Source organism: Phaseolus vulgaris, chromosome 6 (genome assembly GCF_051622355.1).
Source record: "Phaseolus vulgaris cultivar YP4 chromosome 6, ASM5162235v1, whole genome shotgun sequence".
NCBI classification, from domain to species: domain Eukaryota; kingdom Viridiplantae; phylum Streptophyta; class Magnoliopsida; order Fabales; family Fabaceae; genus Phaseolus; species Phaseolus vulgaris.
In genome coordinates, this window is record NC_143503.1 from 32,764,164 (window position 1) to 32,833,708 (window position 69,545).

The 69,545-nt window shown below is 33.3% G+C and overlaps 9 protein-coding genes, 1 non-coding gene and 1 pseudogene across 16 annotated transcripts in view; 6 read left to right on the plus strand and 5 right to left on the minus strand.

The window, feature by feature from the left end:
- Positions 1 to 8,656: 8,656 nt before the first annotated feature.
- Positions 8,657 to 11,855, minus strand: FRS7 (FAR1-related sequence 7). 2 transcript variants are annotated; one of them, XM_068640387.2, is made up of 2 exons: positions 11,590 to 11,855; positions 8,657 to 11,396 (listed from the first exon to the last, which is right to left on the minus strand). In XM_068640387.2, exon 2 carries the CDS (start codon positions 11,053 to 11,055, stop codon positions 8,773 to 8,775), a length of 2,283 nt encoding a protein of 760 aa, XP_068496488.1. In that variant the 5' UTR covers positions 11,056 to 11,396; positions 11,590 to 11,855; the 3' UTR covers positions 8,657 to 8,772. The 2 variants fall into 2 exon arrangements, with proteins under 2 accessions (XP_068496488.1, XP_090159883.1); XM_090303757.1 differs by having other exon boundaries at positions 8,657 to 11,411; positions 11,590 to 11,766.
- Positions 11,856 to 13,213: 1,358 nt separating this feature from the next.
- Positions 13,214 to 15,458, plus strand: LOC137832319 (Bax inhibitor-1 family protein). Its single transcript, XM_068640415.2, has 4 exons — positions 13,214 to 13,657; positions 13,807 to 13,920; positions 14,017 to 14,174; positions 14,931 to 15,458. The coding sequence occupies exons 1-4, from the start codon at positions 13,396 to 13,398 to the stop codon at positions 15,135 to 15,137; spliced, it is 741 nt and encodes a 246-aa protein (XP_068496516.1). The 5' UTR covers positions 13,214 to 13,395; the 3' UTR covers positions 15,138 to 15,458.
- Positions 15,459 to 17,112: 1,654 nt separating this feature from the next.
- LOC137832305 (uncharacterized) lies at positions 17,113 to 19,108 on the minus strand. Its single transcript, XM_068640388.2, has one exon. The coding sequence runs from the start codon at positions 18,825 to 18,827 to the stop codon at positions 17,364 to 17,366; it is 1,464 nt and encodes a 487-aa protein (XP_068496489.1). The 5' UTR covers positions 18,828 to 19,108; the 3' UTR covers positions 17,113 to 17,363.
- Positions 19,109 to 20,061: 953 nt separating this feature from the next.
- LOC137832321 (Mo25 family protein) lies at positions 20,062 to 27,977 on the minus strand. The gene is made up of 11 exons (XM_068640417.1): positions 27,567 to 27,977; positions 26,097 to 26,261; positions 25,895 to 26,013; positions 24,149 to 24,223; positions 23,532 to 23,625; positions 23,373 to 23,432; positions 23,037 to 23,102; positions 22,849 to 22,947; positions 21,766 to 21,810; positions 20,528 to 20,630; positions 20,062 to 20,388 (listed from the first exon to the last, which is right to left on the minus strand). Exons 1-11 carry the CDS (start codon positions 27,687 to 27,689, stop codon positions 20,318 to 20,320), a joined length of 1,020 nt encoding a protein of 339 aa, XP_068496518.1. The 5' UTR covers positions 27,690 to 27,977; the 3' UTR covers positions 20,062 to 20,317.
- A 2,339-nt stretch (positions 27,978 to 30,316) lies between these two features.
- On the plus strand, positions 30,317 to 36,453 carry LOC137832322 (uncharacterized). Of its 2 annotated transcripts, none has more exons than XM_068640419.2 (8): positions 30,317 to 30,799; positions 30,900 to 31,142; positions 31,912 to 32,318; positions 32,970 to 33,155; positions 34,150 to 34,342; positions 35,292 to 35,368; positions 35,582 to 35,732; positions 35,867 to 36,453. In XM_068640419.2, exons 1-8 carry the CDS (start codon positions 30,533 to 30,535, stop codon positions 36,161 to 36,163), a joined length of 1,821 nt encoding a protein of 606 aa, XP_068496520.1. In that variant the 5' UTR covers positions 30,317 to 30,532; the 3' UTR covers positions 36,164 to 36,453. The 2 variants fall into 2 exon arrangements, with proteins under 2 accessions (XP_068496520.1, XP_068496519.1); XM_068640418.2 differs by having other exon boundaries at positions 30,325 to 30,799; positions 30,897 to 31,142.
- An 8,057-nt stretch (positions 36,454 to 44,510) lies between these two features.
- On the plus strand, positions 44,511 to 46,260 carry LOC137832306 (S-adenosylmethionine decarboxylase proenzyme 4). The gene has a single exon (XM_068640389.2). The coding sequence runs from the start codon at positions 44,650 to 44,652 to the stop codon at positions 45,877 to 45,879; it is 1,230 nt and encodes a 409-aa protein (XP_068496490.1). The 5' UTR covers positions 44,511 to 44,649; the 3' UTR covers positions 45,880 to 46,260.
- Positions 46,261 to 49,403: 3,143 nt separating this feature from the next.
- On the plus strand, positions 49,404 to 49,486 carry TRNAL-UAA (transfer RNA leucine (anticodon UAA)). The gene has a single exon. It is a non-coding gene; the product is annotated as a tRNA-Leu (tRNA).
- Positions 49,487 to 50,977: 1,491 nt separating this feature from the next.
- LOC137832307 (putative protein phosphatase 2C 35) lies at positions 50,978 to 55,215 on the plus strand. 4 transcript variants are annotated; one of them, XR_016521488.1, is made up of 5 exons: positions 50,978 to 52,501; positions 53,387 to 53,518; positions 54,019 to 54,249; positions 54,528 to 54,586; positions 54,694 to 55,215. XR_016521488.1 is itself a non-coding variant. In XM_068640390.2 (3 exons), the coding sequence occupies exons 1-3, from the start codon at positions 51,584 to 51,586 to the stop codon at positions 54,262 to 54,264; spliced, it is 1,296 nt and encodes a 431-aa protein (XP_068496491.1). In that variant the 5' UTR covers positions 50,995 to 51,583; the 3' UTR covers positions 54,265 to 54,390. The 4 variants fall into 4 exon arrangements, 1 of the variants encoding a protein (XP_068496491.1); XR_016521489.1 differs by having other exon boundaries at positions 51,048 to 52,501; positions 54,023 to 54,249; XR_016521491.1 differs by having other exon boundaries at positions 51,078 to 52,501; positions 53,387 to 53,532.
- A 1,780-nt stretch (positions 55,216 to 56,995) lies between these two features.
- Positions 56,996 to 65,145, minus strand: SAC3B (SAC3/GANP/Nin1/mts3/eIF-3 p25 family). Its single transcript, XM_068640404.2, has 13 exons — positions 64,718 to 65,145; positions 63,373 to 63,606; positions 62,708 to 62,932; positions 62,360 to 62,610; positions 62,136 to 62,236; positions 61,823 to 62,038; positions 60,782 to 61,009; positions 60,609 to 60,700; positions 60,437 to 60,530; positions 59,960 to 60,052; positions 59,069 to 59,808; positions 58,838 to 58,952; positions 56,996 to 58,741 (listed from the first exon to the last, which is right to left on the minus strand). Exons 1-13 carry the CDS (start codon positions 64,858 to 64,860, stop codon positions 57,077 to 57,079), a joined length of 4,197 nt encoding a protein of 1,398 aa, XP_068496505.1. The 5' UTR covers positions 64,861 to 65,145; the 3' UTR covers positions 56,996 to 57,076.
- Positions 65,146 to 65,647: 502 nt separating this feature from the next.
- Positions 65,648 to 67,153, plus strand: LOC137832312 (peptide methionine sulfoxide reductase B5). Its single transcript, XM_068640405.1, has 3 exons — positions 65,648 to 65,937; positions 66,599 to 66,755; positions 66,875 to 67,153. Exons 1-3 carry the CDS (start codon positions 65,657 to 65,659, stop codon positions 67,037 to 67,039), a joined length of 603 nt encoding a protein of 200 aa, XP_068496506.1. The 5' UTR covers positions 65,648 to 65,656; the 3' UTR covers positions 67,040 to 67,153.
- Positions 67,154 to 69,275: 2,122 nt separating this feature from the next.
- LOC137832313 (uncharacterized) overlaps positions 69,276 to 69,545 on the minus strand; it is a 930-nt pseudogene continuing 660 nt past the window's right edge. The window contains exon 3 of the transcript XR_011084552.2: positions 69,276 to 69,545. This exon is cut by the window's right edge and continues 1 nt beyond it. The product of XR_011084552.2 is annotated as an uncharacterized LOC137832313 (transcript).

Here is a 69,545-nt window from a genome sequence, read left to right on the forward strand (position 1 = left end):
ACATATAAGGGAATTTTCACAGTCAATTATATACCCTGAAAAATTATATACTCATTGAATTTGTCTTAATTTCCTCAAATATTATAATTATATATTTTATAATTAAAAAAAATCAAATCCTTATATCTTTATATTCGAATTAAGGTGGGCAATTATTCGCTTAATTGATTATAAATTTTGTTCCCTCTGTTTTTTTTTTTCTATTTAAGAACATCTAATTTTTCCTCAGCTCCCAGCTAAACCATTTGCTTCCAATATGAATATTTTAGCTTGCAGCAAAGCAAACCGCAATTGTTCACTTGTACTTGGTTCTAAAATCGGATTGCATAATATTATTTCGGTTAAAAAACATAAATTGGGAATTACTTTAATTCCATTAATGGATAATTAAAATAATTTGGTAGAACAATTAAAATGTTTACTTTTTAATTCATCTCGCAAGTTTAGGTTATATTGAAAAAAAAAACACTTTTTTAAAAAAAAAATATGAGTTAAATTAAACTCACTTACTTAACTCACATAGGTTTGTAGTGAATTAAAAACGAGTTAACCCCTAATCCACCATTAACTATAAGTAGATAATTTAATTTTTTATATACTAAAATATGTTTAATAGTATTTGGATGTTTAATATATTTATTCCTCTAATCCAGTTATATAGATTGAAAATTTAATTCTAAATATATAAAATAAAGTGTGGGAACACACCATATATTTAATAGAGTCAATCTCATATATATAATTCAAACTAGTTGACATCCCACGATTATTTAAATAAACTTTGTTTTACAATAAATATTAAAATTAAATAGTTGTCTAATTTGTTTTCAAAACAGTATCCGAAAAATATGCCACTTAGTTTTGATTTAACCTACTATTTCAGTTACATAAATGATATATTAACAAGCTAATAACATCTTAAATAGAACATAAAATTAAAATTAAAATTTTAAACAGAAAAATAGAACATGTTTTGAGTATATAATATTATTTAATAAACAAAATACAAGTAGAAACGAGATAAGAAATATGGCGTAAAAAATGAATGAGGTTGAAAGAAGTGTTTGGAGTTTTACAAATGTGGATTGCTATATGAAAGCAGGATAAAGATGGAAGAGAATCTCAGTGTGTAGTTTGAGTAGCAATTGATAAGTGCTGGCGACAAACTGGACAATTAGTTTTTCCAACAAATAGCCAAGAGTTGATGCAATCCAAATGAAATTGATGAAGACACACTGCAAAAGGTTGAACTAACTCACCATTCTTAAACTCTTCAATGCAGATAGAACATTGAGTTTGAGTAGCTTGATCCCCTTGAAAGCATAGAATTGGAGGCAAGGCTCTGATGGCTAGACCTCTGAAGTGTGCTTGGGAGACTAAAGAAAGAAGGTTCAGATTTTGTGAAGATGGTGCTTGTCTTTGATTCCTCACTGTAGCCTCAGAATCAATGTCTCCAATTCTCTCACAGTGTAGTGTCCAATTCCATAAGAGCAATCCCCCTAAACAACCCAGTAATACGAAAACTCCGATTAAGCCTTCATACACATACGTTGAAGTTAGAACAAAAATTAGCGCAAACGCTGCAATCAACACCACCAACATCGCTTCAACCCAAAGCCACAGCACTGTGGAGAAATAGATAGATTGATTATGTATCTCAGTTTGGAATACACAAAACTAACTCACTTTATTTCGATTATGAATTTCGCTTAATTTATATTTCTTTAATTTCTACTCTTTAAAAGCTAAATACTACCATTTCAAAATAAAGTGGTTATTTTTCTGTTACAATATATCCTTTTTAATCGTTATGCGTTTTCTAACAATATTTATTTATCTATATCTTTCATCTACTATATTTTTTTTTCTTTATCTGTTAAGATTATAACTGAATGTTGTTCTTGTAAAAAATGTTTTTGGAGTAATTTAAAATTTCAAAATAAGTAAAACAAAAATGAACTGAAGGTGCAGTGTGGTTAGGAAATAATTTTCAAATAAATTTTCTGGAAATAAAATATATAAATGGTGAACCATACACCTCCTAAGAGTGGAATATATGTAAATATGAAAGTTATATGAATATCAATAAATGTATATTTAGATCTTTGGAAAAAAGAATTCAAATTATTTATTTTGAGAGTCTTACAAATTTATTATTTCTGACGATGAATGAATATATTAGTAAAATTAGTAAATGACTTCAAATAAAAAATACACTATGAGTAATCAAATATGGTGGCTGCTAATAAATTAATTAAATAAAAATATCGATCCTATGCTATAAGTTAGAATCTACAACATGAAAGCCTTAAACTCACTTTCAGTTAGACACTCTGTTTTTATGTTGTGTCATCTAAAGTGAACATTTTAAAAAATAAATTAAATAATATAAAAAAAATGTAAAAGCGTATTCTAATTTCTTATTAATTATTTTCCTTCTAACTAATTTCTTACTTTCCAAATAATTTGAATTTTTCTTTATAAAATATTTTATTTTTATTATTTTATTGGAGCTTTATATTACGAGGTGGACTTTAAGCCTAACTCAACCCTATAAAACCACCTCAATGGGTGAGTTTTGCACCCACTTATAGGCTCTAATCTCTAGTCGATGTGGGATCTCCAATACACCCCTCAAACCGAGACTGCCAACTCGAGCGTGGGACTATATATTTTGGGTGGTCCGATAGCGGCCCAATAGCGGGTGGCACGATAGGCCCAACACAAACACTCGCTAGGATAGGCTCGGAATGACTCTGATACCATATTACGAAGTGGACTTTAAGCCTAACTCAACTCCATAAAACCGGCTCAATGAGGTGAGGTTTGTACCCACTTATATACAATGAAAGGTCTTTATCTCTACATCGACTAGAGATTAGAGCCTATAAGTGGGTGCAAACCTCACCTCATTGAGCCGGTTTTATGGAGTTGAGTTAGGCTTAAAGTCCACTTCGTAATATGGTATCAGAGTCATTTCGAGCCTATCCTAGCTAGTATCTGTTGGGCCTATCGTGCCACCCGCTATCGGGCCGCTATCGGACCACCCATAATATATAGTCCCACGTACGAGTGAGGGGTGTGTTGGAGATCCCACATCGACTAGAGATTAGAGTCTTTCATGGTATATAAGTGGGTGCAAACCTCATCTTATTGGGCCGGTTTTATGGGGTTGAGTTAGGCTTAAAGTTCACTTCGTAGGTTTTATACTAAATTTAAAATTATATATTATTTTTAAAAAAATTATTTGAAATTTAAAATAATTTAAAATTGAGGACAACAAAAATATGTAGTAAATACCAAACTTTATTCAATGTAATGACAGGTAATATGATATGATCAAATAAAAAAAAATATTTAGTGTGAGATTTCTTTTTATGAAACTCATATGTATAAATGAAAATTTGGATATATTTTTTCTATTATTTGAATTTTCAATCTATAAAAATCTAAACTGATTTTTTTTACAAAAATACGGAATTGAATTTAATCATAGTCGAAATATTTAGATTTATATTCAATTTGGATTGATTTTCAAAAACTCAATCCATGTCCATCTTATTTATGTTTCAATATTAAACTATTAAGGAATATATTATTTTCTCTTATTGTGACATACTCACATTTAGAATGTATAACAAATCTTGTATTTATCTTTATAAATATCATGTACCAATATATAAAAAAAATTGTTTGTAAAAATATTAATTAATTCCATATATTATAAAATATGAAAGATTATAACAGATTTTCATTCTAAAAATATTCATTAGAAAAATATATAATAATTTTAAATTATTTTTAAAATTAAAATTGATTTTGAAATTAATATCAAGCCGTAAACATCTAAACTATTTTTTAAAAAATATAATTGGGATTTAAATCCAATTCGATTATATAGATTTGGATTAAAAAATCCAAATTTATTTTTTTAGAAAATCTAAATTTAGATTTAATTTCAATTCAATTATTTGAATTTATATTGAATTTGGATTTTATTTTAAAAAATCCACCTGTATAATTTGAAATAGCTTAGAAAGAAAGTTTTTTAAAATAGTGGTTAAATCAAATTAAGTTTTAAGAAAATAATAAGAAATATGTTAAAAAATAATTTATGCATAGTTTTACACTTTGACTCAATCATAAATCATTATAAAGTTATATATATATATATATATTAAGTTTGTTGACTTTTACAATAAATGACTTAAAAATATAATTTAAAATAAATTTACAATGAATCATTTTAATTATAATCAAACAAAACTTTATTTACTTGATTTTTGAAAAGTAATCTCTTAAATTTCACTCAATGAAAAATAACATTTTTTTAATCATTTCATTCAAAAGCCATTCAAAAGTAAAGTTATTGCTAAAATACTTTTCAAATCTTCTATAGAAATTTGTTAATGCATGAAAAGATTTTACGTCACTTACTCTTACTATCGCATGAAAAAATCTTTTATAAGTCGTTTCAACTTTCATACTAAAAGTTTTAGATAAATTTATTCTACAAGTATTGAATTTGCAAAAGTAAGTACTTAATTTCTAAACTTATATTTTTTTCCATAAATATTTTAAACATTAATTTTATGGAAATTGATTAATCACACTAGCAAAATAAACACCTTGGCATTTAATTTTGTTTTAAATAATTCTTAAATTTTACCATCTTTACAAATTGACACCTTATTCTGTTTTTTTTTTTTTACAGTACTAGACGAGGGTATAAAAGTTTTGAAAATCTTGTGGAGCAGTGTTCACAAAGTATAGAAATATTTTAATACCAATTTTTTAAATAACAATTAATTAACTAAGTAATATTTGAATAATATGATATAATCGAATGGTTAAAATCACATGCTGGCGACGCTTCTGTAAAAATGATCATATATAATTTAAAATCTTTATATTATTTTAGGTCATTGAAAACAAACTTTTAAGCTCTGTCACCAAATGTATAAATGAACTAAATTTTTTTGATTTTAAAGTAGCAGGACTAAATTTAAGTAATTAAAATTACAGGAGACTGAAATTCGTGTAATTAAAAAAAGATCAAAATCGCGAATCAGTGATTACAAGTTCAAAAGTGTAATGAGTTTTTAACCAATAATGATCAAATCGAATCAAATTCAAAACTAACTCCTACATGAAAGAGAGAGAGAAAAAAAAAAGAAAATCTCAGAATAAAAAGTAAACATGGAGAATGAATGTAATAGTGAGATTGAAAAATTGAAATACAGCATGTGTTTGTTGGTGAGAATCCTTGAGAATTGAAGATGATTGAAGATGATCTTAGTATGTGTCAGCGGGGGAGAGTAATCGGCAACTCCATGCGACAAACTGGGCAACTGATTTTTCCATGAAGTAACCAAGAATGAATGCAAGAGGGGTGAAATTCATGAAAACAGAGTCCAAAAGGTTGAATTAAATCACCATTGGTGAATTGTTGGATGCAAATGGGGCACTGAGTTTGAGAGGGAGTGGTTTGATCCTCTTGGAAGGGTTTCACAGGAGGCAAGACTCTGACTGCAAGATTAGCAATGTGAGTTTTGGGTGTGAAAAGTGTTCGATGCCAAGGTGCTATTCCACCTCTTGCATTCACAAAACTAACATTCCTTGTTGTTTGTGGAAGAGAAGTGTGTGCAGCACCAGACTCAATGTCTCCTCCATTCTCTCTGTTTTCTTCTTCTTCCTCCTGGTCTGCTAATATCACCCATACTATCCAATACCATACAAATAACAACACCAGCAGACAGCTAAAAAATAGAACAGCTTCACTTGGGAGAGTCCAAAGATCGATGGACATTGGTGATTCCAAGAACAGTGGATACAACATCAAAACTAACCAAGGAAGATGATGAACTATTGTGCGTTACACTTTGGGTTTGTGTTCATTTATAAACCCTAAAAGATTACAATTTATCATATCTTTTCTTTATCTCTAGATAGATTTTATCTATTTTACCATGTTCTCTATATTTAAATATGTTTAAATCTAACAATTTATTCTTTTTTTTCTCACTTTGGTGAGAATATTTTGTGTGTGATATATCCACTAATAGCAGCCATTGTATTAAAAGTAAGAATAACAGACTGATAAAATTAAAATAGTTAAGAATGCAAAAAATAAATAAATTAACTATTAAATCTCTAAAAGATTGATTCTATGAAAATCAAATATTTAATTTTTTGCTTTGTAGAAAGAAAGGAGATAGAAAATAAAAATCAGAAAGACGGTTCTCATATATTATTTTCCTTTTTATAAATATATTTTTCTTTGTTTTCTATCAGAACAAATAAATTAGACCATTATCAGAATCTTTTATCATTTATTTGTATTTTATCAAACAAATAAATATTCAATTTTATTCTTTACGCGATTATCTTTTATCAACTTATTGATTTTTTATTTTCATCCTTTGTATTTCTTTAATCCTAACTGATTTAGGATTAGCATAAACATACTTTTATCAAAGATCACAATATTACCACTGTCACCATTGCAGATATTATGTGATAATCTAATAATAAAAATGATATTATAGTATTCATCACTACTACCATAATATTGTCATTTCTACCATCATATTATAATAACATGTGATTATAAGAAGTCATTGCAATTACCAGAAATACTGGATTCAGGAATAAAAATGGAAGGAAATTTTATCCTAGCTACTCGTACTATATTTATCTATTTTTATTTTTTTCATTCTTCTTTTTATTAAAAAAAATATATATAATTACTAGAATTTCTATACATGTCGTGCGTGAAAATTTTAAATTGTTATTTAAAAATAATTCTATTATTTGAAGTAATTAATTCTCATAAATTTTTAAATCTTTAATTTCTTTCTAAATCTAAATAATATATTTTATTATAAAAAATTCTTTAAAATATTAATTATCTCTCTTTCTGTTACTACATTAAATTATGAAATAGTATTTGAAAGGAATAAAATAATAACACATTTAGTACACTATCATTTTGATTAAAGATAATGACAGAGAACTTCCAATAAGAAAAAGTTAGGAACAAACTTTTCAATTAATTTTTGTCTATATATATTGATATTTTTTTAAACATGTTTATTATAATTTTTGTTACTTTTTATAGAATTTGTCTGATAATTATATATTTTACACATTTTTTCCTATTTTATTTTTATATTACTTTTTTATTTATTGTTTTAGAAATATACAATATTAACATATCTCAAGTCAAACTTCCTTTTCTCACATCCTTATCATTATCCTTTTCTCATGTAGATACTTATTCTCATATTTTTTTTTCTATTTTTAACTCACGACTATGATAACAATAGAAGAACTGAAAACTCACCATATTGCGACACTTAACCAGTATGGTGGAAAATGTAAAATTCCAGAATAAGCAAAAGTGTTCGAAATAATGACAAAACACTTTCTTCTTTCTTTTTCTCTTTTTACCAATCTTCAATTAATTTGTTTTTTTATTATTAATAATTTAATATAAAAAATGCATAATTATATTGAAAAATAGTTCTGAGAGATGATGCTATGATATATTAACATGATATATTAACTTGGATGTAACATTTATAGGAACACTAACAGCAAAATTTAATAAAGGTAGTTGGAAACCAAAACAAAACTATCTTTGAATTTATAATTTGTTTTTTCTAATTTTGATTTTTCAATTTTTTTTATGTCAAACCAATTATTTTTAATAATTATTTATTTTAATTATTATATTTTATGTTATATTATTAATTATTAATCGTATATAATATCTTAAGGTAATTTTAAGTGATTTAAAATAAATATAAAATAACTAAGTAATATTCAAAGTTTTATTATAACATATCTTAAATAATAATTAAACTTATTTTATTTAATCCAACACTTGTATAAGAAAGTTAAAAAAAAAACATGACAAACAAAAACATGACAAACATAATAAAAAAATCAAAAAGAATAAAAATTATAATCCTTATCAATTATGGTATCATAATATATTATGTTATGAAAACTTATATGTTTTCTCATGTATATTATTCATATTTATTAAAATAAATTATAATTTATATGTTAGATACATGTTTTTTGCACCTGTGTATTCCGCTAGATATCATGTGGAGATCTTCCTATTTGATGTACACTTTTTATTGGACATTTTTTTCTCTTATTTACTCCTAATGAGCAGTGACTAACTACCACAAATTAACACTCCACGTTTTACCCTTAGTTTGAAGATTAAATGGGCAACCATGGCTTTCAAAGACATGTTTGATTTTCAGTTGAGAGTGATTTTCAATTTGAAATGGGAGAAAAAGTTGCTTTTGAAAATAAAATTCATTCAAATTCAATTTTGCAAATTTCAATCAGCAACCTGGATAAACTCAGGAACAACTGTGAAATCTGTCTTCAAGACCAAGGATGGGAAAACGATATAAGAAAAATTCATTTGAACAGAGAAGATGATATCAAAGAGTTGGGAGGACAACTCTCATCACGGGCACAGGGTCTTTGTTTCTAGACCTACTTAAAAAACTAGCATCACGAGCACAGAGTCTCTGTTTCTATGCCTATTTTAAAAGCAGAATAGGTCAATGATTGGTTGAACCAGCAATCTGGCATGCATTGCTCAACATAAAAAATTAGACATTCGAAGTCTAGTGAAAGATGAGGGTATTTGATTAAAGAGCTAAAATGGCACCAAAAAAACAGTTCAAGCTACAAAAATTAATTGTACAAGTATGCACAGCCGCACAGAACATAGTAAAGCATTCACCTGTGCCAACAAAGCTTTCTCCCACCCTCTCGCAAAATTTCATAGGCAAGTTTATACTTTTCAATGGATGTTGCACCAGCATCTATGTATTTAGATGCAGTTTCTCTTAGACTCCATAGCATCAAATTTTTAAGTTCCTGAGAGCTACTCCACGAGTCTATGTCAGGAAAGACACCATCCTCGGCATTTCTTGTCCACCTGTGCAAGATGTAGCGAGAAGGAACTTCTCTTAATTGTAATATCTGGAAAACCCTCAACACGTGTCTACAAAGAACACCATCATACTCAAACATCTGACAGCTACAACTAATGCTGAGATTTGATGCATTAAATGTAACTACATGTTTCTCCATATCATTTCCACACCTACGCACCATATATCTGCTCAGGCCCCCTTCCTCAAATATTTTAAACCCAAGATAGCTAAAGCACTGCAATAGCTCTTTTTGAAATACTTTGAATACAGCAAGAGTGTAAAGCCTTCTGCATTGTTCTTCCACTGCTTCTTTTGTTTGCAAAATGGGTTGAAAATTAGAAGTATTAAAATCCTCTTTTCTTTCTTCCTCACGGCGTCGCTCAAGACCCCTTTCGTACCGAGGAATGAACTCCATGAGAGGTGTCTGGGCATTTAAAAGTGCACCAAAGAATGAATCAAGGCTTTCATTCATGGGAATGCCAGCAAAAAATGTGCCCTTTAAATACAATGGAACCCAAGATGCTCGCTTCTCATACATTTCTTTTAGCCAAGCATTGTCTTTCAATCCATATTTGTTGAGTAGCACGTTCCATGTGGCGTCAAATTCATCAACTGTCTGACTCTGGTAAACACACTTTTCATAGTCCTTTGTAAAGCCATCACCCATCAGACCCATGTTCTCTTGTTCCTTTGCCTTAATTTGCCACAAAGAAAAGCGATGATAGGTTACAGGAAAGACTTTTGCTATTGCCTTTTGGACTGCAATATCTTGATCAGCAATAACTGTCAGAGGCTGCCGGCCAGACATTGCCCTAAGCCATGTCTGAAACAACCAAGTGAAAGATTCTTCAGATTCATCGGCAACTAAAGCACATCCAAGAAGCACAGGTTGCTTGTGATGATTAACCCCAACAAAAGTAGCAAAAGGTACCAAATAGACAGTTTTTCGGTATGATGTGTCTAAGACTAGGACGTCACCAAACTGACTACATGAATATCTAGATCTGCCATCGGCCCAAAATATGCTCATACAATTACCATTGTCAACTTCCACAGCATAAAAGAATCCAGTATCTTCCGTTTGTCTTGCTTGAAAATACTCTAAAAGAATGCTGTACCACTCATTTCTGATGTGATTTTGCCTACCTCCTCTGGGGACAGGGTAGTTGTCGATTCTAAACAAGTCACCATTTACGAATCCATTATCTGCATCGTCATTCAGAATATTAGAAGCATGAAGACCTTTTGCCCTACCCTCTTTTTCAGAGTCCAGATCATGGTTATGATCTTTTCGGAGGCGGTCCACTGTCCACTTTCCCGATGGCTGTCTCTTAATCCTTAAATAAGCCCCACAGCCAACTCTTGAAGGATGCTGGAACCCCTCTTTAGAGCAAACAAATCGCCGAGATGTAATCAATCCATCATTTTTAGAACGAAACAATTGACCAATTCGAACTCCAAAACCCATACGTGCTGCATATGCATGATAAAATTGGTAGGCTTCATTAGGTGAACTGAACTCTTGACCCACATATGGCTCAGTCTTGGGCTGTCCTTCAAGTTCTTCCTTTCTGAGACGCTTGAAATCAATAATGCCAAAGGGACAAGAGGATTCATTATTGACTTCTTCGAGCAATTTCTTCCTCGGCCTACGAGTAAACTCAGTAAGAGAGCTGACAACTGTACCACCCTTCTGTTGCAATGTTGGAGTACAGTTTTCACCACTGATTTCAAGATTGTGATTATGGTCCTTGTGAAAATGATCAATCACCCACTTTCCAGAACCATTTATTTGCACCCTTATGAATGCTGGACAGCCTGTTCTTGAACTGAGTTGATGTCCCTCCTTTGAGCACACAAATCTTCGAGAAGAAACTGACCCATCAGTTCTTGATCGATACAGCTGACCAATCCGAACTTTAAATCCTGCTCGATTTGCATATGAAGTGTAAAACTGTAGTGCTTCATCTGCTGTGTCAAATTCTAACCCTATGTACGGATCACAAGAAAAATCTATTTCCTCCTCCACAATAGCATTATTCATTGCCAGCTCAGTACCAACAAAATGCTCCTTTACAATCATGATCCCAACTTCTTATCCATTAAAATCTAACTATCAATATGGAACAATGGAGAAAAATTCAAAGCAAAAACAGCAGCATTCAAATAGTTTCAAGCTTTTAGGAAGTTATATATTAACTTTTCTTTTCTTCCACCTCCCTCTTTCTAGTCAAGATAAAGCACATTCCAGTCCCATAAGCTAAGTTGAAGGCAACTATTCCGGTAATAACTGAAATAAACGGGCTTGTATAAGATACAAACTTCAACGCAGCTTTAATCGTCCCTATCCTAATTCTTCAGGTGTATAACACGTTTCTCCATTCTCTCAGGGACCGAGCAATTTCACAAGAGAAATATCATAATCTAGAGAAGAAATAACTGAAAATAATCATTTACTAAAAATAAAACGAAATGAAGACAATTACAGGAATGAATATTAGGAGTAACGAATTATATTGGAGTAAATTGAAGTTTTGAGCGAAATCAGAAAATGACAACGAAAGTCAACGCAGCCGGAAATAAATAAAGAGGTTAGGGTTTCAGAAACAAAATTTACCTGGAACATTGATGAATGGATTGAAAGATACGGAAAACTTTGAAATTGGAAGGACTATGATGAAAGCGGAATCAGAGAAAAACAAGTAATTTAGAAGGAGAAGATAGAGAAGACGGGGATCGTGTTCCCGTTTCTTCTTCACTTTTGAGTTCGGTTCTGTGTTGCAATGGCAGAGCCGAATTGGATATAAATAGGATCCGGATCCATACCCGAATCCAACCGTGGTGTTTGTCGGTATCTACTTCAAAACCCGCTACTGTTAAGCCACAAACTCCAACAATTGGCGTCAATTCACTATAAAGTAGTATTAAAAAATTATCAATTTTGTATCACTATAAATTTTATGATTTTCCATAAAAACTATGATTTTAATATATTAATTCATATATTTGAAATAAATAATTTGTAATTTTTTTTGATGCACTGACATTTGGCAAAATAAGGAGGTTTAACACTATTAGAAGGTAAGATTATTAAGCATTAGTAATAAATAACTAATTAATGATATTTTATTTTTAAATATGTAACAAATTATATTAAAATCATACAGTAATAAAAAATATAAGAAAGATAATTATTACATTAATACTTATTTTTTGTTCTTAACTAAATATATCTGAGTTAAGTAAAAATAAAATAAAAACCATCGTTTCTTAAATAGATAGGTGGATTATATTAGAAAACAAAAGTTTGAAATATTTAAAGAAAAACTACAACAGAGTGAGTGAAAAAAAAGGAAAAAACATTTAAACAAAAAATTAGTGAAATAACTTTTGAAAAAAAAACATTAACTTCTCTCTTTTATTCTCTATGATAAGAACTGAGTTTTTAACTACTTTTTTCTCTTATTTATTTATTTTTTATCCTTGATATATTTATATTTATTAAAAAACTTAGTTTTTATTTAAAAGTATTACTAGTAAAAATAAAAAATATATATTTTACCATTTATTTGAATGAAAAATTATAAGTATATCACTTATATAATCATAATATTATAAAAATTAATAAAACAGATTATTTTTATGATTGTTTTTCACAATTTTTTATAACCTCAAACAAAGGCTACTTTTAAAAAAAGTTATCTTTTAATTGTCTTTTTCATAAGGTAAAGGGTAAGTGAAAGAAATATTTGATTTTTTAAAAACAGAAAATTAAAGTTTTGAAGAAATAATTTTTTTTGTATAGTTTACAATCATATTATTAATATGAACTATCCACCAATTTTAATAAATTTTATTATTTTAGTGAAGTATTTATTTGTAACAATATATTTTCATTTACAAAGGTAAAATCTGAGACTTTATTTTTGTTTCTAACAATTCTTTGGTTTTCATTTTTTTATAATCAAAGAAAAAAAATGGTATTATTTTTAATTTTCCTATATAGTGAAACAAAATTTACTGTATTTTAAAGAGTAGTTGATACTGTGATAATCATTTTTTTTTAGCTTTAGGAATTGAAATGAGATTAGAAGAATGTAGAGAAACATTATTGGTCTGTGATTTTTGCATATGGTGAAAATAGAATAGGATTTTGTATTACATGTTCAATTTGTAGTTTATGGCACTGTTTTATTTTAAAAAAATAAAGGGAATTATTTTATGATCGCACGGTGGAGGAACCCAGTTTGCAATCGAACGTCATTGACGTGTCTGTGAGGATTGTGAAGAAGAAGGGCGGGGTGAGAATAGGAAAGAGCGATTGAGCATATATGATAGATAATAAAGAAACAGAAGAGAGAGAAAGAAGAAGAAGAAGAAGAAAAAGAGGAGTTTTTGGTTTGGTCCATCGGAAGAGAAAAAGATGTTCGAGCCGCAGCAGATGTACACACGTGCGAAGACAGAGGAATTCGATCTCGAATCGGGCGAAACCCTCTACCCAGGGTTGAGCCTCGGCGAGAACCAGCTCCGATGGGGGTTCATCCGCAAGGTCTACGGCATCCTCTCCGCTCAGATCGTCCTCACCACCCTCGTCTCTCTCATAACCGTTTTCTATTCCCCCATTAACGATCTCCTCAAGGGAAATTCAACTCTCCTTCTCGTCCTCGTATTTCTCCCCTTCATCTGTAAGTTTCTCTTTCTTTTTTTCGTTTTTCTTCCGACCTCAAATTCCTCACAACAGAAATTATCCGTTTCAAAACCATTCAATTGAGGAAGGAATGTGGGGATTTTATAACGATCTGATCAATGATGATGAGCGTGAAATTTGTTGCAGTTTTGATTCCCCTGCTCAGGTACCAGCAGAAGCATCCTCATAATTACATCCTCCTTGCACTCTTCACCGTTTCCATCAGCTCCACTGTCGGAGTCACGTGTGCCAACACTGACGGTTGGTATTTATTTTCTGATCCATACATTTTTTGAAGGTGGGAAATGAAAGGGTTTAAAACGGTTGATCTGGCATGAATGTCTTCTTATTATGCAGGGAAAATTGTGCTTGAGGCGTTGATTTTGACTTCTGCTGTGGTTTCCTCTCTCACGGCATATGCTTTTTGGGCCTCCAAGAAGGGCAAGGATTTTAGCTTCCTTGGCCCTATATTGTTCACCTCCCTGTTTACTCTGTTCCTCACCGGCATGATGCAGGTACCTCTGTTATTTCCTCATAATAATAACTAGTTTTTGGAATTTTCAAGATGTGTGCATTGGGTATGCTTATGTGGTTCGATTAGAAGGGGTTACCATAAATCATGGTTTGAATTCCCATTCGAAGAGGTGCCACACTTAATATCCCAGTATGTGTTAAACAGGATTGTCTCCCCCAGAATATATATGTAGTAAACTAAAATATGATTTTTCAAATTTAAGTTTGATCTTTTAATCTATGAATTTGAAAAAGGTTTTAAATCCTCTACCTAAATGTTTTAACCTTAACCAAGCCTCTTGACCCTGTGATTGTAAGGTCTTAGAAACGATTCCCGCAGCATTAAAATAATGCTTGGCCAGCGGAAGCTACGTCTCGTGACTACATATTAGTCCTTGATTGTTAGTTTTGAGAGATTGAATGGACCATGTTCATGAACTAAAAGAATGTTTGAACCCCAAACACAGTTGGAATAAATGCTTTGAAAGGAACACTAACATGTGGTGTGTTGTTTGATGATGATAATGCATAATCAACGTAGGTTAACTGACTTGTAACTTGTTACCCACATATGTGAAATCTTTAACTGTGTTTGCGGTGAGAAATTAAATGAACTTTTTTTTCCTTAAAATTTAAAGACTTAACCGAACAATTTTAAATTGGGAAGACTATAAAGAAATTTACTCCAAATTTAAAGACGTATATGAATAATGTTTGCAATTTTCCTCATGCTTAAGATTTGCTGTCGTTTGGTGCAGATGTTCTTCCCTCTTGGACCTACTGCCCATGCTATCTATGGTGCAATTGGTGCCATGATTTTCTCGGGCTATATTGTGTATGACACTGACAATCTGATCAAGCGCTTCACTTATGATGAGTACATTGGAGCCTCGGTCACTCTATATCTTGACATTCTCAATCTCTTCCTTTCCATCTTGAGGGTCCTCAGGGAGGCAAATAATTAGACATCTTGAGGTTGAGTAATATCATTCAAATTCAGAAGACTATGTTGCATATTGATAATATACTGCAGGAAGCATTGTGAAATACACTGTGCTTCTCTTGTACTCATTTACAGCTTATGATACTTTGATCCAATGAAATTTAAAGCTTTACAATTGTATGTAAGCGTGATATAAGAATGAAGAATCTCCCATGAGAAATGTTTCTGCTTGCTTTGTTTGAAGTTGGTAGCTTTTCAATTTAGTGTTGTATGTATTCATATGGATTAACATACTACCACCTGACTTGTATGAATAAAATTGTGATGTTGGCATCGAGTAAAATATAATTCGTTCATCCTTTTAATAATTTGAAGAAAATATTAGTAACATATAATTTTATTGAATTAGGTAACCTCATTCAAAACCTTTGAGGAAAAAATATTAAATACGTACAGAAAAATAATGTTGTGTTTCTAAATCATGTACATCAACTAAAATAAAAACACAAACTTGTCACATTCCACGTTTGAGGGATAAGCCTTTGTCCAATCTTTCTAATTTGTATGCTCCATTACCCAATACTTCTCCTATCTTATACGATTTGACCCATTTGGGAGAAAGTTTGCTCTGAATCTGGTTGAGTTGTGCTATTCGTATTACTAAATTTGACACATTGAACTATCTCGAAACAACTTTACTTTTGTGTTTCATCTTTAAGGCTTCTTTCTTTATTCCAATACATTCCCGAACTTTGTCGATCATATCCAAGTTGGCTTAGATACTTTCTTCGGAGGTCGTAGAGAAGAACCTCTTCACTCAAAAGGAAGTTCAAAAATCTTGATCGATATCATCGTATTGGTTCTGTATACAAGATTGAACAATGTTGCTCTTGTCGTTGATTAGGGAGTCATATGATAAGACCACAACACTTTAGGAGCTTCGTCTGGTCTTCCACCCTTTGTTGCTTATTGTTCTAGTTCAATGACTTTAAATTTATTGTTCTAGTTCAAGGTAATGACTTTAAATAATTGAGTTCAAGTGTCTTTCCAATCTTGTGTATCGTATTAATAGAGGTTTATTCCCAAAAGTTTAGAAAACTGATTTGAGATACTAGAAAATTTAAGGTATTGGAAAAGATGGGTTCTTGGATATAATGGTTCAGTTGCTTAACTCCCAAAAGTTTCGGTAAAATAATTGGCATTCCTGCTAATGTCTCTAGGTTTGGTCATAACAAATCTCAGGAACCGACATACAATGATCGTATGAAGAGTATTTCCTGGTAAAAAGGTAAAACGCCTAAAGGACGACTAGTGATTATCAAACGATCGAACAAAAGACGACGTGGCTTCACCTAGTACTTAGTTAGTCTTCCTGACACCATTACGAAGGGTCTTTATATCACATGCTTAATGCTTAATTAGTTATGACCGTTCTTCCAAATTCAAGAGAGTACACAAGTTAAAAGTTATATGAAAAAAATTCTACAAGTTTATTTTTACATTTTTATTTTTCTAAAAGTTTTGGAGAAACTTATTATGTTAAAAGTTTTGGGTTAGAAACTTGATCATTCATTTGCACACAAGAGCAGTTTTTTTTAATCAATTATTTCGAGTTATAAAGTATGACGAATGAACTTCACAAAATGAATTGCGCTTGAGGTACTCTTTACATAGAGGGAGCGAGTCATCAAAAGTAACTGGAAAGATGTCTACATTTTTATTTTACTCACAATGTCGCGTTAAAAGATAAGGTTCGAATGGATCAAAAGCTAACAAAAAAAATCAAGTTTTTAGATAAGCAATAATATAATTATAAAATTGACTTTCTAAATTGATTTAATGCAAGATACTGGCAGCTCAACACTACCAAATAAATTCATACTGAACCTCATTTGAGTGATGTAAGTAACTTCATTCAATGCTGGAACAGGTGCATCAGTAATAAGGGTGGTTCAACATGACAAGATTACGTAATCCTTATAAAATGGGAACAGAAATAACTGAACAAGCCTTCCTTAAAAATATGCACCAAATATGGTGCAAGAACCTTCCACAGAGAGGATGAAGAACCCACAAGAACTTACAAATTAAACTTTCAACTGGTGTCCACCTTCTTGCTTAAGCTCGTGTAAGAAATAAAAATAATTTATTTACATTGTAAAGCTATAAGAAAAGAATTATGCACTTAATAAGCAATTTGAGTTTCAAATAAGCAACTAATGATCTGAATTCCCAATCCAGAATCTGATCATGATTTGATTGCCTCCTCTTCATCTTCAATATCCCAACTAAGATCCTCCTCCTCATCTTGGTCGATCACACCCAACCTCTTCCGCAAATCAGTCCTACTTGCGGACCCAGCAGCATCCCCTTTATTCTCATCATTGCTGTCAATATCCTCAATTTCATCCCAGCCAATGTCTTCTTCTCCAGGCATTGAAGGCTGGCTTGAAACAACTGAAATATCACTGTCTTTGCACGATCCACTGTTATCATTATCTGCCTTTGCTTCGGATGCCTCTTTCTCTTCACATTTGGCATCCAACTTATCCCCACTGCCACTTTCATGCTCAGGAATATTAGATGCCAAATTTTCTTTATATTTCCCCTCCTCCAACTTATCATCAACACCAGTTGTGGATTCAGGAGAAACACCCTTTCCACTGTCCTTTTCCTCTATATCCAAAGCCTTCTTCTCAGCTTGAATATTCTCACCACCCTTCCCATCATCCTCTTCCTCTATCTCTAAATCCTTCTTACCAGCCTGAACAGTCTCAACACCACCAACATCAGCAGAATTCCCCTCCTTCACCGATGAAACCCTACTGGTATTACCTAAAGGCTCATACCCATCATTGCCATCTTCATCGTCGTCATCATCAAAATCCCAGCTCAAATCCTCTTCCTCATTCCCGGAAATTGCACGCTTCACGAGCTTAGCTCTCGCATCCTCGGCTTGCTTCAGCTTGTGAAGCCTATAAAAATATCTGCTCCAGAAACTCTCATGATCAGTCCTACTAGGCACAACCTTCTCATAAATCTCCTCAACAATCCCATTCTCTTCAAACAAATCCCCAATCTCCTCCTCCTTCTTGTCCAACTCAAACCCTAATTTCCAGTCATCGAATTTATCTAAATCCTCAGGCTCCTCCAAATAGGTATTCACATCACACTGAAGTGCTCGCACCAGCGTATCAAACCTTCTATACCGTTTCAAATCCAAACCTCGATCAATACTATCACCACTCCACAGTTTCTTGACAACATTGCTATTGTTATCGTAATTGCTCGAATCGAGTGAATCGGAATCGAAATCAGAGGCTAAAAGAGAGTCCCTACCGTGAGAGATAATCTGCGCCGTCGAATTCCAAACGGTGCTGCCAATGTCGTCGATGGCTTGGCCAACGGACTCCAGCGACTCCTGCGCCACCGATGCACCGACGTCGAGCGACGCCGGGAGGTCCTTGACGGCGCGTGAGGCAGCTTCGCGGATCACCTCAGTCTCCTTCCTGAGGCCAGAGCCGAATTCCTCGATATCGCGACGGTAGTTCTCGAGGACGGACTCCGATTTGGAGGCGATGGTTTGGATGAGGTCGCCGAAGCTCCACACGGCGTCGGTCTGCGGTGGATCGGGGCTTTCCGATTCAGGTTGCGTCGATTCAGGTGGCGGCGATTCGGGTTCGTCGGCGAAGACGGACTTGAAAAAGTTCATGACGGTGTGGTTACGCAGTATTTGGAGGAAAGTGGAGAAGGTCTATGAATTGTGGATTTTGCGCATGGTGATCATGGTCGGTGGATGTGTATGTATGTATGGCGAGACAAGCATGGAATATGTGATACGATTTTGATTTATAGTGCCATGTGATATGATGCACATGAATGTAAATGGAATCGTATCATCGTCACATCTATCAAGTTATTCAGTTCAGATTTTCCTTCTTCTGCAATGCCATCTTCCATTTTAAACCACTCTTTTTTTACTTTTGGTGCAACGTCAACAAATCACTAACTACAATTTTTTATATATATAAAATGCTTTTATCTTTAATTAATTTTACAATATGTTGATTATTTTGTTGTTTTATATGAATTTGTTATAAACAAAAAGACTAAATAAAAATAAATGTGAGAATTTTATAAAACTAATGAATCAAAATAAAAATGAAAGCTAAGGTTGTTAATACAACAAGTTCGACAATTGTATTTCTTTAACAAAGAAATTCATAGTTGAACTTTGACTCGTTTATTTAATTGAATTTAATTAAAATTTTGAGTTTGACTTACTTATAGTTAGCATAATTTGAAAGATTATGTTAGTTTTTAATTTTATTTGAAGGATTACATCAAACATTGATACTTGTGAAAACACTCTTTTTAAAGAACACGTGTTCCTGTAACAACCCAGGTTGAGATCTTAAATTTTTTAACCTCTTTAAGAACTAGAGATAGAAATGGTCTTAATAAGCTAAATTGAAAATATCATTTTTAAATTGTTAATACTATAGACGATATGTAACGAAACATATCCAAATAGTGTTTGTGCATATGGTTTTTTAACGAATGTGAGGATTTTTTTTTCACCAAATGGAGCAAGAGAATCGGAAGCAACAACTGCAGCTTCTACGAATCACGATGATTCTAAAAATAGTGTGAAAATGAACTTAACAGTGTGATCATACGATGGAAGAAAACAAAGAACAAAAAAAGAACCTGACTTTAAAAATAGAAAGAAAGAAAAAATTGTTTCTGGGTACCAAATTTCTCTTTCTTCTTCTAGCATGTTTGGTATAGTGGTAGAAACATGATTTTTCATATCAAATTTGCACTGTATTTGTAAACAAAAATAAATCTCATTCGATAAAAACTGTGATGTACCACCACACAAGGGTGTTAGATTTTGTAAAAAGAACTGAAAATGATAAGAATGTCAACAAATCAGCAAAAAATTACAGTCAATCAACGCCAATGGCATCTTCACCAAATAACTATACCAGCATCAGGGTTCCATAATTTTAATTCAGCTTGTATTACAAACATGTTTTTGGTGTCTTGTCCACATAAAAACTCACAGGACTTTTCAGCAGATAAGTTGCTTACATACATACAGCAGCATGAAATTCTTGCATCAAATTAGCTTTGGATATACACGTCACAAAAAGACTTGTTACAAAATCACACACAGCTGCTGTAGGGAAGTATAACTTAGCATGATAATCTTTCAATTTCCTTGATGATAAACTCTTTTTCCTCCTCAAATTGCTCATCTTCCGAACCTGAAAAAGGTGACAGAACAGATATTAATGACATCCAAGAGAAATTTGTAATTTAAGGGTTCAGAAACTGAATAGAAATTCAGGACAACATAGTGTAATCACAGGTTTCAAATCAAGCAGTTACTGAAAGTATCGTAACCTTTTCCTGGGGACAGATTATGAAGCAATTCTAGGAGCTTTTCCTGGTTCTTCGCCAAAATAAGTTTTACTTCTCGAGGCTTATTGGGATTAGCAACGAAAACCTGGATAAACATATGAGAAATATAAACAAATATAGATTATCATCTCCACAACAAAATGTTATGCAGTAGGATGTATTTCTTTAGAAAAAGATAAATAAAACCCTTAACATCAAAAGTATAGATGTCCAGAAATTAAAACATGTTAAAAGAAGTGCCTGAAGAAATCTTCAGGAACTTTCTGCATATTAACAAATTATGATGCGGAGATTTATTCTACCTCAAATATTGAAAAGAGATTTCTGTTAGAATGTTTACAAAATTGATTTTGGTTAAAAATTGATTCTGAAGTGCAGTGATTTATGTTAGAATGTTATTTCCCTCAAAGCAGGTTTGTTATGCAATTGTGTAAATTTTTCAACGAACACAAAAGCTACGTTTATTACCTCCACTCAAACCAAGGTTTAAAGGTAAAATCAATTTTACACAACAACTAAACATTTGTATCTTAATAAAATCACCTCTTACTGGAGGCAAAATCAACTTCAATACTTCCAACCATAAAACCAAACACACTAAAGATTTGCCACTGGAGGAAACCAATCGCAAACAAAATTAGTTTTAGAAAACCTAGCTGGACTGTTAATAGCAGGAAATGTAACATATTTTTCCCTTTCAACATTTGTCAAGTAATAGTCACGATGTCCTCTTCACTTCTTTTCCAAAGCATATGACCCAAGAAAAAAACCTTATTTTCCTCGCCTGACTATTAATAAACCCAAAGGATAGGAAATCTGAGAGCAGGAATGATCTCAAAGGATAAACTCACGATTGTCTTGTTCAAACATTCATTTATTTGTAAAAAGTTGGTCAATCAATTAAAGCAAAGCAAAAATACATAACATACTGTTAAACAAGAAACCAATGAACTTCCATACATGGAAGTCACCTTTGTCAACAAGATTAAATGCATTACAACAATTTTATATATATAATCTTCCATTTACCAAATTCCCAACTCATGGATACAAAAATGATAAATACAAAACTACTCCAGTGCTCTAAGGGTGCCAAACTTTGCAAAGAGGGTTGAATAACCCCCTTTATGATATATATTAGGAGGCCTGATCTGGTTTTGATTACTTTTTATACATCCACAAAGGAAAGCTCATTTTAAAAGCATGAAAGGATATTTCACCTTGAAAATGTGGAAGGCTGATAACTGAATGTTTTTACTTGAATCCTGTCCAACCCAAAATATAGGAAATAAACAATTAACAGAAGATACGAAGATAAGGGAAAAACAAAATCACTGATTTTCATGGAAACTGGAAAGAACATGCCTAGTATAGCTACAGATGGTCATCATTGCATTTAAGATTAATAGTAGCACAGCAGCTGTTTGGCATGCCAAGCATGTAGGGTACAATAACAACCACAACCACGTTTTATTCTAATAGGTGAAGTCAGCTTCATGAATCAATTGACACCATTTGACTCCTACGGTTAGACCTATTTTTGTGTTTAATGGTCCCCCCAACCATCAAATCTCCATCTACCATTTTAAATGAACTGTACTCCATTTAGTCCTCTTTTCTCACTGAACCTTTATTGGTCTTCTTTTTACATGAACCAAACCACCTTTAGAAAAAATTTATCACCTTCTCCTAAATAGGTGTTAGTTCAACATTCTCTTGGATACATTCCTATCTGCATTACCCCCACCTTTTTATTTTATAGACACTCCATTGCCAAACATTCATTACATCCATAAGCCCTAATATTTGTGACTTCTGGTGGTAGTGGTGTACTAGTGTCTATCTCAATTGTCACACTAATAATATTACATATAACCAAACTGACCAGATGTTGTTAATCAACTATGAAATCGTCTTAAAATCCATAAATTAGCATAAGAAAATGTATTTGAACAGTGTTTTCCGACCTGATAAATCAATTTAGAAAAACATACAGTCGGAAATTGGAACTAAGGAAATTAAATGTAAATGTAAACATAAAACAGAACAAGGAGATGCTATAAATGCAATAAATTACTCTCCATTATATGAGCAGATTACAGTTAACAGAGAAACCAAGCTATACAAACAAATACAACACTTCACAAAGACAAGGAAAATGTTCAGCAATGCAAAGCATGCTGCATTTATAAGGAATATCATAGCAAGTAGACACATTAATTGTGTATCATGTGAGCATTCCCATTAGTCATGGGTAAAATAGAGAATATCACACAATTAGACAGGGTTATGAGAAGTTATACCCTCAACAATGTCATCATGACTTTCAAGTAACGAACTTCTAAGATGTATCGCTTCATTATCTGAGAGTTAGGAGATTCCAAAAGAAATTCCGAAAGAAGCTAAAACCCATAGAGATTTAATTGTTAAAATCACGTAAATAAAATATGATCAGGAAACCAAACCATTAAAAAGTGATGCAAGAACAAACCTTCAAAGACTGCCTCCTTGTGACATAATTAGGAGATGTCAAAAGTTTCTCGTATAGATCAAAGAACTGGGAACAAAAAAGTCCTATTAGGAAAGTTGAAATGTAATACGGGAAATAAAGTCAAATTTGCAATATGCACCGTGCGCATGTTCAACTACGAGAATATGAACACCTAACTACATCATAGAGAACAGGTAATGGGTTGATTTTATTTTCTAAGAGATTTGACTTCCTGCGTATAAATACCATATATGAACACACAATTTTTCTCTAGCAGCACTGCAGTGCTGCCAAGATATGTTCAAATCAGATAAATATGTCAAGCATGAAACAAACCTCATCATAGTGAGCTGTCAAAAATTCAGAGACCACATTTACATGCTTAGTGAGAAGATCCTGCAAAAGCATACCAATAGGGAAGTATGAGGAAGTGCCATGTAGAACTTTACAATCATTAGTAAAGGGAATTAAAATGAGGGACAATTCTGTTCTTACCTTAAAGGTAGAAAATGCATCAGATGCAACATCAAAGTTAGGCAACTCTACAAATTTAAAGAACAACACAAAACTAGCAGATTCCAATATGTATCTGAAAACACTCAAAAAATACACAAGGTTAAAACAGTGTGATTGACTAGCCTTCTTCATAGACTGTAACACTACCATCACACAAAATACACATTGATAGTGAAAATCTTCTATTAATTTTTACTTCTAAAACACCTTAATTCCCTACTATTTTAACAGTTGAATTTCATCATCGTCAAGACCAAACTCAAGAAATCATCCCAATGTTGTAATCTCCTTAAGACAATAATGTAAATATGGAATTACGAACAATAGAAACCCATAGTCATCTTGGAGCAAGGAATGACAACAATACTTGTTGTGATGATGCAGAAAAGTCTATGTTTTCCTTCCTATAATATAAAAAATATCTTATTCATTCCACTTCTTTTAAGCCCATTAAAGCAATCCTTTAGCAAAAATGTACATCAAAATCTTGGCATGATCAATCTGAGCACGCAACAAACATAAAGATATCAGAAATGGAAAATAACAAGCAGAAAATTAGGAAGTAGACTAAACAATGACAGCCCAAGATATCTTACCTTCCAAGTGATGGAAATTTGATGCACTCCCGCAACATTATGCCACAGCTCAAGGCAATATCTTTGTTATCATAGCTGTTTGGAAACAGATACAGAGATGTTTTGAGCAACACGTTTAAATTTATCACATTTGAGAAGATTGATCACATACAAATATACAATTATTTAATTATATGGCCAGTGAAACTAAATGTGTTTCAGATTGCTGTAAGATATCCCAGAAAAAATCTGCTTGATACTATAATTGATTTTAAAAGAACTCATTTTACATTTATCAATTAGAAAGTTGTAGGCAAAATTGTTTTTGTTTAATGAAAGGGAAACAATCATAGAATAACTGGCAATGTTATGTCCCAATTGAGAAATCCTCAATGGATAATTTGATCAAAGCATATGATTAAGAGAGAATAAATAATGCAAAAATCAGAAGTAGGTTTTATCTGCTTTTGCCTATGACTATTTTTGTAAACAAAAAGTGAAAACATTTAAACAACTCTTTAAAAGGGAATGGAAAATCAACCTTGGGCATATCAAAGTGATTGTGGGATTCCAATATACATTTCCAAACCAATATTTTACAATAGCAATAAAATTTGTTTTATCATTGATTTCACATCTAAGGTCATTGAGGTTCGGTTCTGTACATTTCGAAATATCATTTCGAAATGCTTTCACAGAAGAAATACATTTATTAATGTATCAATGTTATAATTACAATAATGTGGTAAATTGCTAACTAATACTAAAACAACAGAAAGCAATAGACTAACAATAGTGACAAAAAAGTCACCAATTTGTTGACAGAATCTTTCAACATAGAACAAATTCATTATTCTATCAGATATCAACTGCAAGGTTTTAAATGGTGCACTATAGCAGCTTAGCAGTGTGGAGTGGTCCTGCCCGCTACAGGGGCTGCCATGACGGAGTGGTTTACTGTAGCAAACCAAATAGCAGGCTGAATACCACTGTAGCAGAGGCAATGCGGCACCAATTTTGATTCCAAAAAAGTCCCTGAATATAGACATTATGGCTTTTTGGGATTTCAATTTACAACTGTAATTGTAGTGATGATTAATTATTCCTACCTAGGAATTAGGAAACTTGTATTTGACTTTTGTTGACATTTACTTGTTTGTTTTGTTTAAGGCACCTATGACTTTTTATTGTCAAATATGAATGTCATTAATTTTGAATAGATTTTATCAGTTTTAAGAATTTATATGCATATGTTTTTGTTACATAAACAATATACAAAATTTCACATAGTATCCATCTCACTGTAGTGTTTTTGGGCCAGTTGTTGTGCACCAATACCCAAGGTTTAAAACACTATAATAAACTCTATATTAAAAATATTAGAGATATATAATATTATAATTTTCTCAGAATGAACTGCCCACAAAGAGTTTCCCATTACTCTAGGCATTTATTTTCAACTCTTTAAAATTTGCAATAATTTTATGCCATAAACTGCAAGATAGGGTAGCTTCTTTCTTGTGATATTAGTTTCACCACCTAAAATAATTTTCAAATGTAAGCCTTCTCCAACTTTTTCCACAATCATATATTGAAAAAAAAAATCAAATTCTATCCTTTTCAATTGGGCTTAGAGCATCAGTTTCAGTTTTCCATCATGAATACAACTAGAAAAGGTGACGCCCACAATGGAAACAAGTGAGAAGGAATGGAACAAAAAGGAGTGCATGGTTGGCAGGAAAAAAGGTGCAGCAGTAAAAAACTTACCATACAACAAGAAAGTCTAGTAACTCAATGTGTTGTTCAATGTATTCTACACAGCAAGAATTGGACTCAACTTTATGTTTCAATAATATTGACCAACAGTGGACTAAATCCTTTCTGGCCTGTATCAAAATTCACACACCAATGATGAGCAACCAGATAAGACAACTGCACACACTAGAGCTTGGAATCGATCTGAACTTACTTCCCATTCTAGTACAGGCAGCTTGTGAATTAGAAGAGTAAGAACATCCTCCTTGCAGATTTCCTCCACTAACTGTGAAACCTGATCCAAATTTGGTTCTGACTCTCCATCTCCAGAAAGCATCGTTCTCATTGTTGCAAAATTCTTTTCAACTTCCTCTAAAGCCTACAATGAAGCATGAAAGGCATCAGTGATCAGTAACCACTAACAGGTAACTGTAACTAAAAGAAAGGCTGGATAAATCTAGAGGAATTTCTTTCTTCATTTTGCTTCTCTAAAGAAAAAATGTCAATCTCAAATGGGAACAATTTGAAGCATGTCTAAGATAAAATAAAAAACACTGAGGATGTGAATTCTCTGACACAATCGTCTTAGATTATTAAGAGTTTAAAAATCAGATTGTATTTCATTTTTTACTTTAAAGATTAACCTTGCTTATTTTGTTGATGCTATATCATGCAACCATTATATGTACCATTAGCAGACAAACTTAATGCTCTGTAGCTTCTTTTACTCTCTAAAAAGTTTTCAATTATTGCGACAAATGTGTGTATTTTCAACAGACACTGCTCCCTCTCAGTAAAATACTGACACATTAATTTGAGCCTCATGCACCCTTAAGGCCCAAAGTCGTTGCTGTTAAGTAACTGTTATACCATAATGCCATAATGTGGCATTTTTTTATTCCTCCGCCACGGGCAATTTGTGAAGGGATGCTGCAATAGCCTGTTTATATGATGGACTTTTGGCCTCCTTTCCTCTTCCATTGATAACTTCTTTTAAGGCTGAAAGGCTTTGTAGCTCCAGGTAATTCCATCAGCGAACAACCTGTAGGCCTCTGTTATCAGTGTTTGTTAATTGCCGAGTGGTTAACGATTGGCTATCAAACGACTTGGCAATTAGGCGTAAGAGGAGACAGGAACTGGTCGCACGCACAATGTTGTAACAGCTTGCTTCTCACGTGAATGACTTAACCTTCAATGGAACCTAAGGCATAGGCAGGACTACTGGAATGAACTTTCAATAGACAATCTTCAGAGTACAGAAGGAGGAAATGAACCAATTTCCATCAGGAAAATTTTCATGAGTTAAAATAAGAGTGCTCCCCTCCATCAGGGAAACGCATAAACACACTTCAACGAATTGATCACTTGTAAGTTGGAATCTCTTCTGTAAAGTACAATTCCGTCACAATTGTTCCTAGAAGAAAACCACTCATGTAACAGGTTACAAACACAAATGACTAGTTTTCAAGTAAAAGGAAATATTTTTTAAAGAACAAAAACACACTACACAATTTGCAGAAGCCGTTATGAGAATTTTAAGACCTGCCCACGATTCAAGAACGGAAATTTAAGTGAGAAATCCAAGACCCAGATAGAACATTGAAACCATGGATCAAAAGGGTGGTAATTACGCGAGTGAATCTAACGAGGGGCAAGTAGGTGAAGAAGAAATCAAGAACCTTACCTTCTCAAGGGCTTTAACTTCAACAACGGTTTTGGTATCGAGGGCCATGAGGCTCTCCTTGATGGACTTGGCCACCTCCTGCGGCGTTTTAGGCCTCAAAGCCTTGAAAAACGAGAACGACATGGTGATTGATGATCCTTTCTCTCTCTCTCGGTTGATGTTGGGATGGTAAAGAAAATGTTGCTGCTGATGCAGTGTTTCCTCTTCTTCCTCTTTTGAACCTTCTTCTCTTTTCGATTTCAACTACTCATCATCGTGATTATGATTTATGAGTCATCATCACCAACAATATTGAACTCGATCATCGCAGAGAGAGAGAGAGAGAAAGAGAGAGAAAATCTTAGTGCCAGGCTATTTCCCTTTTCTGATTTTTCACACCCAAATTAAATTATAAACCTTTTTTTAGCCTCCAAAGCTTATTAAATAATTTGATAAAAAATTTATAGCAAGAATATTAAAATATTAAATCAATATAAATTTTAAGCTTTATTATCGTTGACAGTATTTAAAAGTTTTCAGAACTTGTCTTCCAAAATTAAAATATTTTTTAGCATAAAAAACAAATTAGTAGTTTTGTTCTTTGTTTATTATCCAAACTGGTCTGTGTAGGAAGGTACGGTCCCTCCAAAATTAAGATTTTGGCGCTCTCTAACTATGACCATCAATTATACCCTTCATTTCTCAGCTTATTGTTTTAAATCTATCTAGATAAAAAAAATGAGTTGTTTCGTGTTTCTATATTTTTTATTACAATTAATCAAATTTGAACTTAATTTATATTTTTATCGATTTGGAATGGATAAAAAAAATTGATTAATTTGGATTGAATTAAGTTGATTGAGTTATAAGTTTTATGCCTTTTTTTATTAAAATTTATAATTTAAAAAATAAAATAAAATTTAGTATAACTTTATTATAAACAAGTTATATTATTTAATATTTAAAATTTATTGTTATTCGTTGAAACGTCATCAACTAGATCTCATTATATAAAAGTGAATGTAAATTTTATCCATGTGTCGATTGGGTTTATGAGGTTGAGATAGCTTTAACGTTCATTTTGTAATATTATTTAATATTTTTAAAATATGTATTAATTAAATAATTGACAATTTAATAAAAGTGATATTATTTTTTTTAATATGTAGTGAATGTGAATCTTATTTTTCCAACCATCTTAGGTTGTGTGAGTAATTATTGCTTAAACTATACTATTTAGTTATTATTTAAACACAAAAGAAAATATTTGTATAACTTCTTTTATGTTAAAAAGATTGCAATCCTTGGTATGGATGTATTGGATTACAATTTTAAAATACTAATAGTAAAATTTGACTTATAATTTTAAAAAACTTGTATAACTTGAAATTTATTAAAATATTTAAAATAATATATAAAATTATAAGATTTTTAAAAATTATAAAAGATTACAAAACATTCAAAATCATAATAATTAATGAAAATTTTGTAAGTTGTTAAAAAAAATAGAACAAAATATGTATATTTTTAGTTTTTAATAGTTAATTGATATTAACTTATATTTTTAAGGTTGTTCCTTTTCGACTTAAATAGTAGATTTAAAAATATGATATCTGTAATGTAATATATAATAATAAATACAAAGATTGATCTAATAATTCAATTAAAAATGTATAAAGATTAAATTTTATATAATCAAAATTATTAATTATTGTATGTAACGACTCAACTAAAATGTAAAAAAATAACAGTTTCTTGAATTACATAAATATAACATAGGATAATATGTTACAAAATCTATATAAATATATACTAAAAACTCTTTTTATATAGGAATTTTAAAATAATATATATAACAAACTACAATAAACTTTTTATTATAATCGTGAAGTATGTCTTGCATTTATATTGATAAGTTTACTTCTCAAGAAACAAAATTATTACTTTTATATAACAATAAAAAAAACACACATTTGAATGATATTTATACATTAAAGAATTACTGTTATATAACTTAATTCTTGCTATTTTTATATTGATTAAGTGATCAAATCGTTATTTTAGTGTTATATGCAAATACCAACACAACTTAATAACTTAACGAAATCCATATTTATACCATTTATCACCACAACCATTTAATCTAAATAATAACATAATATTTCACTTCTATTAACCTAAAAAAAAATATACTACGTTAATATTTACATGGTATTTAATGAAAGGCTTAAATATATTTTTCATTTCGATATTATAATATAAAATTAGTTTTTATTTAAATCCGAATATTTGTATTATGCAAATTATAATAATAAGTATTTTTATATATGAAATTATTATTAGTGTTTTTAAAAGTGGTTAATTTTTTTTAAAATTATTTGTTGTTTTGACTTTAATAAAAGATTGAATTGATAGAGTGAAACCTTAAATTTAACTATTTTTTTTTATATAAATGAGCTATTTTAATTATTTTTATTATACAAATAACTATGATTTAAAGTCTAAAAAAAATCAATTTCGTATTATAATAAAAAAAATATTTAATTATTAATAAAGAAAAAAAAACATAGTTAAAAGTAGTTTGCTTGAGAATATTTCCACTTAAATTTATAAATTTAAAATACATAATCAGCAATCAGCAACAATACAATACAAAATAAATATAGAAATAATAACAAGAAATGTGTTATTGGATGGTGAAAATTAGAATTTAACAGTGAAATGTGATTTCCAAAAGTAGAAAGCAGTTTTGGATGAGTGTGGGTAGAATTGATAAAATGAGAATTTATTAATGCAATCAAAGAGAGAAGGAGTAAAGGTATATATATGATAAAGAAGATGGAAAGGCAGAGGAAAGAGAATGGTTAAAATGTCACCCACAGAAAAAGAAAGGCGGTAACCATATCAAAACCAACTGGATCTGCCATTCGGTTCCTGCAACCTCAACAATCTGAATAATTGAAAGCGGTGCGGTTTGGTGCGGTTCGATGCGAGGCCACAATTGGATCAACACGTTGCTACCGGACGAGTTGCTCATCGAGATCTTCCGCCGTCTCGACTCCAAGTCCAGTCGCGACGCGTGCTCCCTCGTCTGCACGCGCTGGCTCCGCCTCGAGCGACTCACACGCGCCGCCATCCGCATCGGCGCCTCCGGCTCCCCGGACCTCTTCGTTCACCTCCTCGCCGCGCGTTTCTCCAACGTCACCACCGTCCACATCGACGAGCGTCTCTCCGTTTCGATCCCCACTCACTTCGTCAGCCATATTCCTCTCTCACTTTGTTCCCAAACTTTTGCCTTCTCTATTCCTTAGTTTCTCTTTCTCTGATTCATTTTATTTACTTTTCTTTTAGCAGGGGAGAAGACGCGCGAGCGAGAATTCCGCGGTGAAGCTGCACTATGTGGCTGATAAACACGGCTCTTCCTCTGACCAGAGCGATTTCGATTCGCTCTGTTTGTCTGATTCTGGATTGGCTGCTCTCGCTGAAGGCTTTCCCAAACTCGAGAAGCTTAGGTTAATCTGGTGTTCTAACGTCACCAGTGAGGGGTTGACATCGCTAGCGAGGAAATGCGTTTCTTTGAAGTCCTTGGATTTGCAGGTATTTATTTACTTTTCTTTTTTGTTGTCTAGCTAATTGGATTTTCGTTCGCGGTTTCAACTGTTTTGTCGTGTTTATCTGCATGGTTTGAATGTTTTTTTTTTGCAATGTTTTATTTACTTAGTCTGAGCGTATAGTGTTTAGCGTTGTTGTGAGGTTACATCAGCATTGATGTTTAGTTTTTTCACAGTAATATAAGTATACATTTGTTTTGAAATGAATGTTTAGAGCTTGGTGTTGGATACAAAGTTAGAAGTGTTTTAAAGAGCTCTTCTAAGGGAAAGAAGAGCTGTTGAGAGTTTTTTTTTTTTACAGAAAAAGAGCTTGTTCTTCGGTGGAGAAGCTCTCAAAAGCACTTGTATCCAAACAGGCCCGTAGGCTATGTTTGGCTCACTGTTTGGCTCCATCAACTTGGGTAAATTTGGTTTGATGATGTTTTTTTCTCGCAAGTGCGATTGCACACCTACATTTGTCTTGAAACCAACCCTCAATTGAAAGTGATATCAAGGTTGCTAAATGAAATACATTCAAATATGCTCTAAGTTTCTGTAATATATTGAGACTGGAAGGAAAATATAATAGATTTTTCCTTTTTTTTATTGAAGCTAGTAGATTAAAGTTCATTTCTTGTGAAGCATTGCAATTTGAGATACCAACGCCCTTTTTTTTCTTCCTTTCTGTGCGTCATTTTCCTTTATCTACGAGATTATGAGTAGTTTGGCGTAAGGGATGCATACTCATTATTTTAATTAACAAGATTTTCCTTTAGGGTTGTTATGTTGGAGATCAAGGTTTGGCTGCTATTGGACAGTGTTGCAAGCAACTTGAAGATTTGAATTTGCGTTTCTGTGAAGGCTTGACTGACACGGGTTTGGTTGAATTGGCATTGGGTGTGGGAAATTCGTTAAAATCTATTGGAGTAGCAGCTTGTGCGAAAATAACTGACATTTCAATGGAAGCTGTGGGATCACACTGCAGATCTCTAGAGACCTTGTCATTGGACTCTGAGTTCATCCATAATAAAGGGTTGCTTTCTGTGATTAAAGGATGTCCACATTTGAAAGTTCTAAAGCTACAATGTATTAATCTAACAGATGATGCTTTGAAAGTTGTGGGAGCTAGTTGTTTGTCTTTGGAGATATTGGCTCTATACAGTTTTCAGAGATTTACTGATAAGTGAGTTTCTTTCTGATCATTGCTTTGCAGAATTGCTTCATCTGACCATGGTTGAATTCACACAAAAATCACATTCATTGGGCATAGTACAGATTGAATATTTCTTTCTTGTGTTAAGACTTGATCAACCATTTTGCAGATTTGATTAGTTATTTGTCTTTGGAGTTATTTGCTCAATATAGTTTTCCTAGATTTACTAATAAGTTAGCTGCTTTCTCATCATTGCCTTTTCAGGATCTGTTTGATTTGACTACTGTTAAAATCACAAAAAGGCACATGCACCAGGCACAGTGCAAATTGCATATTTCTTTCTTGTGTTATAACTTTACCAACCATTTGTTGGGTTGATAAATTCAAAAGAGCCATTGAAACAATTTTTTCTGATTTTTTTTCAAATTCTGTCTTTTTATTAAAAGATCCAATGTTGTCATTTGATCCGTGTTATCAAACTCATCTAGTAGGGTGAGACTTGGTTGCTTTTGTAATTCTTTTTAATTTTCCTTTTACGTGAGCCTTATATGAACTGCAAACTTTCAGTCTTTTTCCACGCTTCTACTCTACTTGTTATTTTTGCATTCCGATATTGATTCTTTCATTTTTTACTGTCTGGTTAGTAATACTTTTTTGTCTTTTTATAATGTCTACATCCAGGGGTTTGTATGCCATTGGGAATGGATGTAAGAAGTTAAAGAACTTGACTTTAAGTGATTGCTACTTCCTAAGTGACAAGGGTTTGGAGGCAATTGCTACTGGCTGCAAGGAACTTACTCATCTTGAAGTGAATGGATGCCACAATATTGGAACTTTGGGGCTAGAATCTGTTGGAAAATCTTGCCAGTACGTTTTTTCACTAATTTAAGTTCCCTGAAATGTTATAGATGTGTGTACTATAACTCTTGTATGCAACAAACTCCACATCGAAGAATCAGCTTAGGGAGTTGGATAGATGTTAATTAATCTTGTGGTGTCTTGGTTGTTCTTTCGTGCATTTTTTGTTTTTATATGTCCGTGTGTTAAACTGTATATGCATATATTCTTATCCACCTAAGTTTTCCTAGTGTAAGCTACAAAAACAAACGGTATACATATCACACAAATCTACCTCTTGCAGTGAATAGGAGATACTGCTCCTATTGACATTGTTGTGTGCCTGTGTATATCTGCATGCCAGAGCCGACTTGAAATTTTCAAAGGTCTTGTTCTAATCATGAAAATTTGGCTCCTCGATTCCTAATATTTAAAAATAAAGGCACAATTTAATATTTCTAAATATTATAATATGATTGTATTTTAACCAAATAAAATGCAAAAAATTCATACTACACTTATATTGATAAATATAAATAAAAAATAAAAGACTAGTGCAAATTTGTGGACTTTAAAAATCTGGAGGTCCTCAATAATTGAAGGTCTTGTGCAAAGGATCTGCTTGCATAGATTGTTCTACAAACCTGCTTCATGCATGCATTGTCAACCTTATGTTGTTGTACGCACTTCTTAGAAGCTAACTGAAGTAGCATTAAAAAACGAACTACATTCCTTAGCCTATCTTTCCCATCATCTTCCACTGGTATGTGCAACTTTTTAATTTAAAATTCTAAGGTAAAACATAAAACAGTTGTTATAAGCTCTAATTTTGAATTAGCATTTTTTAAGGAAATCAAGAAGCAGGACCAAACTTAGCCTAAATCTGGCAAACATCCATGCTATGACTCTGTATTTGAATATTAGCTTATGATATTGACAAATATTTGATGATCCGATTTCTTAAGTGTTGAAAATTTCCTTCCTCCTTCACCAGTGATGCTAATCTCTGCTTTCTACTGCACAGGCATCTCTCAGAGTTAGCATTACTTTACTGCCAAAGAATTGGTGATGCTGGCCTTCTCCAGATTGGACAGGGATGCAAATACTTGCAAGCGCTTCACTTGGTAGATTGCTCAAGTATTGGGGATGAAGCCATGTGTGGTATAGCTAGTGGCTGCAAGAATCTAAAGAAACTTCATATCCGTCGCTGTTATGAGGTACTGTTTGCATTTGAGTTTGCTTTAAACACGAAAAGGCCATTCGGTATGTGTAATTTTAATTTTGGCATCAAATTGATTTTATTGTTCTTACTTTTTTTTGTATTTTGGTTTTGGATGTCTCGCTCACTTTCAAAATTCTGCACCTTATAACCGAGGATAATCACTGTCATTTGAACCAGTATTAATACTAGCATACATTAGGCATTCTTCTACTACAACTTTATCCTTATTATAATATTTAAAATTTTAAAATAATTTTCTGTTCTCTATGGGGATTACATTCAAAAGTAATTTTACGTTTTAGTTCTTAACACAATCTAAACAAAACTCATTCTTAATTCTAGTCAAACATTTCCGTATATAAAACTTGGTATTTTAAAGTCAAAAGCAATTAATTCTTCACCAGATATCTCAACTAGCTAACACTTATCTCCCCGTCTCAATTTAATTAAAAAAAAGGAAAAGAGGAATTTCTTTTGTTGCTCTGGTCACTTCCTTTTGCGGTGCTTTCTTTAAGGTTCCTTGATAATTTGATTACCATTTTTTTTTCTTTTGGATTTTAAGCCATAAATATCTTGTAGAGTTCTTTCATTATGCCTTTTTTAATGAACATGCCAATTTTTCAATTTAGTTACGTTTGATTGAGTCCAATGTTTTTTTCCATTTTAAGCAACACGGCAGCTCTTTATTTTGACTTTTAGTATAATATGGCATTATTTACTTGCTACACCAACTGTAGTCACCTAATCCCCCTCACATTATAATATGGCACCTTGTGAAGGTTGTAGAAGTATTTGAAAGTGGTGTAATACTTACATTACATGAATGTTTATTATACATCCAGTGTAAAGCAATAAGCTATTTTTTTTTTACTATTGACTTCATAAGTTTTATAACATTTTTTTCCTTTCTCCTTATGTTCCTTGTTTTTTCCTCCATGTATTAGATTGGGAGCAAGGGGATCATTGCTGTGGGCGAGAACTGTAAGTTGCTAACAGATCTCAGCATTCGATTCTGTGATAGGTAAACCTTATTCACAGCTTTATTTATTTTCCCTCTAAAAAGAAATCTTCATGTATATTTATTCTACTACTTTGATGTTAGGGAATTTTTGTTACATCTTTTCTTCTGTTGTTTCCTTTCGCATTCATTTGCAAACTCAAATTTACATTTGAATATCTTCTGTATTATTCATCGTGGATGATCTCTACCTTAACCATCTTGGTAAATTACTAGGGTGGGTGATGGGGCCCTTGTTGCTATAGCTGAGGGCTGTTCCCTTCATTATCTTAATGTTAGTGGTTGCCATCAAATTGGAGATGCTGGAGTGGTAGCCATTGCAAGGGGGTGCCCTCAACTCTGTTATTTGGACGTGAGTGTATTGCAGGTGTGTATTGGTATCTCTCATTTTATACCTAAGGCAATGCAATTTTTACTCCCAAACTATACGATAAAGAAGGCTTGCCTTATTTGCCTTTCTTTTCTTTCCCTTCTTTTAATTCGATTGCTCTGTAACTGCAGAATTTGGGTGACATGGCTATGGCTGAAGTGGGAGAACACTGTCCTTTGCTGAAAGAAATAGTACTCTCACACTGCCGAGGAATAACAGACGTTGGGCTAGCCCATCTTGTAAAAAGTTGCACAATGCTTGAGTCATGCCACATGGTTTATTGTTCTGGTATAACTTCAGTTGGTGTGGCCACCGTGGTTTCTAGCTGCCCCAACATAAGGAAGGTCCTTGTTGAGAAGTGGAAGGTTAGCCAACGTACAAAGCGCCGAGCTGGTTCAGTCATTTCCTACTTGTGTGTGGACCTTTAGAGTTTAAGGTGTTGAATGTAAACACAGCAGCAAGTTATGACAATTGGCGCCATAGTAGGAGGCATTGTCGTGGATGTATTTTCTTGTACATATGCTCATACAAGAGTCACATTCGTGACTTCATCATAGGAGAGTGAAGATGTAGGAATCGATAGCCCTAGATAAATAACTGTTGCTTTTCGTTACTTCATTTATGTGTGTGTATATATAGTTGAACAAATATCATGACTCTTTGTATTGTTTATTTCCAAAATAAAAGTTGGATCTAGATATATTTCTAGTCTTTGTAATATAATTTTCTTCTATAGTTTTAGTCCTTATAATTTTTTATGATTTTAGTTTCTAAAATTTTCTCTTCCAGTTTTAGTTTTTGTAACCGTTACTGATGACAAACATTTATTGAATAACAAGCTAGACTCAATTTCCATATATTAAATTGATTGGATTAATTTAAACTTTCTTGCACTCAAAATTCATCTTAATAAAACATCGTTTTCATTTGAACTAAAATAATATGATAATATCTCACCTTCAAATCCTGATATCACATAAAATTATCAAATTGTATCTTCTTTTAATTAAATTTCTAACTTCTAAACTTTTAAAATCAAATCTAATACTCTATCATTAACTTTAAAGAATAAAACGAATATTTAAGAATTTTTAAGTAAGAAAAATTGATCAAAGGGTAGAAGAAATTATAGACCCAAAAAGTTAGTAACCTATACCTCACAAAATTCAAATTAAAGTAACTATGAATATCATTAAATATTTAGTTTTGAGGCATCATGCAATATTATTTTTTTGTGAGCTCATCTCTACCGCCATTCTTGTGCTATTTTGATATCAGGATCTTCTTTTAGTTTTATTGTTTGAAAAAAATAAAGAACATGTATTTACAGCAACATAATAATTAACATGTAATCGCGGATAAGAACAACCTTCCATCATAATTTTTAATTCACACGATTTTTCACAATGAAGATGTGAACTGTAAAGATAGAAAAGTAGCTAGAGAGTTGGATTGTAATATTCAAAATGGTTTTACAAATTTTTGCACGGGCTTTATTTGATTTGGCAGAGCATGATTTCGTATGGAAATAGATAAAAGACGTTGTATAAACATTTTTATATATTGCTTTATTCCTATCCAAGCAAAAATTTCAAATATTTTTTTACAATAAAGCTCTTCAGGCTCAACCAACCTATAGCATAAAGGATAAGGATTATTAACTAGTTATAATTTTCATAAAAGACAAATATGAACATCTAAGTACCATCTTGAAGTTGTCACAACACAACTATCTTTTCAAGGTAGAGTTATACAATGTTTTTCATAGAAGGTGATGAAAGTCTGGGGTATTTTTTCTCTGTTTTCTTGAAAACTAGTTGTTGCAACATTGCATGTTTATGAGACACGAAAGTTGTGAAAGTTTAGACACATGAAATGCAACCTAATGAGTGTGGCAACCTAACCTGAATAATTATACTGATACATCCATTAATTGTAAACTGAGTGAGTGACCCCAGTAGCATACAAACATTATTCACGTCACGTTGTGTATAAGTAATATACTCATAACACATCAACTTTATAGCACTTGTATAATATCTATATCTATATTAAGATTCACTTCTGTCGTGATCTTGGTATCAATCCTTACAGACACCTCTAAACAATTCTTAATGCCTATTTGTTTTTCCCAATATATCATTTCTTGGTTTTGTTTATGTTTTTGTTGGGACACATAGAATCTTAGCAGGGAAAAGTTCTCAGCAAAAGGTCATGGCTTCTAATGCTTGCCATACATTTTGAGACAGCTATCAACTAAAGGGTTAAAAAAGAGTGAACAAATCCCATACGTCAAAAACAAAAACAAATTAATAAATCAGAGTTCATGTTATGATTTCAATTTAGGATTTGTAATTCATATTTTGCGCATGCCAAGCTATTAAGTTGTTTTTAAAACAAACCTAGTAGCTACTTCTTTTCTGCATTAAAAATTCAAAGCTAAGATCATGGTATAGGTACTCTAATTTTGCAATATAATAAAAAACATAGGAGGGGTAGATATTATTAACAATGTAATGTCCAAGAGATTTTGCCTTGTTGTGTGAAACCTAGAAATTAAGGATGTTGGGAATAAGTTGGAGTGAGGGATGAAGAAAGTTGAATTAATAACCATATAATAGTTTGGAGCAGAGGGAACATGATGACCATCCAAACATGCCTCAACTCTCACATTATCAATTGCTTTCAAACAGATATCAAATCTCACATCTCTGATATCTGTCACAACCATTTTTTTTTTTGTAATTAATTATTGTTTTTAATAGTTTCATGTGTTCTTTAGGTATATCATAAATGTTTTCTATTTATCAGCAATTCAGCATGGACTATGTCATGTGCATTTTTTTCTTCTGTTCCTTAAATTTTCGTAAAATTAGAATTTAATTATACAAATTTGTAGACACTTTTCATTTATCTTACTGTAGAAACTGGTTTTAATTTATGTATGGTATTTTTCATTACTCTACTAGTTTTGTTTTGCTTTTTCAGTTCTTTCTAGGATTGTTTAATTCCTTGTTTTGTTTCATTTTATAAAAGAAAAGGTTAAGCAAAGTGTAGTTCAACAGTTCGAATGACACCATGTTTATGTCAGCACTTGCTCAGATTCCACTAATAGTAGTAGTAGTTGGGTATTCATAAGCTGGTTAAACAGTAGTAAATGATAAGTTAATTAATTAGAATTAGGTTTATATTTAGTTAAATATTATTTATTAAGATTGAGGTTTAATGCTGAAGAACTTTCCTCCAGGAAGCAAAATAGCTAGATTTGGAAGAAAAATGGCTATTATTGTCTCCAACTTTGTGAGATTCTGTCATGATTGGGGAGGGTGATATAAGAACAAACCTACTTTTAGTATTTTAAGTATACATTGTTTTTCAGTTAAAATTAAATTTTAACTCACGCAATAATCTCAGCACATTAAACTTGATTACCACTGATTAACTAAAGTAGCTAACTTTTGTCTATTTTTAACTAGCTGAATTTTGTATACCTTGAACAGTTAGTTATATATCATTGAAAATACAAATATCTATGATGAGAAAATTCTGTTAAAAAATGAATTTTGCAAGAAGTATTTCATGAATGTTTTAGCAAATGTAAGAAAAGCAGTGTAAAAGACCTTGCAGATGGAATTGCTTTTGAACCAATCAATGGATTAGAGAAATAGCAAAATATGAGCACAAGAATACAATGATTCGAAGAATGCATGCTTGCAGAATGAAAACCAGATTCAGACGTCACAGTTGTTAGCTAGTTACAGGGCTAAGAGATCTTCTCAGGGCTAAGAGATGCAGTATTGCCACCATAATCTTTTTCAGCATGTAAACCAGAATATCAAATATTACTGATCATTCTTTTGTTACACACCCAAATTTTTTGTTAAGAATTGTTAAAACACCATCCATTTTTACTCTTTAACCCAATTACTTTATCCAATTCAATCTCTAAATCAATTGAATTATAGTAAATAGTCCTCTCTAAGCTTACCAGCATGTGACAGAATCATTCTCCCTATATTTTTAGCACATGATTAAACCTTAAAAAGTGGATTTGTACGAACACAGTCTTTCATAAAATCATTAGTAATTCAAATTAGTCCATGAAAATGTTAACTTATTAAATGAGTGGAAAAACTACAGTCTCCAACATCTATACTTTTTAAAGAACATCTGCTTTTCTTTAAAGATCAGATTTATTTGAGTGATAAATTTAATTTCTGGAAGTATCACAATCACACATAAGTTTTAAAATTTGATTCAAACCGAAAATATTGTAGTATATTTTAAATTTGAAATAAGAAATGGAATCATAAACTTCTTAAATTGCATGCACATAAATATTTTTAGACAAATAACAGTTAGAAATTCACCACCCAAAAAGATAGATAGATAAGATTATTCCAATTAGTATATTGAGTTTGAGTGTTGAATTTATAGTTTGTCCAGCGTGGTCATCATATCTAAGGTTTCATCCAACTTGAATTTGATTGTGTTTCATAAAAGATACATGTAGTTTATAGAAATACTTGAAATAACAATGCAATTTTTTCAGTAAAAAAAAGTTAAGGAATTCTTATGAAGCTTTTAAATACATGAATTGAATTTGAATAAAACAATAATAGATAGTGCATGAGTTTTAGTGATGGTGGTGCATTGAGTTGAAAGAGGGCATGATTGGGTAGGAATTGGCTGCAGACCAGACTTGCATTGTAAAGTAGACGAATAAGACAGGTGACAGACAAGAGAGGGTGAAGAAGGTCACGCAGCAGAATGATGCCTGCCAGGAGCAATCAACAGAGATTCCAATTTTGCAAAATAGACACAAACATAGACATGCATTTGTTTTCAAAATCAAATTACAGATTTTGTTTGGTTAAAGCACAAGAGAAATGATGTGGCGTGTATGAGAGCATGGGATCATATTATGCTATGCATTTCAATGTATGTGCCCACCCTTTATCTCAAACATCTTCCTCTGCTCGAGGCTTCACATAATATTAAAAACATCACAAGGAATCGATTAAAACTAGTTTTGGATTGTGCATGCATATTTTATTTTAATTGTGGGGGCACTTTCTATTTTCAAGAGATTGCCCACTTAAAAGTTCCCAACATGTCTTGTTTGTTTCAAAAAATCTCAGCACCACCTACTAGGAATGATTCCTGTGTGAACCATCCTGCACAAGAATCATCTTTCCTAGATTTTGATTTACTTAAACATTTAACCACGTATTTGAATTAAAATATGAAAAACAAAAACAACAGCATATCTAAAATTAAAACTATTACTAATCATGCACTTATCCTAATTTTTTGTTAAGCATGTTCATACAATCATCAAGATTCTACTTTGATCAGAACTGCTATATCATAGTCTCACAATCAATTAACACCTGAGGTGGGGTATTATTAAAGAATTAATGCAACGTTGTGCTGATATTAGTTAGTTTATTCCATTCAATATAGTATTGAGTGCACAGGTTTAAATTGCTGTTTATCTTGCACGGCACATCACGTTTGTAGGGGAGAATATATTAATGTCAAAAAAGAAAACACTAAAACGTATCATTCCCACACCAATCAAGCTGCAACCATTAGATTTGTTTTGGAAAGAAAAACGAAAGAAGCCTCCAACCACTTTTCATGGTGTATGAATATTGCAGGGGAAGCCTTTCCAAATTTTATGTTGCAGCCTGGTGGGGTATTGATGAAGCATTTTGGCAAATTTTGTGCGCATGATACAGTGATGCTCATTAGTAGTGTAGCTACAGTCTTGTAAAAAAGAATTTGCAACAACACTTTGATTTGTGCTTGTGTGCCAATTGGCTTCATGTATGCTGAAACTTGCGCATGCAAGCAAGTATGGCGGCTAAAGCCAGCTTGTTCCTTGCCAACTTATGGCATTGTCTTGCAGTTAAGGGCTGAGTGGGGACACCATGTCCCTCAAATCTCATTAGCACTAGAAACAAAGATGGACCTTGTTGTGCCATCAAGTTGGGACACATGTCTAGATTATATGTAGCCTTGTGGGGTCACCCACGGTGGTTGTCTCGGGGGCACATAGTGGGACCAATCATGGGTTTGGGGTTTACATTATTATGATGATTTGGGCTAGCTAGTGAATGAATGAGGTGGAGGGTGAACAAGATGTGGCGTTCAGAAAGGTGACTATACTTTTAGTGGGACCAAACTTTAAGATTAAGATGGGTTTCAACTCCTAACTTTTCACTCTTTTTCGAAAAAAATGTTCTTGCCACAAAACAAGTTCTGGGATTTCGCTTGAGACTTCCGATGTGAAAAAGGTGGCAGACTTGGTAGAGTTATTCAACAAAACAAGATTTTTTTTTTTTTTTTGTGTGTGTGTATGCATGATAGATATGAAAGGGAGAGAATGCATACGTATTCTTGCAAGAACCAATGTTTGTGTTTGTGTGTGCGCTTGCGTGTAAGAACTTAAGTGTGGGCTTGTGAGATAGTGTTTTGGGTTTGGTAGTGCGCGTGCATCACAAAGAGGTGGATATTGTGGTCATTATGGTGGCTGCCAGCCACAACCATAAGATTTATTGATGACGACATACATTCTGCATCATTTCAACCCCTTAAAACTGAAAAAATTTGATTCTAACTCACAATTTTTCATCATTGCCTTTCCTCCCAACCTTTCTCTGCTCAAAGTTTGTTTATTCACTCCCCTTTCTACACTTTCTGTTGTATTGGTACTGTATGCTTGCTAGATTTTGCATTTACTTTTTCCTTTTCAATTTTGAATACTACATTCTACCTGTCTTTACTATACCAAGGAGAAGCTTCTGTATTGTTGATTATGCTGAATTATTGTTACTGATATAATGTCTCCAATACTCGTAAATTGAAAGTCAAGGAGACCACCTATATGATGGAGAAGTTAGTTTTACATGTCGGCAGAGACAGGTTACCAAAACTTCCTCCAAAAGACCATGAACCACTAATTACTTCCTTTTACTTCAAAATTACTGTTAGTTCTATGTAAGACTAGTTAAACATTATGATCCAAATCAACTTTATGTTCCAACAAGTTACATGAGAGAGAGTTGTTACATTTCATCTGGGGTTTGTTGAGCTGTGTATATGAAAATGTTAAACTTTTCGTAGTAGCACAATGATGAATGTTATTTAGTTGTTTTATGAACCAAGGTTTTAAAACTAATTAATCACTTGGAGGATAAAGAGAATCGTTTTTAATTTTGATGCTGGCACGGTTAACAAACAAGTGTGCATGCATGCTTTGATAAATGCAGAAATGAAATTGTTAAATTAGAAAAAAATAATGATAATGCCACCTAGCTACATGAAACTGCATGAAGAATAAAAATGATGCTGGTGCTTTTCATTTCATTCACGTACGGGCCTCCCTAATTCAAGGATATTTTCATTATTTACCTGACACGCCTGATTTCTTTTGTTTGTTTTTTTTCATTTTGTTCCTTCATAGTTCTGCCTCTGAAAAATAATAATTGTTGTAATATGGATGATATTTTGAGCACGTCAAGATTTTGGTTAATTAACACTTGCTATGGTAGCAATGGACAAAGATGTCTCCATCAACTGAGGTGTCTGCACTTTTCCATTATGCAGTGCCCATAATCTATATCAGAGTATGCTCATATCAAACAGAGTCCCAAGTGATTGGGTGTTTTACTTCTAATTTTACTTTTTGGTCACAAAATGTTCTGGTTACCCTGTTTTTAACTAGAGCTCTAATCAAACCTGTCCATTAATTATCTCTAGAGATCTCATAATTGTTGTTTAACACAGCAACAATACAACATCTAGCCCCGGTTTATGATTATTGTGTCTCTGTTTCAATGGAATTATCATTGAAATAGTTCAGCTGAATGCTGAATTTGACTCACCAAATCAAATTCCTTTGAATCAACAAGGTCTTGAACTCTTACTAAATCTCCAGTTTCTCTGTGATTGTGAAAAGAAGTGTATGATATGGTTTCAACACAATTATTTCTGGCATTTCTCATCATCAGTTCAACCAATCATTCTGGTCAAATTAGCCCCACATATCGTTCAAACTTCAAATTCAATTAATTTTACTTTAAACTACATTTTTAGTAGCAAGCAAGCCACGAAACTAACGTTATACATACCAGACTACACATTGTAGAAATATAAATGAATACTTTAAAATCGATATGTGTATGTATATATATATATATAATATTAATAGTATTTGTTGATACATTACGAGAAAAAAATTAATGAGATTTTTAATATATAAGGAATACTATTGAATACAAAATAATACACGTACTATTCATAAAAGATCATGGTTAAAATAGCAAGAACAGTAAAAAAAAAACAAAAGTGGACTGAAATCACCTTTTTTTGTGTGTGTTTGTGACGAAAACCGGCTCGTATCTTTTAACAGACTTCCCTTGATACATACATCTTAAAAATAATAAATGACAAAATTAAAATATTAAGAGTGTTAGTCAATATATCATGTAATCCCATCGAATCTATAGAAGATTTATGCAGAAAAGCAAATCTTTTAAAAACTTATTCTTTAAAAAGATTTGATGGCGGTGGTGGGAGTGAATCTTGAAAGGTTTACTTGTGATTTGAAGATTTTAAATATTTAAATATTAATAATCTATTGTTTTTGAAGTACGATGAGGAGTTAAGTATTAATGAGAAGGTAGAAGAGATGCAGAAAATAATAATATTTGAATTGAGTTGTGTAAAGGTGGTATAGGATTGGAAGTTACGTAGATTTAGAAGAAGAATGAAAGAGTGATTAGGGTGGTGAGGAGAGTGGAGGCAATGAAGGAAGAAGAAAGCGTGGTGTTGGTGTCTGTGAAGGAAGAATGAAGTAAAAAAACATAACAAAATTGTTGCATATAATCATCGTATTCACTTCATAATGGCTACTATCATCATTCTTGGTTCCATCACCCGCATGCTCACATCACACCTCTCTTCTAAACACAAACCCTACTTCCTCCTCACTCTCACTCTCACTCTCACTCTCACACACCTATATAAATCCAAATCACCTTCCTTCCTTTCCCTCACCTTTCCCTCATCACCAACACCACAAAAACCAGTTTTCTCTTCAATGGCATTCGCATTCTCAGGTTTCGAAGGCTTCGAGAAGAGGCTCGAGCTTCACTTCTTCGGTGACCACCCCGCCATGCTTCAACTGGGTCTCCGAAAGCTCGACTTTGAATGCATACAGCAAACCCTACAAGAGGTTCAGTGCACGGTAGTTTCAGCGGTTGGAAACTCCTACTTCGACGCTTATGTGTTATCAGAATCGAGCCTCTTTGTGTACCCAACAAAGATCATAATAAAAACATGTGGGACCACGCAGCTTCTCAAATCCATGACACCCTTGATCTTCTACGCCCACACCCACCTCGGCCTCACGCTCTCCTCCTGCCGCTACACGCGCGGAAACTTCATCTTCCCTCTCTCGCAACCCTTCCCTCACACGAGCTTCAACGACGAAGTCGCCTACATAGAAACCACGCTCCCTCCCAACTTATGCTTCCGAAAAGCCTCCACCATGCCCTCCAAGTCATCCTCCCACGCCTGGCACGTCTTCACCGCCACCGCTGACTCCCACGCGCTCTACCACCACAACTACACATTGGAAATCTGCATGACCGACCTCGACCCCCTACACGCCGGCAAGTTTTTCCGCCGCCCCGGCGACGGAAAAAGCGGAGACTCGGCCGGGAGGGAAATGACGGAGCTCACGGGGATCGACGGGATTAACCCGCACGCGCTGGTGTGCGACTTCGCCTTCGACCCGTGCGGGTACTCGATGAACGGCATGGATGGAGAGTGGTACTCGACCATTCACGTGACGCCGGAGGAGGGTTACAGCTACGCGAGTTTCGAGTGCGTGGGGTCCAGGTCGAGTGACGTGGACGTAGTCCACGTGTTGAGGAAGGTGGTGCAGATTTTCCGACCGGGGGCGATGTCGGTGTCGACGACGTCGTTGGGGAACGAGGTGTGGAGAAAGGTGGCGGGTGCGGTGGAGCCCATGGGGATGAAATTGAGGAGTTGCGCCATGGACCAGTTCCCGGATTCTGGGAGTGTCGTGTTTCAAACGTTTTCGCCGCTTCGTCGGAAAAGTACACATTAGAGATAGTAGTATGCGGTAGGGTGTAGGCGAAGATTTTAGTGATGATGAGGTGGCAGGAAGTGATTGGTATTGGTTGGTTTATTAAGGTGGTGAATATATTGTTTTAGTGGGGGAAGAAAGAAAGAAGTAAGTGAAGTAGTAACAGAGGATGATGATAATGCACCCCACTTTGGGTTGTCACGCCTGAGATTTTTTAGCATGTTTTAGTGCCTCTAAAAGTGCTCTTCTTTTTTTGAGGTTATATATTCAACTTCCTTTCCTTACTCTTTCTCTGTTTTATCATCACCATTTCTCTCTACACACCGTGCTCTCCTACACCCACTCCTCATCATTTTGTTCATACGTTAATTTAAACAACTCAATCACGCACTTCATATTTCTCATTCCCTTTACCATCTTTTTCTCACACTCTTTTAAAACATGTACATGCATCAAACTTTAGCACGTGGAATTCGAATCTCACATTTTCTTCTGCATGGCCTTTTCTCTCCACACATTATGTAAATCCATAAACAAAACAAAAAGGCTTATAGATCAAACAAATCAACCTAAAATTAAAAGGGATTATGTGTAACAGTGGTACCAAACAACACCACTCATAGAGAGCTTGATGGAATAAAAGAAAAACCCTGTAATTGTATTATTTATTTGGATTGGTTTTTTTACAAGAAAACAAAGAATACTACGAGTATATATAGTAGTGATTGCATAGCAACAACAAAAACAAGAATAGGAAGAGGAAGAGGAAGGTTCTCCCCAATCCTTTTTTTTTTTCTAGCCTTCTCTCTCCAACCAACTTCACCTTTATATCATGGGTGTTTCTTTTTGCACCCCTATACTTTTGGAAATACCGAAAGTACCCTTGAAGTTTTATTTGAAAGGACATCTTCCATAACTTCCATGGCAGGGGTTGTTTTGCAGGAGTTATGGTTGTCGTTGGTGCAAGGAACGTTGAGGTCAGTGGAGCTACAGTGGAGGTGGTGGTCCATTTTTGAAAGCTTCGTTGGTGGTTGGAGGTAAGAAATAAGTTGTCTTGAAGTGTTTTGGGTGATTATGGTGGGGTGTGGAGGTTTCTGAAAATAGGGTTGTGAGAATTACTTTCAAAATAGGTAATTTGTAAGGTTGAAAATTAATTCTGGAAGGGAGGTGTTTCGTAAGCCAAAGTTCTCTTGGATAGGAAATGTCGAAGACAAACAAAATCATTATAAAATATTTTAAACTCTAAATTCTAAACTTTAAATCCTTAAATTTAAATCCTAAACCTTAAATCCTAACCAATGAATCGTAGTATTTGTAAGTAATCTTGCCAATTTATAAGCAACCTTGCCAATCCTTTCAATAATTCGGAATGAATCAAAGTACCTTAAACTTCATTTTTGGTTCTTCCTTAAAGCAACTTAGTGGTATCTATATATGGTTGCAACTTCACCAACACTTTATATCCACTATTAAACTCCAGATTCATCAATTTTTGATTGCATATTTCTTCATTATTTGTTGAGCTCAGTGAAGATTGTGCTTAAGTTTAGAGAGAACAATGTTTATCTACAATAAATGCTCTTGAATTAAAGTCAAAACACTGACATATTTGACTGGTAGATGAGGATCTCTTCCATATATGACCTTAAAACGAGTCATGCTAGCTATTGTTGTGGTGATATAAATTGTTATACCATAATTCAACCCATGGTAAGAATTTGAGTCACAAGGTTTTGAAAAGTGAAACACCTTAAATACATTTTCAAATTATTTAGAGTCTTATATTGTGCATCTGATTGGGGATTTTCATGCTAAGAATGATATTACTTAACCTAAATAAATGTGGCTAGAACTGACTAATAAAAATCTTATCCCTTATTTTATAGTGTAAATATTTTTTTTCATATGAATTTTCAAAAGTGTATGGAAACTCTTGATTTTGATAACTTTAGTAATTACCTGTATAGCACTGACACCAACACGGATATGACACGGATACAAAGATACGTATAATTTCTAAAATGTAGGACAGAGAGACACAGATTTATATATTATATAATTATGAATTATATAAATTAACAATAAAGATTTATGTGCACAAGTATGTTTCAGATTATTTTTTGAAGCAAAAAGATGTTTTTCATGACTGGTTCAAAATGATTTGTTTCTTATTTTTATAATTATAATAAAAAATTTATACAATAAATTTGAGTTTTTAGAAAGTTAATGTATTTTCCCTTTTTAAGATTATGTTAGAACCGTACTAGAATTGTCAGAAATCCAACAAATACTTTTTAAATTGGACACTTCACGGATACGTGTCCTACAAGTGTCATACGAGTGTCGGTGTCCGATATGAGTATCCGACACCGACACGTCATTTAAGAGAAGTGTTGTAATTACATAACAAGAATGAAAGTTCTTTTCTAATCATTTTCTTCTCCCTTACTCTCTTCAACCAATTTGACCTTAATTATAGCATTTTCCTCACCAAACACAGTGCATTAATCATATATTGGTTGTTTTAGACAGTGAACCTTTTCTTATTTTTTTCATCTTTTGTAAAAGTTAAGTTGGTTATTTAAGGTCGTGAACTTATTTTTTTCATCCTTTGTATATGTAAGGGTCAGATAACTATTATTAGTTGTCCCCATATTCCTCTCATTTGTCTTTTTTTATTAGTTGTCCTTATATTCCTCTCATTTGTCTTTTTTTATTAGTTGTCCCTATATTTCTCTCATTTGTCTTTTCTGTAATTGGCTTCAATAACAGGAAGTGTTTGTAATTTTTATATTTAAATTTCTATATTATTTTTTTTATTTTTGGAGGAAGCTGTGAATATTGTTTTATTTAAGAAAGCGTTGTAATGAGTAACATTAACATTAACGAACAGAAGGATCCAGAGAGGAACAGTGACAGAAAGGAAGCAGAGAAGAGAAAAACATTAACATTACACTCATTTTATCATCAATTATAATTTTCTTTTCTCTTTAATAACCCTTCTCATCGCACAAATGTATTTTTATTGTCATATTTTTAACGATACACACACCAAAATATGTTTTCCTTGATATTCAAAATTATCTACTGTAACACAAACATATTTCTATTGTATATTATTCATTGCGAAAATGTGATATTAGGTTGGAATAGATAAAAAAAAAACATTTTTGTTGTGCATGATGCATAACAAAAAAATTGTTATCCAGGAAGGAAAGTGCTCTTCCTAACAAAATAAAAACACATCTTGTTGTATAATAAAAAGGCTATTTTTGAGAAGAAAAAATAACAAATAAAATGGGAGTGATAAAAGATATAGTGAAACCAAGAAAGTCCTCATGAAACCCACTTTACAAGCATTAGAGAGTTTTGTTTTATTCTTATCTAGGATTTTTTTTTTTTAAGATTAGATAAGGAAGAGGAATAAGAAAGAAACATTGAAATTTAAAATTAAACTTAATAAAAGCTATATATATTTTATAAAGTAGGATATGAGTATGGTAATTGAATATTAATATATTCCATTTAAAATGTATATCAATCAAGCTGGTTTGCCCGAGTGGTTAAGGGGGAAGACTTAAGATCTTCTGCACATAAGTGCGCGTGGGTTCGAACCCCACAGCCAGCAAATTTTTAAAAATTGAATGCACACTTTTTTTTAAAGTTGTTGGAACTTTATAATTAGGATTCTCGTATTTCCTTGATATTTTTCTTGCAAAATTGAAATTATTTTAAAAATGTGTACTTTGTATAACTTATTTAAATTAGGTTTTTAGAAAAACTAAATTTATTTCCACTAATATTTTAATTTGCAATTTTATTCGATTTTTTGTATGAGTTAATATTTTAAATAAATACTTTTAATCAATTTAAAATAAAATAATATCTCATCTCTATCTTTATTTAGGTGTGAAATCTAAAATGAGCATAAAACTTTAGAATATATATTGAGAATTGATTATTTGATTTGGTAGGTAGTTTACTCAAAGAATCCAAGGAATATGAACTTTCCAAATGAAAAAAAATGTTGGTTGATATTTGTTTGATGATGATATTAAATTAAGGGATTGATGATTATTTTGAGTTTATTGTACACATTTAAATTTGTCAAGAGTATCAATTTGATGGAGATTATATATTTGATGATTTTGCTATTGGAGTTATGATTGTTTATTACTTAAATAATTTAGAAATGATTGATTTATAAACATGGAATGGTTTTGACAAGCTCGCTAAACATAATTAATTTGATTATAAAACTTCTATTCTATATTGTTCCACTCTACCTATTTTCTCATGGATTTTTAGTATTTTTCATGGACTCAATTATATATATAGTTTAAGTATTTAGCATTTCAGGTGCAATGGGTTTCAACCTACCTCCCATCAACATCAAAATGGAATACGCCTCAAAGGGCAATTTTTACATGATTTATTTTATCATTATAATTATTGAAAATGATTTTTATAATTGTAATATTAAAAAAATATGAGAAGGAAAGAAAGTCTACTTTGAATATTTTTGTTTTGGTATATCAGTTTACTTTGAAACTTGAAAGTGATGTCTCAATAATTTGAGATTGAATGCCAAAATATGAGCCAATAAAAGACTCAGCACCTACCATTCCTGAATTCATTACGACTTTGATTAAATGCTTCGTTTTTGTTTTCAGTGTTTTGTTTCTAAAAATAATAGATTATAGAGTTAAATGGTCATTCATTGGCTATTTCTAGAACCTTTGCTAAATGTTTTAATGTCCGTTAAACCCTAAACCCTAAATCCCAAAACTGTGAATAAATTTAAAATGTTTTCAAATTGACCAGTTAATACCTATTAAAAGCAACACCGTTACGTGAGCCTAAAAAGGAAAAATAATAAATGTCCGTTAAAAGTAAAACAATCAGGTTTCATTAAACATTTTAAATTCCCAAAACCGTATTAAAAGTCTGGTAATAAAGAGTGGTATTTTGAAATTAAAAAAAACTTAGTCAATAATTGACAGAAATCAAGAAAGTGATAAATTTAGTAAGAAATTGCAGTGATATTATTGATTTATGGTATTTATTATTTATTGAGTAATGATAAAAATATATGAGGAGAGATAATAATTGAAAAAGAGAGAGAGAGAGAGAAGTGTTTGGAAGAAGGGGTAGAGACATGCACTCATAGAATAGAATAGAATCTGAAATGGTGTCGCTGTGAGTGTGTCTGCGTGTGCGTGTGTCACTGTCATTCTCTCGGGAGAAGAAACCAGAAACCCATTCCCTTTGGAGTGTTGCTTCCTTCAACCATTTTCCTTCGATGCTATGCTCCTTCTCTGCTCCCAAACGAAAAGTACAATTCTTCCTTTCCCTTTCGCTAGCCCCACTCCACACGTTCTTAATGCCAACCCACCCATTTTCCTTTGATCAAACCCCAAAATGTCTCTTCCTTTTGGTGGGGTAACCCTTCCTCTCCCTCTAGGGTTCTCCTTTTCTCAACCCCCACCCCCTTTTTAGTTTCTCTGCCCTCCTTCAAATCATTCCCGTTTTTTGTTCACTTCTCCATAATTCTCCACTCACCCTTTTCTTTTTGTCATCCTCAAAATCCCAATTTTCCCCCTACTTGTCTTTAGGGTTTGTTTTTGTTTCTTCATGTTTCTCCAAGTTTCAAGCTTGGAGCCACATTCGCCTTTGCTTTCTGTTTTTTAGTCTCCTGCTCTTGTTTTTAGCTTCTCTATTCAACATGGGTTGTGTCCATGGCAAGTGCTGTACCCGTTACCCTTCCCCATCAGTGGGTGGCTCCAGAGACTTCAGAGAACTTGGCCCTTACAGTGCCCAGAGGAAACACATTCTCACTCAGAGTTCACTGCAATTTGTTCCTGTTCCTTCCCATAACTTCACTTTAGAATACTCTGTGCTCACTCAGAGGGGGTACTACCCTGATTCACCCGATAAAGAAAACCAGGATAGTTTCTGCTTTAGGACACAGTTCCAAGGTAACCCGAGTGTCCATTTCTTTGGTGTTTATGATGGGCATGGCGAATTTGGTACCCAGTGTTCAAACTTTGTGAAGGATAGGTTGGTGGAAAATTTGTCAAGTGACACTGCATTGTTGGAGGACCCTGTTAAGGCTTACACTTCTGCATTCTTGACCACAAATGAGGACTTGCATAAGAATGAGATTGATGATTCTTTGAGTGGCACCACTGCAATTACGGTGCTGGTTATTGGGAACACCCTTTATGTTGCTAATGTTGGTGATTCGAGAGCAGTGCTGGCTGTTAAGGATGGGAACCGGATTGTTGCTGAGGACTTGTCCACTGATCAGACACCTTTTAGGAGAGATGAGTATGAGAGAGTGAAGCTTTCTGGGGCAAGGGTTTTGAGTGTTGATCAGGTGGAAGGGCATAAGGATCCGGATATTCAGACTTGGGGTGATGAAGAGAGTCAGGGTGATGACCCTCCTAGGTTGTGGGTTCAGAATGGAATGGTTCCTGGAGCTGCATTTACAAGGAGTGTAGGGGATATGTTGGCTGAGACAATTGGTGTAATTGCTGTTCCTGAAGTGTCAACGGTCCAGCTTACACCTAACCATCTTTTCTTTGTTGTTGCAAGTGATGGTGTATTTGAGTTCCTATCCAGCCAAACTGTTGTTGATATGGTATGGCCTGCAACGTCTTGCTGATTTATAAACTTTAGTAATTATTTTGATAATATCTTCATTGGTTGAATTTTACTTACTGTATTTATTGTAAGACCTATTTTATGTTCCTTAAGAAGTTGTATGTTTTCTGACGAGGCTTGCAGCGTGCAAGTTGCAATTATATTTTTTTTTTCTTCATGTAATTATATTTTTTGCTGTACAAGGTTGCTAAAGATTTTCTGTTATGGCGTATTTTTATCTTTTTTATGTTTATTTTTTTATTGGTTGCGTTGCGAGGAATAATGTTTTTAACTCATCATATTCTGTCTTACAACTCAAATTGATGTTTGCTAAATCATCTAACTACTAGTCGTTTCACTCTTATTCTGTTTGTCATGCTTCGATTGTTAGATCTTATGACAACAGTGTGTATTAATGGTATTTAATATGTAGTTATTCTTACGAGAGAAGGGGTATATTAGTTACTGTAATCTCACAACTTTAGTGTTGTATTCTTTTTTTAGATGAATTTCAGTTTTGAGGTTTCTTTTTAAGGCCTGCAGCTTTTCATGTGTATTAACTGACAGAATTATGTAACCTTGATCTGTAAATGGTTCACAGGACTGAATATTAATTGTTAATAATTCATTCTCAACCTGTGTGGGTTGTTTAGTGAGAAAAAAAAAATTATTCCACAGCTTGCTTCTGGTCATCTTTGATTATTTGCGTTATTATTAGCATACACAAATATCCAATGTTTTTTGTCCTATTTAATACATTTTCACAAATTATTGTGAACTGAGTTGTGTACAAATTACCTCCCACTAGTTAGCACGTCTGATAAGTAGAACTACTATTCAAAGTCTTATCCTGATTAATTGTATGATTTCTTTTATCGTGCAGGCAGCAAGTTATTCAGATCCCCGTGATGCATGTGCTGCCATTGCCGGAGAGTCATATAAACTATGGTTAGAACATGAGGGTCGAACCGATGATATAACAATTATTATTGTTCAGATCAAAGGCCTATCTAATGTATGATAACTCGAGTAATTCTTTCGCCTTATCTTATTTATGTTTTCTTCATTTAGTATTTGGAATAGATGTTAGACTTACAATGTCCCTAAATATTCTCTACCCCCCACTGCCCGATGCCCCAAAATGTTTAGCGGTGGTAAGAAGTGACCTTTTCTTGGAGCCCCTAGAGAAGTTTCTGAGGCTATTCCTATTCTGGATTGAAGTTTTAAGTGTGTAATACTATATTTAGACCTCGTTTTAGGTTTTTAAATGGCCAATGATTAAGTTTAGTCAGCTTTCAGGTTTGGTTACTCATGATTACCGAATGGGGATCTATAGTTTGCCAACTTCGAGAAAATTATACTTCTATTAACAAATTACACAGTAATACTTTACCCTTTTGTCTCAAATGCTTTTCCTTAGTGAGTGTTATCTTGTATAGAAAAGCTAAACTCCCTTTGTGATTAAAATCATTGAATCTATCGCATCTTATCTAATCTTTTGATTTTTTTTTGTAGTCAGGTACATCTGGACTTGGATCAGGTGAGGTCAATGTCAGTACTGTAACAAGGACCAAGAGCAAGAGGGTAAAGGGAGCGTCTGAATTATCTGCCACTACTGGGTTAGATGTTTATCGTTCAGTCAGGAATGGCTTCTCTGATTTACAGTCCTGTCCACAGCATGTGGTCTCCACTAGAAGCCCAGCCATAGTGGTCCCTTCTCCAGCATGTCAAACATCTATTGAATTGGTACAGTTACACTAGCATTGTTTCATAATGATCAGTGAGGTGTAGCAACACACTCCTTGTTGGTTAAATTTTTTTGAAAACTAGAAAATTATGAATTAGGTTCATTAAGTAGGGGGTAGTAAGACCTACACAAATTTTATGATTTTCGATAAATTTCAACTTGAGAATGTGTTAAAAAGAATTTTGTAAAGAGTAAGTTGGTAGCATTTCTCTTAATTATTTGATTAGGATTTTTGTTATAGTTTTATTTCATTTCATTCCCCCTTTTCTATTTACAGTGACTGGAGAGAGGCTTTGTGGAAGCTTCAGTATGTATGCTTATACTTTCTCCTTGGTGGTACATTTCGCTGTCTACTCTTCTTCAATCTTCTGCATTACAGCCATAAACTTTGCTTGCTTGCCAGTATTATTCATTAAGCCAAATTGCTGACCCAATTTTGTCAGGCTGCTGATGGTTGCTGGTTTGAGGTGCATTATCTTGGCAGCTGAAGGATCCCTTTTCAGAATGTAGAAAGCACAAATGATTGATGGTCATTTTTTTCTGTTCTCAATCTTTTACTAATTCATGTTGTTTGTCATAACCATACAGAAGCACTTCAGAAGTAACACTAGAACTTGTCCTGCTGAGTAGCTAGCTCTACAACTCCACTCCCCAAATTTAAACTTTGGAATGAGGTCTATAAATAACTTAGGAGAAAGGAGTTTGGCTGGTGACTAATTGACTACTACTATTTGCATTACTCTGTAGTCAATGGTCAACTTGGAAGGCAACCCATGTGCTATTTAAAATGTAAATCCATTATCCTCGTTCTCATGCTGGATCCACTGTATCTTTTAGAAGCATCTGAATTCTTTTTATTGCTTTTCAAGATTAGTTTCATGTCTTTTCTGCAAATTACTGACTGGCTCGATGAATGGTTGGAACTACAAGTAATTAACTCATTTAAGCACCTCAATTCTTGTAAATTCTTGCAAATTACTTATTCATTGTGTTGCGATTCCGTAAACTGAATGTAAGAAAATGGTTAGGAATATGTTTTTTAACACCTTTTTTCTGCAATTTATGCTGCATGTCCCTTAATAGTAGTTTTTTTTTCTTCACTAGTGAAAGAAATTCTGAAGTTCAATTAATGTGAGAGGATGTATAAGAAAGAATGGCTATCACTTTTCATAAAATTAATAACTAATGCAATTAATTGCTAGGCGTATTTTCATGTTTCAAATAATGAAATAAGTTAAAATGTCTAAAGAAGATGACTGAATATGTCAGAAAAGTGGTAGCATCTTTGCTACACGATATCCATTATTTCCATTGTCTTTTTATGAATTATTCTCTTCCAAGAAATATCAATTATTTGATATTTACACGTATTTTTAAATAATTAAAGAACTGTATTAGAGTGTTGCTACCACTTAATAACTACAAATAATTGCAAAGCACATTCTCATTTAGCAAATAATGAGACAGCTTCAAAAGGTCAATAACAAATTAATGACTTTATTAGAAAAGTGGAAGCATCTTTTCAGCACAACAACAATTTTACAAAGTCTCAAATGGTACTTATTGTTGAGCCCCATGAACTATTTTAACTTTCAAAACGGGGTTCAGCTTAATCCAATTCTTTTATTTGTTTATTTATTTTCTGAATTGAGGGTGGGTTGAGTTTGATTAACTCACGAGGTTAATTTTCTTTAGTTTTTAATTTGTATTTATATAATTTATCAAGACTTTTATTGGTGATTGTGGAATTATCGATTTTAATATTTTATTTATTTTGGCACCTAAAGTCATTAATTGGGGAGAAGGTACATAACCCTGTTTAATGTTTACCTCCTTTATTGGGAAATTCTTATATTTAAAAAATGGTTTAAAAATGATTAAATGCAATATGAGAGTGATGATGAGTCTCTCTGGCATGGATGGACCATACTGCAACATTGATGAGCAATATCCTTAAACAGAGTACCATGTTATTTGGTGTATACCATTATGGAAGGACCTCAAAGACGCACACACGTGCTTTTTATTTAATATGAACATTTAGCAACCCTTCTTTTATACTTCCTCTCTCCAAAATACCCCTATATTCATTTCGAAACAATTCTACTTTTATTTTAAATTTATAAAATATACTCTTTTTTTCAATTTTTTATTTATCTTGAATATTTATGGAGAGAATGTTTGTATTTATTGAAAATAACTATTTTAGTAAACTTGTCTTGATAATCTATATAAAAGAAACTTTAAACTAATGGAGAAACTTATCAATTATCAATGAAATTAGCATCTGAAATTTTGTAAAAATGACAAAATGATTGACCAAATTAACAAATGGCCCTTAAAACTAGTTTATCTATTATTTGTAGCTGATATCATCTAAAATTGTTAAAGAAGTTGAATTTGTGGACTAAGTGTTTAAATGAAAGTCAAATATATACACACATGTAATTGTCACGCCACGTAAATAAAAATGATTAAATATTAGGGAAAATATCATAAACATTATCTTTAAGATCATGTTATGCGAAATATGCATAATAAGAATTTAGTTCAATTAATAAATTTAAAATGGAATTCAAGATTAGTTATACAATTTTTTAAAAAAAGAATCGCAAACGTAAAATACTTTTAGGAAGAAATATTTTTATACTCTCGTATGATGAATACTAATGATTGTCATGGTCAGCATCACAATCCATAAATTTTGATTTGGTAAAAGGAAATGGAAAAATAAGGAGAATTTACTTATTGTACAAAATTTCCTATAAATGAAGATTTAGTTTAGTGTAGGATAGATACAAAAAATGGTTAACAGTGTTGTGGGCATTAGTAGTATACAAAAAGCTTCTTATCTATGCTATCCTGAAGCAAGTTACACTGTTCCAATAGCTTGCTTAATTTGTCAGTTTCTCTATTTGGTTTGGCATTAAAAAATGTTGTAGCTGAATCCATGGTAGGTGATTTATCGAGCGGAAGATTGGTTTCAGCATCCCTCTGGTTAACAGTGGCATGGAATACATCATTTGAAGCCCTCCTTGGAAGATGTTGAAGTGGTTGATGCATAACGGGAAGAGGAGAGCTGCAGCTAACACTGATTATTTCATCTAAAGACGTGTCCGGATAATAAGATAGCCATGTTTCAGGGCTCACATTTGGAAGAGCAACATGATGATGTTCTGAGATGTAAGCCGTGGAGATTTCCCTGCTAGATAAACCCATTAGACGCCAGTTAAAAATTCTACGAAAAATCATACCCCAATGAGGAACTATATGGTAATTTGAGCCACGTAGCTCAAGCCTCACGCAGCTTTGCATTGTGACACGAGCCTCTTTTGTTGCCAAAGAAATTCCCATAGTCTTACTAGTATGAGTCAAGTACTGGATCAAGCAATTCTCAAGCTGTTTTCTCTGATTCTCAATCTCCTGTCTAACTTTAGAACCTCTGGCTAACCAGAATAAATCACCAGGAAAAGTAGGGAGCTTACAGTTTTGCAAAGCACGAATAATTGGTTCAGTATTCTCGTTTGAGCTCCATCCCAAAGTTGGCAAGCACATTTTCACTACTCTATCTTCATCACGAAACTTGTCAAGTAAACCAATTTCTGGACATGGCCAACCAGTGGGATTTGAACTGGCAGTAGCAGTAATTTCCTTTATTGAGCGATCTAAGGCTTCGTTGAACAATGAGATGCAGTTATTAGGCCCCAAGTTGCAGTTCATGACAATGCCCTGCACCCCTGGGAAGGACTTGAGATGGTCGTGAACAAGTTCTCGTATTTTCACACAGCCAACGTTGGGTTGCAATGGTGATTCACATGCCAGCCATTCCAGCCCTTCCCTTAATCGTGTATCACTGAAAAATCCACTTGAGTGTTCGATCCACTGGTTTTCGTTGAGGAAAACAAGCAGAAAGCTACTGATCTTCAAGTTATCAATGTTTTGAAGGCCCAGCTCATTAATTATAGCAGAAGAAAACCTTTCCTCGTATGACCCGCACAAGATCAAAAGAGGCAAGCAGGCCCCAGATGGAATTGACATCAGAAGATTATGAAGATGAGACCTCTGAAGTTCCCATGAGATGCTGTCAGACACAAGAAACATAACAGCACCTGCGCCGGATACTGCCTCATCTAGATTACCAAATGCTGTATCCCTAACTACAGAGAGGTAGCAGGAAGGATTGATGCCAGATTGACTATAAATCCATTTCCTCCATATTACCAAGCCAGGAGATGAAAAGACCACATCTTCATCACTAGAAGGCATGAACTTTGAGGCCAACCAAGTGCCTGCTGCCCCCATTTCATATCCCGTGTTCATTTGAGAGCATAGAATAATTTTCCAGCACAAGCATTTAGAATCTGGATTTCTTCTGCCTAGTGTACTGGCAACTATATCAGAAACATTAAGTCTTGACCATGATTTCTCCTGTTTTTCATATCTCTCCTTCATAGCTACATCAATGTCAAACTTATTGAAGTTGCCAGGTCGCTACATCAAAAAAGGGAACCACCAAAGTCAAAGATAAGTAAACCAAGTCAAAGATACATGTTCAAAAAAAAATCACAAAAATCCTGTCATACTTACATATAAATAATGTTGAATTGGGGGGCCCAATGGCATAGAGTCTAGTGCAGCATTTGATGCTAACTGCCTTTCTTCACGTAACATTCTTAGTTTTGATGCTCGCCTCCTCCATAACCTGACAGGAAGTCATCAGCAAAACAACGTAAAAATAGTAATAAATAGTACATACATGCAAACATTTCATGTGTAAGTAAAAATATAAAATTCTGAAATGAAAGAAGCCATAAAAACCTTAAGAACAACTTCAGCTTGGCCTCAGCAATTTCTTCATCTTGACAATTTTCTCTAGCTTCATTAATTTCATCTTCATGCTCTTGGTGAATAATCAGAGAGTCATCCTTGAATACACCCTGGGACACAGGAGGTGGCACTGAAAAACTATAACCTAATGAACTTTCAGGTGGAGCTGTTTTTGGTATATTCTCCAATGGCCTTTGTTCAACACTAAACTGAAAGTTTCTCTTTGGAGAGCCTCTAGCAATCAAATCTGAATTGATACCCTTGAAGACATCAAATCTAGTAAACTGTTGTTCAGGTATAATATTAGGAAAAGGAGAGCTCAGCAGTGATGGAAGAGGACAAGAAATATCTTGATCTTTTCGACTGTCTTGAACATCCTTAAATGTCTTTCCTGACATACTATCCTCAGGTGAGTAAATAGCCACCACGTCTGGAATTTCCTCATCAGGCTTCTGGACAGAACTATCATTTTCAACAGGTGAATCTACTTGTGGTTCATGCTTCCTCATTTCAATCTCTTTCACAGTCTCAACATTTGGTGATTCTGCTTGAATTGAGAGTGAAATATCTTCAATTATCCTTCGAGACCTTTTCTTATGCACAAGTTTTGAACACTTGGTGGGATAGTCAACATCAACATTGAGAAATGGACCTTCCTTCACCATATAAGGTTCTTCAAATATTTTTAGCAAGAACCCATGATACTCCAAGAGACCCTCTATGCCTTCATCCTAATTAATACAACAAAGGTGAATCTATGAGAAAGTTGGAAATTCAGGTATGCCATTTCCTGTCGTGCACCCTCAGCACCCACACTCCCCAATGAAACAAGAAAAATGGAAAAATGAGACGCACATATCCAAATCTATCCAATAAATATACCTCCATAGCAAGCCAGTTAGCAACTTGAGAAACAGGGATTCCTTGGTTATTCTGTATACCAGAATGCAGAGAAGCAAGTGCCTGGGTACGCAACTGGTAAAAGTAACACAAGACATAATAAGGGTTAGGATTTCTGATCAGAAGTTGGTTAGTCACATAACCAAAATCATTAATAAAGTGAATTCCACTAATGTATTGCAGACAGAAAGGGATTACATAAAATAAAATGAAATTAATTTTACCTAGTTATCATTTCAATATGCTTTATGGGACAGATGTTCTATTATCTAGACAAAAATGGGCAAGATATGGTAGAGTAATTTTGTCCCCAATCAACTTCAACAATTTCCTAAATTACCTGCAATGATTGAATAAATGCATGCCCAGTCTATAAATGGCAGCCCTAAGCTTTACAAGGACAAGTCCAGTCATATGGTCTTTATTGAGCACAAAATAGAAGACAGGAATATCACATACCTTTGCAAAGTGAGCATGCATTAGACATGCTTGAAGGTAAGTTGCTTTTCTTGCAAGCCGAAAGAAGGCAATAAAATTACTGGTTCGACACGCTCTGCAAAATAAATGAAGGAATGGTCAGATCAAAAACATAATTATATGTATATATATAAACTTCAATGGGAATTACAACCTTGCTACACTGCGAGCAAATAGAACTTCTGGAGTCTGCCTTATCTCTGGAGTCATTTTAGCAATTTCAAGGGAGAGTTCTGCAGGTTCAACCTAGCATGACTAGATTAGTTCCTTGTTTTTTTTTCATAGCAAATGAAATCATATAAACAAAGCACTACAAAGGCTACTTACTTTATAACCAGGATGCTTATCCAATTTAAGAAGAGCATAATAGCCTCGAAACTCTTTTTCGGTCAGAATATTCATTCCTTTCTTTCTATGATCATCATACAGCTGGAACAGTTCAACTGAAGTTTTGTTCATCTGCTCAATATTGAGATGAGCATCAAAGCCCTCTGAAAATCCTTCTCCTTTAGTGTAATCACACAATTCATGCATTGCAATGATATGTAATTTTATCTGGAACCGCATAAATCCACAGCTTCATTAGCCTTCATAATCATCAGATACTGCTTTGCAACAAGCATATGCATGTTCTAGATAAATCTAACTGGTATTTCAAAAAAGATATTCTACCAGTACACAACTATGAAATTGATAAACAACAAATTTATATATTTGGTATTATCTGGATCACATAATTTAGTGAACCATGAGGAGAGAAACTTGACATTATCACTTAAATAAGAGTAATAATGTGGCTTTTAAATGTATTATTGCAAGAAAAGCATGAATATTTGTTTTACCATGTGATCTTGATTATACTATCACTATACTAAAAAGGATTAGCCTAACAAAATGAAAATCAAGTCATCTGACAGAGAGTCGATGACTAATAACTCGTGGCACTAATGTTACAACACCGGACATGACTAAACCAAAAGGAAACTTTCTGGGAAAAAATACTAATAGAGGCTCAAGAATACATAAGGGTCGGTACAACAAATCAAGACTAATTCAGACAGGATAACTTTAGACTAACAAGAGGCACTTGAGTTTTAGTCCAACCCATGCAACGACTTTTAAGTGAAAGTTCATGCTGCTAAAATTTAATAGTGCACAATAAATAGGCTATGTGTTTCCATATTTTAGGTTGATGATGGGAGATATGTATTTCAATTGAGAAGTAGTATATCTGAAAATTCTTGCCCGAGGATTTTGAATCTAAGATCTTTACGGAGCACATTCATTCATAAAAGGGGTGAGTAGAACCAATGCCTAAGAACATGTATGGAAAAAGTAAACCATGATGAGATGGCCACAAGGAAGTACCATCTGTTCCAGCATAGTAATAGCCCCTTGATTGAAAATGTGCTGCATTCGCAGGTCCATTCGAATTGCTCTCATCCTATCCCACAAGAAATTATACACGCCAAGAAACCTCTCATCATAAGGCTGATCTAGCAATGTGAGTAGATAATCAATTGTATTCTGCAGGATGGGCATAGGCCGGATCAATCTGGCTTCCCTCTCAGCTGTCCTAGTATACTGTCATGAAACACAATTTAAGTAACTAATAATACTTGAAAGAGTATAGAGCAGTTTCATAGGAAAAAATAATAGTATTTAGTAATATGAGACTCACCTTCTTAACTGCAAGAAGTCTGCTAGTTACATTTCTATCCCCATCCACACGTTCATATTGGTCAAGATCCCCTTTTCTTTCACGCTCTCCCCTTTCAGACTCTGAAACACAAATCAAAATTAGGGCTAAATTTTTCAGGAAGTGTGACATGTTTCTTGAGATCAGATCAAAATATAACAATTCTCACAGGTTCACTCTTGGATTTAAAATCTGAGAAAATATACCAGGACACATATCTGGACATAAGCCAATAATTACATTGGATGTTTCCAGGACTTCAATATCAGAAACATGGCCACTGCTAATGTTGACAGCTGAATCCATTAAATGCCCCCTCACGTATTTCGGCTCCAACATAGACTGTTCATGTCTAATAGCAAAAGCCTTCTGATCGGGAATATCAGCATTATTTTGTTCAGATCTGCTTAGCTCTACTTTGAACCGGGCTAAACGCTTGGCCTTAGCTAAAACTTCACTGCACATTACAAGAAAAAAAGATGCTTTAAAAATAAATAATGTATGATAAAGTAAATGCATAATGGACAAAAAGTAGAGCCAAGCTAATATCATACCGTTCAGAGTTGTCTTCAGGGGAAATTGAGTTTCCTTCAAGGGTTTCATTGGCTGCAAATGATGAAGCAGGTGATCTTGTTCTTTTAGAAGCAGTGGAGCTCATGGGCTTGCTTATAGTGGCTTCAGGAACATTAAACGGAAAAGATTTCTGGTGAATTTGAGAATGAGGGACAGTCCGTGAAACATTTGATGTGCTTCCTAGTCCAGGAGGAGACAAAGAAGGCCTGAAAGAAGAACCATTAAACAGACTCAAATAATTAGAGATGTTACTTTTCACATTTTTCTGGGAAGTCCTGGATTTAGGATGATTCTACACATGCACTATGAGCATAAAGAGTCTAAATTTACATCCGAATGATTGTCATGCTGAAAACTCAACATAAGGAAACACCAAAAAGGACAAAACAATCCATTCCATTTACTCATTCCAGTTATATAGAACCTTGAATTCAACAAACTGAGACTTATATTATATGGTACTTTCATGGAAAAAAGGTTCTTCATAATAATGTTCAAAACAACAGGAGATAATTATTTAAACATCATCACAAGACTGGATTGTCATGACATATTTATACATACAATATTCCCACCCAAATGCCTGATACATAATAAATTTATAGAATCGTGATAGTATTACACTTTACAGGTGATATTGTCTTACTTGTTCATTGTGACAGGTTGACCATAATTCCCCAAAGCTTCAATGTCTGCATAAGATATAGGAGGAGATCTTCTCTCCAGATTTGGAAATTTTGAAGTTCTGGCTGTAACACCAGTTGTGGAATCACGAGAAGCAATAAATGTAGTGACTGGGGAAGGCCTTTGAGGGATATGGGTATCCGAATCTTTGTAGAGTATTTTCTGTCCATCACTCCAACTGGAAGAATCAATGGATCTGAAAGAGAATATGAACTATGAAAACGCATCACGCAATGAACATCTTAAATATAAACTATAGCCACAAAAAGAATGTCTTGTTTAAAATAAACATAAGTTCATTGAAAAAAATCGAAAACTGCTCCTAGTTTTGCCATAACATATAGAACAGGAACTTTTTTAGTGTGTGAAAAGGGAAAAAAAAAATGGGTATCACCAAAAGTATACATGGAATTGTTTGGATTTTATCCAGACCTAGTATTAAATATTACTCTGACCATATTATCCCTGACAATATTTTCAGGGTCTAATGCATTAACAGAAGTCAATACAAGGACATTAACCAGCACTTGAACAAAACCATGCATGTATTAATAATAGCCAAGACTTACTCATTAGGTAGCGCTATTTTAAACGATGTTATAAACGGCGAGGGCTATTTTAATGGTTTACACAGATTCACTTCAAGTTACACTGATATTTCACTCTGGTGATTTACTGTCCTACATTCACTATCTCAAGAAGAGTACTGTAAGTGTTTTAGTTGTACAAAAGAATTTCGATTCACAGATTCACTGACAAAGAAACTTAACCATCGCAGATTACATCTGAAGCATTTCTCCATTTCATCTATCCAGCTTAAATCCTACCTATGTTTAGCGCAAGATCCCCATCAGTAGTAGATTATTAACCCCATATACCTTAATCATGCAAGTCGTGGTATAGTGTGATGTGATCCCCAACTTTCACCTCCAAAACACTGATAACATATAACCCTTCTTACCCCCAGTTAAATAAAATAACCAGTATGCAACTCAACAAGCAGCAAAAAACGCTTGAACCCTTCCAAATTCAAGCAACAAATTACAGATGCCAGACACCTTCGCTGTTCTTAGATAAAACAATTCAAATCAAAATATAATCCTTCGCAGAAGATTCACATGTTCTGATATACAAGAAACTCTTGTAGCAGTGGAAAACACGCAAGGGAAAGGGTTAAATGCTAATTGATTCAAATTCGTCATCCCATTTCAACGTGAGTACGAAACCCACTAAAAAGATAAAGTTTTTAGGGGATCATTTCAAGATACCAATGAAATAAACTAAAGGTTGGTGAAGAATTGACGTACCTGGGCGTGGATTGTGGCGAAAAAGCGGGAACAGGTGAAGAAAAGGGAGGTGGAGGAGAAGGATCGGTGAAACCGAAAGAGGGTGGAGATTTGAGAGGTGCGGTGGGTCCTGAAGCTTTTCCGAATCCCAAATACGACGACATTCTTGTTGTTGTTGTCGTTCTATGAAACAACTCTTGTTTTGGCACAGAGCAGAAGCTTTTTCTTTTTCTTCTAATGACCCTTTCTCCTTCTTCGCTTGGATTCAGGATAAAGAAGAAACCCCACAACCAGGTATCGTTCTTCTTCCCTTCCCAGAGTGAAATTTTAAAACTTCAATGGAGTCTTGTGAAAAACCCGAAGTGGGATTCCAACACAATCCTCAAGGTGATGAAGAGAGAGCGAGTGAGAGGAAGAAATGAAGCAAAGATTCAACCAAATTAAAATTTAAACTCTACAAATCTTGATTGTTTAATTTATACGAGAAATTTATTTTGTAATCTTATTATTTTTATAGTTTTATTATATTTGTTAATAATTAATTAAAAAACAATACAATTTAAAAAATTATATATCTAATTTTGAAAAAATAGTTTTAAAAAATTATATAACTATTATCTTTTTTAAAAGAATTTATTTAATTATTTTTAAATAAAAAACATTTATTCAATTATATTTTATATTAAATAAATAAGTTATTTTTTATTTATTAATAGGTCCACCAAAATTTAGTCATTAAGTGTAGTTTTTATCATTTAAATTTTAAAACTCCTTTGTTTATTATTCAATTTAACCTTTAATATATATAAATTCAATTTCAAATTCTAAAAACAATATTCCTTAGAATATAGGGATGGAAATTACATTTGAGTATTTTGAAAAATATGTGTTTAACTAACAGTTCATGTTTTTTTTTTTCGTCAGCAGTAAAATAATGGTTACCCGTGGGATGACAGAAGCATGAGATGGAAGTTGAAGAGCGTGCCAGTCCTATCACACCATCTGTCACTGTCCAGACCCAATTTTCCGTCCAAGTTCATTTTCCCGGAAAATGTTTATAGTATATATATTCCCTTGTTCATGCTTTTCCAATGGAACTGGGTACTGAAATTTGGGGATTTCACCAGTCTGAGCATCAGCGAAAAAATGGCAGCACCAACGCCGATTAATAAAACAGAAGAGGAATGGAAGGTGATTCTCTCCCCCGAGCAGTTTCGGATCCTTCGCCAGAAAGGAACTGAGTAAATTCCAAATCTTTTCTTAATTTTTCTCTCTTTTTTCATCCATCTTGGGGCAGTGGGGATTTGAAAATTTTGGGTATGAATTAAAGTGCATGATTTTTCAAAAGGTAGAAATTGAAGGTCGTGTTCTTGGAGAAGGAAGACCATTAAGTATGAAGTGTAAAGGTGAATAATTTTTTCAGCACTGCATGGCTGTGTGATGATCTTTTAGGCGTAAATGAATGTGATAGCTCTCATGTAGATTCGTTTCTGTTTGTGCAGATTTTAGTTGGTTTCATGCAATCTCTTGTTGGTAGTGTTTTATTTAAAAAAAAGATTAAGCTTTTTTGTACATTTAGTTTCCCTTTTTATGTTTTCGGCCTTGAAGAAAGGCAAGATTTACTTTGTATACAAGAGTTTTGTAACAGTTTATCACCCCTGGAAAGTGTTGGACTGTGTCAAGGTTTATGTTTTGGTGTTGGCAGGGACACAAATTATTTTGTGATTTACGTGTAGGAATTAAAACTTCAGTTGTCTTGGGTAAGATGTTTGTAGATGTGTAGATTGCATGCCGTTTAGGCCTACATGATATCCAATTTTGTATGCTGAAACCCCCTTTAAACTATCAAATTAGTTTACATGAGTTGGATTGTAACTTTTCTTGCACTGAGAACTTTTGCAGATTGAAGGGTACCGGAGAATATAACAAATTTTATGAAGAAGGAGATTACAAATGTGCTGGCTGTGGAACTCCTCTTTACAAGTCTTCAACCAAGTTTGATTCTGGTTGTGGCTGGCCTGCTTTCTTTGAGGGTTTTCCTGGGGCCATCAACCGATATGTACGTGGTTTTTAAAAAGTTATTATTCAACTTTCATTTTTCTTTGTTACTAGTACTGCAGTAGCATTTTTGTTTGGAAATTGTAATTGTATTGAATTTACGGAAGTTGTGATTTTCAGCCTGACCCAGATGGGAGGAGGACAGAGATAACTTGTGCAGCCTGTGGTGGGCACTTGGGTCATGTTTTCAAAGGAGAGGGATTCAAAACCCCAACTGATGAACGCCATTGTGTGAATAGTATTTCTGTCAAATTTGTTCCTGGAAATGCTCCTGCTTCAATATGAAACCTTCTTCTATTGGAAGTGTTTATTGAAACATTATCTTGGTTGGAGTCTTAAATAACTGAGCATGGACTAAGTTCTTGAACCAATAATATCCTCTGTTTGTTTAGTCTTCTACATGGCTTTCTGTTTCATTTTATCCTGTAATGATTTGGTAGGTCTTAATGAATCATATATATCAACCTTAACCATTCACATTGCACACATATTTAAATATAAAATACATTATATGGAATAATTAAAAACTCATCTCAATCACATTTAATGATTCTGCTTTACTTTTTGGAAGATCTAAAATAAGCATATATACTATGCCTGTGTGACCTCAAAAAAGTTGGACCTGTCTCTATTAAGAGAAGTTGTTTCTTGCATCTCAAAAGCTTCTGGGATCATCTTTCGTTGATTCCGAAACGAGTTTTCCTTAATGGAAAAAATCAACCTGGGAAAACTTATTCTAAAATGAATGTAGGCCTTGAGAAAAACATAGCATACGATCTGTCACTAGTTTTGATTTGCGCTTTGAACTTAACAACGTTTGAGGCCATGAAGTAAACATCAAAATGTTTGATAATTTTAGACTAGGAAATATTATCGTTTTGTCAAGGAATATTCTCGTTACTTTGGTGGCAAGGAAAATTTCTTTTAAATATGTATTAATCAAATTGTCTTCTAAACATTACATTCCCATGTTAATAACTTTATGCATAATAAAGATAGTTTGTAATCAAAAGTATACAAGTTATATTTAATATATCAAAATCATTTCCACATAAAATTTTTAAACATGAATTAATGTACACCAAACATATTTTTAAATTAAATAAAATTTACTAAATAAACAATTTGGCATATTTGTTGTTGTTCTGTTGAATGGCCAGGCAATCTTTTGCATTTCCGAAGCATGGTTTGCTTGGCACTATGTTTCTAGATAAATTTGTATAAGACTAATTGTTTTGCATCCTTGTGTATCGTATTGACAAAATATTAACAAGAATTGCATTGCATGCAAGACTAAAGAAACTGCGGATTGAAGCAAGACTTATGAACAAAATAACATCATGTTTTGATACTAAACAACCTCGCTTGAATTTTAGAACAAACCCAACTGAGAAGAGAGAGGATGAATGAATACGGAGGATGGAACAATTAGCAGGACAACGGGTTTGGTTCTTGTGATCCTTCCAGTGTCGCGATATTTCTTTTAGTGAAATTAGTAAAGCAAATCTACTAGCTAGAAAACAGAGATAACACAGTGTTGTTCGGAAGATAGCAAAAATAACAAGGAAGTAAGAACTAAATCAATTCTTTTATTTATAAATAATATTAGGTTCTGGAGTATCAAACAACAAACAATAAATAATATAAAGGAAAAACTCATAAGACCAATAAAAACTTCCCCTAATAATAATTAATGGGTATCCCACAAGTTTTCTTGAAATCTTTAAGGATCAACATAAAAAATTCTCATCAACAAAGAGATAACAATACAAGACGACTTCAATGAGTATCTAGCTAGATAATAGAGATAATCAAATAGATGAGATAACTTGTATAAAACTTTTTCTTCAAGTTAATTTTTCTGTACAAAATTACTATTATCTTCTTTTTCTCTCTCTTGGTGACTTATTCTTTTTTCTGTCTTTCTACCTCCCCATTTAAAACATGATGCAAAAGTATAAATTAGAGATTCACGATGGATCATTGGAATAATTGATGTTGTTTTTAAAGAAATTGAAAGGAAAATATTTTGTATTACTAAAGTGATACAATACAAGGAGAATGTATAAATATACACTCAAATAACAAACTGCTACAAGATTAGAAATAGATTGCTATAGCAGTTACAATTAGCAAATAGCTAAAATAATGCATAATATTAACCGAGAAACTGGTATGGTAAGTGTCAATGCAGAATATGGATAAAACAATGCAGCATATAATAACTTGTAACAGCCCTATCACTACTCCAGCATACTTAATTACTTCTACTGCTATTGTTAAGTATAACCACACTGCTCCTTGCACTTAAAGCGATAATTTTAGTTGTAGCACTACTTTATTGGCCTCATGCAAAAATAAACATGAAATTAGATCAAGATCAGGGTGCCAAATTGCATAGTGCTTGCCGAGTTAACATTCATCTAGCACTATCATCAAACAGCAAGAAGTACACAATCTAAAGGAATTGAATAAGTAAAAGCAACTTAGGGATGTGACTTCTCTAACCTCAAAACACGTATTTGGTAATTCGATCGGAAAACACTGTTCATTATAGATTTCTGTATATAAAAGTCCCCCTTCTCCAAATTTAATCTCAATCACCTTCAATTGAACTATGTAAAAAATATCCATTTGAGGAGGGGGGAGTGTCTGTACATTATTGTTAAGAAGAATTAGGAAGCATAGAAGGTAACCTCAAAAACAGCTAAAAACAAATTCCATCTCGGCAAAATTCTACTTTCCTTGCATGTTTTTTCTCTTTTCAGAGCATTCCCTCAAAGCATGTACT

Excerpts from the sequence above, each read along its gene's own strand:
- LOC137832307 (XM_068640390.2), top strand. The coding sequence starts at position 51,584 with ATGGGTTGTGTCCATGGCAAGTGCTGTACCCGTTACCCTTCCCCATCA. Across the intron at positions 52,502-53,386 it reads GCCAAACTGTTGTTGATATG|GCAGCAAGTTATTCAGATCC; the intron begins GTATGGCCTGCA and ends TTTATCGTGCAG. Across the intron at positions 53,519-54,018 it reads AGATCAAAGGCCTATCTAAT|TCAGGTACATCTGGACTTGG; the intron begins GTATGATAACTC and ends TTTTTTTTGTAG.
- LOC137832305 (XM_068640388.2), bottom strand. The coding sequence starts at position 18,827 with ATGAACTTTTTCAAGTCCGTCTTCGCCGACGAACCCGAATCGCCGCCA.
- LOC137832319 (XM_068640415.2), top strand. The coding sequence starts at position 13,396 with ATGTTCGAGCCGCAGCAGATGTACACACGTGCGAAGACAGAGGAATTC. Across the intron at positions 13,658-13,806 it reads CGTATTTCTCCCCTTCATCT|TTTTGATTCCCCTGCTCAGG; the intron begins GTAAGTTTCTCT and ends AATTTGTTGCAG. Across the intron at positions 14,175-14,930 it reads TCCTCACCGGCATGATGCAG|ATGTTCTTCCCTCTTGGACC; the intron begins GTACCTCTGTTA and ends CGTTTGGTGCAG.
- SAC3B (XM_068640404.2), bottom strand. The coding sequence starts at position 64,860 with ATGTCGTCGTATTTGGGATTCGGAAAAGCTTCAGGACCCACCGCACCT. Across the intron at positions 62,039-62,135 it reads GACTTCTTGCAGTTAAGAAG|TATACTAGGACAGCTGAGAG; the intron begins GTGAGTCTCATA and ends GTTTCATGACAG. Across the intron at positions 61,010-61,822 it reads TTACTATGCTGGAACAGATG|ATAAAATTACATATCATTGC; the intron begins GTACTTCCTTGT and ends ATGCGGTTCCAG.
- LOC137832312 (XM_068640405.1), top strand. The coding sequence starts at position 65,657 with ATGAGATGGAAGTTGAAGAGCGTGCCAGTCCTATCACACCATCTGTCA. Across the intron at positions 65,938-66,598 it reads CTTCGCCAGAAAGGAACTGA|ATTGAAGGGTACCGGAGAAT; the intron begins GTAAATTCCAAA and ends GAACTTTTGCAG. Across the intron at positions 66,756-66,874 it reads CTGGGGCCATCAACCGATAT|CCTGACCCAGATGGGAGGAG; the intron begins GTACGTGGTTTT and ends TGTGATTTTCAG.
- FRS7 (XM_068640387.2), bottom strand. The coding sequence starts at position 11,055 with ATGATTGTAAAGGAGCATTTTGTTGGTACTGAGCTGGCAATGAATAAT.
- LOC137832322 (XM_068640418.2), top strand. The coding sequence starts at position 30,533 with ATGCGAGGCCACAATTGGATCAACACGTTGCTACCGGACGAGTTGCTC. Across the intron at positions 32,319-32,969 it reads TTTCAGAGATTTACTGATAA|GGGTTTGTATGCCATTGGGA; the intron begins GTGAGTTTCTTT and ends GTCTACATCCAG. Across the intron at positions 33,156-34,149 it reads TCTGTTGGAAAATCTTGCCA|GCATCTCTCAGAGTTAGCAT; the intron begins GTACGTTTTTTC and ends TCTACTGCACAG.
- LOC137832321 (XM_068640417.1), bottom strand. The coding sequence starts at position 27,689 with ATGTCGTTCTCGTTTTTCAAGGCTTTGAGGCCTAAAACGCCGCAGGAG. Across the intron at positions 26,262-27,566 it reads AAGTTAAAGCCCTTGAGAAG|GCTTTAGAGGAAGTTGAAAA; the intron begins GTAAGGTTCTTG and ends GCTTCATTGTAG. Across the intron at positions 20,389-20,527 it reads TAATCTGTCCCCAGGAAAAG|GTTCGGAAGATGAGCAATTT; the intron begins GTTACGATACTT and ends CACCTTTTTCAG.
- LOC137832306 (XM_068640389.2), top strand. The coding sequence starts at position 44,650 with ATGGCTACTATCATCATTCTTGGTTCCATCACCCGCATGCTCACATCA.